Raw genomic sequence first — 72,089 nt, 5'->3', positions numbered from 1 at the left:
GTCGTGCCAAGCAGAGCTAGCTGGCTCTTATATTTATTTATTTATTTTTTAAAATAAATTTAAACTTTACGTACTCTTAAACAGTTCAAAAAGCCAGCTTGTATATGAGCATTTGCTTAGCCTTACTAACTGAATATGGAGCTTGAGTTAATACAACAAGGCACTTGATTTCGAAGAAAGAAGATATGCATCATTTTATAGATAAGCAAGCTTGGGGATTTGTGTTTTCTTAGCAATATGGGACAAGTTAACATATATTCAGACTGCAGTGGAACAACGCCCCCTACAAAAAAAAAAAAAAAAAAAATTCAATGTCTCTCTCTCTCTCTCTCTCTCTCTCTCTCTCAATTTCCCTCACCAGTCACAGCGCATCTTCCACCCCAACTCTCATTTCCTACTCTCTTACTCTCACTCTCCAGACAGGCAGTGCCGCAATGATCCAAAGTGTTTGGGTCTGTTTGATTCTTCAATAGTTTCTGCCTTTCTCAATCACCCTCAATAGTTTCCGCTTGATTGTTCTTCCTTTCATTTGGGTCTCTAATTGAATCTGAGTCTTTTTAATGATTTTTCTCTCTCTCTTTGATTACGACTAAGTAGAGAAAGCTTATTTTTGTTTGGGTGATTAAGACGAGCAATAGAGAATCAGAGATGGAAAGACGGGGGGAGACTGGAGAGAGAGAGAAACTAATGTTAAAAAAATTATATACATATATTTGTTATATATGTGTGTATATATATATATATATATATATATATATATATATATATATATATATATATATATAAGTTGTATAGTATATTTGTTATTATTGAGTAATATTGAGTATATATAGTTAGTTACTTAATAAAAAAAAATATACGAGTCGAGTTTTATACGAGCTTGCTTACGAGTCTAATCGAGTCGAGCCGAGCTTGCTTTGTTTAATATTCGAGCCAGGATTTGTGTTCACGAAGCGCCTCATTTAATAATCAAGTCAAGCACGAGTCAAGCTTATACGAGTCGATCCCGAGTTTACTCGTGAGTGGCTTTTCTCGCGAACACCCCTAACCCCAACAAAGAATCAGAACATGAAAACAACCTTAATCCAATCGGGTTTGGCTTCGATCCAGTTCCAATCTATCGAACCCCAATCACCAACCTCAAAATCAATTTCAAAACTACCGTCTTTGAAGCGTAAAGCTCAAGCAGCCGTCGATCTCGAGTTCGTCGACAGAAATCATCCAATGTCATTCTCCAAGGAGCTCTTGTTCTCCAAGATGTAGTCCTAACAATTTTTATCAGTCTCCAGCTCTCTTTGCTTCTACCCTCTCTTTACTTTCACTTTCACATATCATATTATATATTTCTGCATGGTATTAGAGCCATTTTTATGTGGCCTGCAACAAACGCCTTGTGGTGTTTTCATAGTGTCTCCTTATTGGCATTCTCCTAGTTGTTCCAAGTGACCTTTTCTAGGTTCTGGCCTCTAATTTTTTTTTTTCAGTTCAATCATGTTAGTTCTTGTGTTGGCTTAATTCAGTTCCAAAATGCAGATGCTACTGTTCATGGCTCAAACACTGATATAGAATGCTCAGAATCCAATCTCCACCGTTCATAATGTAGATTCATGTGTTATGAACGTCCCTGCAAAATTTCAGCTCAATCGGACCACAAACGCCCATCGATCGGAGTTGTTGATGAAGACTGGACAGTCCGGGTCCGGACCTCCAGAAGTCGGGTCCGGACCCCATTTCCAGAAACTTGATTTTTCAAGCAGGGTCCGGACCTCAATTCCCCGGGTCCGGACCCCAGTTCCCGAAAGTGCATTTTATGAGGCCTGTCCGGACCTCAGATCTGCAGGGTCCGGACCTGGCTGACTTATTAGGGTTATTTTCTATTTAAACACGATTTTGCTACATTTACATGTATGTATTTTATTGAGCAAATATCGGGGTGCTTAGAGAGAGAGAATTCGTTCTAGATTATTGTTGAAGAGAAAATACGTGAAGCCAATCGGAGTTCCGGTGAAAGGAAATCTTTTAGAAGAATCGTGCCAGATGTTCTGGAAAGGGCTACTGAGGTAGAAGTCAAGTGGGTCACTTGTCGTGTGCAAGGAAGAGTCAAAGGTTTTGTTATTCTTCTTGTATTCCTTATTCTTCTATATAGTGAATTGATTTCCTGGGTTTGGCTGCCCCGGAGAGGTTTTACATTTAGAGAGTTCTCTAAATGGTTTCCTCTTCTAACCAAATTTCTGTGTTCTTGATTGCATATTTCATATCAGTATTTGGTTGATATTTTAACTGCTAAGTTAGATCTGTTTTCTGGATATTTTCGGTAAAACTCCTAGACGTGTGAGTAGGTGATAATTGGAGTCGTTTTAGAATTTTCAATTGGTATCAGAGCGGGTTCACTCTGTAAAGGATTTATTTCCTAAGTGTGATCCGAGACTCCATATCAAATGTCTCATACTGTTGCTCCTAATTCTCTTCCTGTCTTTGACGGAACAAATTATACGCTTTGGAAAATTCGTATGAGAGCATATTTTAAATCCATTAATGTTTGGCATATTGTCGAATCTGGATGGACACGTCCAGAAAAAGCAATAGCTGAATGGACAACAGAGGAAAAGAATAATGCTACTGCGAATGACAAAGCTATAAATGCTATTTACATCTCTGTTTCAAATGAGGAATTTTCTAGAATTTCTAGATGTGAAATAGCTAAGGAAGCCTGGGAAACTTTAGAAATCACACATGAAGGAACTAAGGTTGTTAGAACTTCAAAAATTCAAATGTTGGTTTCTCAGTTTGAGGAGATTAGAATGCAGGAAGATGAAACTTTTGATGAATTCTATTCAAAGCTTAGTGCCATTAGAAACTCTACCATTAATTTGGGAAAGAAAATGGATGATGCTAAAGTGGTGAAAAAAATCTTAAGATCTTTGCCTGAGAGGTTTATTCCCCAAATTGCTGCTATACAACAGAGTAAGGACTTAGATACTATGAGAGTAGAAGAACTTGTAGGTTCCCTTCAAACCTTTGAGCTAATTCTTCCTAAACACAAGAACACCAAAAATATTGCTCTTAAGGCAAAAAATGTTAAGGTTGACTCTTGTGGTTCATCTGATGAGGATTCTGGAAATGAGGAAGAAATTGCTATGTTTGCTAAGAAGTTTAGGAAATTCTTTAGAGCCAAGAAAGGAAATCTTAGAAATAGCAATTCACAATTTTCTGAGAAATCTAGAAATGAGAATGTTGAGAAAGGAAAGTCACCTAAAGGTATCAAGTGTCACGAATGTGGAGGACATGGACACATTCGTGTTGACTGTGCTAACTTGAGAAAGTCAAATGGCAAGGCATTTAATGTGACTCAAAGTGATGAGTCAGACAAGGACGATGCTGAACAAGGAGTTAATTACTTAGCATTTGGAGTTAGTTATGAGAGTGAGCATGAGAATAGTGAGTGTAATTCTCAAGACAAACAAGGTGTGTCCGATAATGATTCGGAAGAAGAAGATGATTTGCAAAATGCTTATAATAATCTCTTTGTGGAATACACTAAACTGAAAAAGCTGAATAAGCAGCAATTGAAGAAACTCAATGAGGTTAATCTTGAAAATGATCAACTTTCTGTCACCTTAACTGATTCTCTTGCTACTCATAATACTTTGATGTCTGAAAATCAAATGCTAATTGCCAAAGTGAAATCCTTAGAGAATGAACTGAATGAATCAAAGAATCATTTAACAAAATTCTCTAGTGAAAAGCTAAATCAAATGCTACATAATCAGAAACATTCGTTTGATAGAACTGGATTGGGTTTTGATAAATCTGCTATTTTATCTACTAATGTTGCTTCTTCTTCAAAGATGATTTTTGTGAAACCAGTGAACAAAGAAGATAGCTTGGCTGAAAAGAAGGTAATTTCTCCTCAAATTTCCAAAGATGGAAAAGGTAAGGGAACTCTAACTGATTCCTATATGTCTAGTTCTAAGTCGAGAAGTATGCACATGTTAAGGAACCAACCTTCTCAAAGGTTTATTCCTACGTGTCATAACTGTGGTAAGATTGGACATATTCGTCCTAAGTGTTTTCAGCTTAACAATCATGAGCCTAAAAGAGAATATTTCCATTCTAGAAATAGTTATGAGAAATTATTCAACATGATGAGAGACGTAGTAACACGGTTAGATGTCTTAGATAAGAGTCACACAGTTGTCCCTGATGTGAAGAAAGTTTGGGTCAAGAAGATTAATACCATTCACCCATTGAGGGGGAGTGGTAATGGACTCACCTAGATTAGGTGGGCACATAGACCATGCCTAGAAATTGAGCATATTGATATTTGTCTATAGCTGTTCTAGGGCATTTTTTTTCTTAATTTTTGTTTGCTTTGTTTTTATTTTCTTTGATTATTTTTTATTCTTTTAGATTGTTTTAATTGTTAGATACTCAGTTTCTCATGTCTTGTGCTCAAATGAATATTTTACATATGAGTGGGGTCAATATTTCTGCAATTTACATCTATTGCTCCATATGTTTATGATAAACCTTGTTTTTCTGAAGACTGTTAAAGGAGTAAGAGTCAGTTTTTCTCATGTTCGAAATTGTGCACTTTTTGCCCCCATTAGGTTTAGATTTTTGTTATGTGTTTGGGAATTTGGAGCAAACATTTTGCTTGGAAGATAGGTTGTGTCAGTTCTATCCACTTGACCAACTCGTTAGTTGAACCTAGCTCCTAAAAATTCCAACATTTTCCAAAAAAAAAAAAAAAAAAAAAAAAAAAGGGATAAAATAAGCTCAAATGACTTAGTTTTGCTTCTGTCTGTCCCTAAAGAAAGAATCAGTGATCAAATCATTGTGGAAATAGATGATTACTAAAGGACATGGTAAAAGAAAATGATCAGTCTCAGGGGGAGTGTATCGGATGAGGGAATCTAGGTCCTAACATTATAAGGTTTTACTGTGGTTTGAATCAGACTGCTGGTCTTCCTTTACAAAATGTCTGCCTAGATTTACCTTTCATTGATGAAATCTTAGTTAATGGGAGTACTCACACACTACACCATCACATGAGATTTCTGATTATTGCCTACTTGACTGCATTCACAGACCAAGGTTGTGTCATGCATATGGTACATTTACGGTGTAAGTGTAGCTTGTTGATCACTCCGAATTGTTCAGATATTCATACGAGCATGCATGATCTATTGCTTATCTATACATGTTTTTTTTTTTGGTGTTTTGTTTTTAAAAAAAAAAAAGAAAAAAAAAAAAAAAGGAAAGCTTTTGGATATTCATTGTGCAATACATGAGTCCTTGATGTGTTATCATGTGTATTCATTTAACTTTTAAAGGGGGAGAAACATGCTTTGCATTTCCAGTTTCCTGTTGTTAATTGAGTCATACATTGAGGGGGAGTTTTGCTGATGTTTCTTTATAATCACGCATCATTTTTTTTTCATGAGTTTTATTTATGTCTTCTTGTTCCACATATGCCTTGATGTATTTTGTGAAGTGTTTCAGGAAACATGAAGACCTTTTGTCATTCTGTGACAAAAAGGGGAGTAAATATGGGGAGATGATGGGATTGGCTCGACATTTTGGTTTTGTCACTGAATTGCCAAAGGGGGAGTTTGTTAGTTCTTGTGTTGGCTTAATTCAGTTCCAAAATGCAGATGCTACTGTTCATGGCTCAAACACTGATATAGAATGCTCAGAATCCAATCTCCACCGTTCATAATGTAGATTCATGTGTTATGAACGTCCCTGCAAAATTTCAGCTCAATCGGACCACAAACGCCCATCGATCGGAGTTGTTGATGAAGACTGGACAGTCTGGGTCCGGACCTCCAGAAGTCGGGTCCGGACCCCATTTCCAGAAACTTGATTTTTCAAGCAGGGTCCGGACCTCAATTCCCCGGGTCCGGACCCCAGTTCCCGAAAGTGCATTTTATGAGGCCTGTCCGGACCTCAGATCTGCAGGGTCCGGACCTGGCTGACTTATTAGGGTTATTTTCTATTTAAACACGATTTTGCTACATTTACATGTATGTATTTTATTGAGCAAATATCGGGGTGCTTAGAGAGAGAGAATTCGTTCTAGATTATTGTTGAAGAGAAAATACGTGAAGCCAATCGGAGTTCCGGTGAAAGGAAATCTTTTAGAAGAATCGTGCCAGATGTTCTGGAAAGGGCTACTGAGGTAGAAGTCAAGTGGGTCACTTGTCGTGTGCAAGGAAGAGTCAAAGGTTTTGTTATTCTTCTTGTATTCCTTATTCTTCTATATAGTGAATTGATTTCCTGGGTTTGGCTGCCCCGGAGAGGTTTTACATTTAGAGAGTTCTCTAAATGGTTTCCTCTTCTAACCAAATTTCTGTGTTCTTGATTGCATATTTCATATCAGTATTTGGTTGATATTTTAACTGCTAAGTTAGATCTGTTTTCTGGATATTTTCGGTAAAACTCCTAGACGTGTGAGTAGGTGATAATTGGAGTCGTTTTAGAATTTTCAAATCAGATAGTTCATGCGCTTTTTGAACAATATGTTGTCGCTGACAATGCTTTTTAAAGCCTTCGCCACAGCTAATTCTAGAAAAACATAATCTCATAATCACATTTGCAAGGAATAGATCTATTGATCTGTGGAAGCTTCGACGTCATTGGCCTCTGCATGCATCTCCACACGCCATCGCATGTCATTGACAATCTTACACACACCTCTGCTTACTATGCCAATGTCTTCCCAACCTTCCTCAAACCAGGTTCTGAAAATCTAAACGAGAATTAGGTTTGCAAGATACAAATCTATCAATCTATGGAAGACCTATCTCCACCGGCCATCGCACGTGCCTCCATGCACACCGACAGTAAGTCGACACGCCTTATGTGCCACCATTATATCTATTTTTGGCAAAATAACCACCAAAATTAGTTTTTTAGCCCCAGATGAATGGATTTGTGCAATTTCAGCCAGTGCCACCTCTACATGCACCGCTAGATTCCACTGTTGGTTCTACCACTCGCTTGCACGCACCGGCACACAATGGTGACATGTGCCAGCGGACGCGTTGGCAAGTCTTATTCACGCACTCACATGCGGAAGGCCTTTTCAGCTGTGTCATGCGCGTCCACAAATCCGGTTGACTTGGTCAGTTGACCCAGCCCACCAGGTTTTAGGCCGATTTGGCCTAAACTATAACCTGGTTCATGGGTTTCCACTAGGCCATGACCCACTCAATCGGGTTTTCAGCCCTTCCGGGTCCATTCAGTCAAGCCTGTTCAGCCTGGTACATGGGTCTCGAGTCAACTCAATCAAAAGAATCAAATAATCACAACATCGAATAAGCATCAAAACATCAAAATGAACATAACAATAACCAAACCCTCACTTCAAAACTTCACTTTAAAACTTCAAAACACAAACTAGTCACAAACATAACTTCAGCATCACATTAATAACCAAACCTCCACCAAAACCTTACGGACAAAATATCCAAAACTTAACAAATGCATGAAAAACATGGTTGCAACTTCCTTTGAAGTTTTCTTCAAGCGCTCCTCCAATCCTTCAAAGACTCTCTCTCTCTCATTGAAGGGAGGGATGAAGAAAGGAAGATTGAGATTTTTCCTTCATTTCTTGTATATTAAGTTTTTTAATTTACTCGTGAACTTTTAATCTTGCTCGAACGAGATTATGTGTAACGCCCCGATATTTGAACTAGCAAATATCGAAGTCGTGACGCTGCAACTTTAGAAAATACAATATTACAGCGGAGTATGTATATTTTCTTTTCTTTTTCTATGACCTAGGAATAACTTACACAACACCATTGAGCTGACTGAAATACCTCGAGGTGATATAAAATAAAAACATGTTTTTCATTACAACATATGTACACACTAAGTGTACCAAATATATGCCACATACGGCACCTAAATTACTATTGTAATATTTATTAATATAAATTCACACACATCACCATACGTAATAAAAGCGATTAACATAAATGAGTCTTACTCCATAGAGTAAGCATCAATCCTGCAGTAGATGGTCTATCAACCATCAAAACCAGTAAAAGGACCATCGTCCTCACTTTCTATTCATGCATCAAGATTTATGTAAAGATGACCTTATCATATTTACATAGGCAAACAAGTGAGTAATCTATTTTCCTAGAGACAAACACTAAAAGGACTAGTTTGAACAAGTAAGATTAAAGACTAAAATATATAATAATGAATGAGTTGTGAATGCAGCATAATGACAGATTAGTTTGTGTTTTATGATAATCTTTCTTCAGACCTCTTGTCATGAGCTCTCAGCCCGCTTACGTCCGTTATATCCCTCACACTTTAGAGGTTTACCTGTTTGGTGCTGGCAACTACACCGCCCCAGCTTAGTTATATATTAGGCCTGTTGGACGGTTATATACCCCCATCAACTGAGATACCAACAGTTCCTCGTGGCAATCCACTCAGCTTGTTCTTAAGGTGGCTATTTTATCAGCTCATTTTATTAGACACATTATGCAGCAGCTGTATTGCAAAATTATAATAATAAGACAAAATAAGAATTCCTATAACAATAAAACAAAGCTAGTACTCAGTAAGTATATCCATACTTACTCTCCTTAGTGTAGTATTCTGCTCCACTTCTGCATATAATACATACATACAAACAATACTTAGTTCATTCTCCAATAATATCATTGTTTAAAGACCTTCATCTTTTTATATTTATTTATTATCCGTCACTTCATCTTTACTTACTCATTTTATTATATTAATCTAAGATAGTCACTTATAACTAGCTTTATGCCTGAATTCATTTTTGGTGACGAGGCTAATGGCCAGTATCACTAAATACAAATTAGTATTATAAATAATATATATAAAGCATGACTCATATTTTGGAGATGAGACCAATGGTCCGTACCTACCAAAGTATGAATCAAAATTTAAATGACAATAAAAGAAATGACTGAATGTAAATACTGAATTCATATTTAGGAGATGAGACCAAATGGTCCTTACCGCCAAAAATATGAACTAAAATTTAAATGACAATAAAAGAAATGACTGAATGTAAATACTGAATTCATATTTAGGGGATGAGACCAAATGGTCCTTACCGCAAAAAATATGAATTAAAATTTAAATGACAATAAAAGAAATGACTGAATGTAAATAGTGTAAAGTAAATAATATATAGATAATATCATAAGCCCTTAATTGATTTTGTCCACTAACTCATTATTATTAATTCATTTGTATCTATTACTTTATTTTACATTATACGCTTATTGGGTCTTTAAACAATTAAATGAAAACAAGTGACACAAGCAATAAATCATGATATTTATACAAGAAACACTTACCCAATATTCCTTAGAAGTAAAACTCCACCAAATCTTCTCTAGGTAGCTAGTTTAGAAAAACACTTGAATACTACAAGAAAGATCTAGGCTTTATGGTATTTGACTAGAACAAAGAAATAAAATGAAATGAGGAGCAAACAATTTTACTTGTTCTAAGATTGTAAAAACTCAAGTGAAAGTGAATTTAGCTAAGGCTCTATTTATAAGAGAATGAATGGTTAGGATTTATTTTTACACATTTGATCTAAGGGTTGAGATGTATTTAACCAAAAGAATGAACCTAGTCCATATTTCATGCTCTATACCAAACAGTATTTTCGTCCAAAATAGGGGCAGTGTATCCTGATCCATTTTTCAATGTCCAAATGTACTCCGATTGACATGAAATTTTGAGAGTAGATAGAGGACTCCAAGACAAACATTTTATATTTTTGGTTCGGCTTCATCCGAGTTCGTTTGAGTCTATTTTTGGCCTGTACAAAGTTTCCAATTCAACTTAGGCTTTAATTATTCAATTTATTTCCATTCCCACTTGGCCACTTGCCTTATTAAATTATTATAATCATGATATTTACTATAAGCCTTATTACTAGAAGCTTTACGCTTTCAACAAAGGTGGCTAGCCTTAGTATCTTTCTTTAGTAGTTTTAATCTCATTTAAACAGTATGAAAATTAAGACACTGCTTTTTAGGCTAAAAACTAAAAAGCTTCAAATTATTTTTTGACTTCGCTAAACACCAATATAAATAATTTATTCACTAGATTGGGTTTAATTATAAACATATTAGTGAAGCTAAATTTTAGAATTGAAGTAATATACATAAGAGGTCAAAAATCAATGTAATATACCTTTATCACTAAATAGTTATTTAATATCATTAATCCACGTATCATTGTTCTAATTTATCGATTATATTTTTAATCTATTTAATATTATTTAAATAAGAGTTTTAAAATCTAGGTCGTTATATTATGCCTCGTTCGAACAACACATGACACTAACATTAAATTAAGTGTTGCATCTCATCTAACCTTAACGTGCGTTAATCTGAACCATCGATTTTCACCTATATATCTCATGGCGAGATAACATGTGGAAATGCCATTCTCGTTTGAACAAAACATGTGACATGTTCAAAAGAAATTTCTCAAGATTTAATCTTAGCCGTCAGTTTTCACCCTTGCACACCTCAAATTACCACATGAAGGTTCCTTCTCGTTCAAACAAATTCCAATCTCATTCAAACGAAATTCCACAAACTTGAATTTTAAAGACTTCAATTGTAAAATCTTAACATTCTTTCTATCAAATGCCTACAACTACAAGCCTATTGGATATTGAAAAAAAAAAAAAAATTATATAAAGTTCTTCTAAAAGCTTTTAATTTACTAACCAAGAGGATCTCTCAAATACAATCATCAAAAGGTCGCTTTGTTAATGATAGTCACAATGCCATGTCTAAATTGTGAGTTTATTTTGCATCATTTATTAATGAATGGCTTAGTCGTAACAACAAAATCAAAACAAAAAAGGTGGTTGTTGGAATTTTATTTTTTATTTTTTGTGCTTAGTGCATATCAATCCCTAAATTATAATCTAAAACAATTACCACTTGAGGATTGAAGTGGTCAAAAAGGTACAAGTGTCCAAACATAATAGTTTTCACAGTCATCTTACTTTGCCTGATGCGTTTTGATATGTATATATATATATATCAAGATAAGTACAAGGCAAGTTAATGAGTATAGCTGACACTAGACTAATATGTCTTTTTCAACTTTGCCTTTGTACGTATTTTAGTTTTTCTTTCTTTCATAAAAGTCAATTGAGAATGTTTAATACCAAACGGTCTACCTAGGCGTGTAAGACCGTGGAATCTTCTATTTTTTTATAGCTGGGAGTTCTATATTGTCACTAAAACAAACAAAAAGGAATATGAAATTTGCATCTGCAGTTTATACTGTAGATGCCCCAATTCTTTTAATACTTTTTTTAGGAAAATGTTTAATCCCTCGTATTACCATGTTTAATTCCTCGTATTACCACTTAATTGACAATATTTTTCAAACTTTAGATTGTAACAATGTATCCTAAACTATCAAAAAATTCCTAGTATTCCCCCAATAACAAAAATACCTTTAATAAAAGTGTTCAATACCTTTGAGTTTAACGACTTTATTTTTACCAAGTAGTTTAACGACTTTATTTTTATCCACTTGAGTTTCAATTTGTATCACAAATGGTACCTCGCTTATCGATTAAAATGGAATTAGCACTTTCGTCCAACTTCCGTCCAAAAAATTGACGAAAGTCCACGTCAACCCAATAAAAAACTGACACGTGATAGGGAGTAGTATTAAAAATTAAAAAATAATTAAAATTGAAAAATAAACATATAAAATGAAACAATTAATAACTAAAAAACTAAAACAATTTAAATAAAAAAAATTAAAAAATTAAAAAAAGAAGAAGAAGAAGCAAGAGCCACCCCAAAATAATTTTTTAGTTGGCCGAAACCACCCCAGGCCTTAGGGGTGGTTTCGGCCACTCCTACGGCCGGTCTAGGGGTGGCCGAACTATCTCATGGCCATTGTGGGTGGTCCAGTCACCCCTAGAAAGCCAATATATATATATATATATATATATATATATATATATATATATATATATATATATGGCTCTGATACCAAAGGGGAGTGAAGACGACAAAATAACTGAAAATAACTAATTGAAAATAAATGAAAATAAAGCAGTAGAACCATCCATGTAGGAGGTAATTAGAATTAAAATAAACATGATGCAAGAATTTCCAGAGTAAACTCGAAATTGGAGCGTATAAAAGAGGAATGGAACAAAATTATGGAAATATATCAAAAGATTTGATTAACAAGAGTACTTACAAATTCAAATGTAAACTTGGAAGTAGTGAAGTTACACAAGGGCAGAAATGATTACAAGTAGAAAGCAGCAGAATAGTTGCAGAGGGATTTTAGGTGTTTAGGTTGAAAGCTTCTGCCTTACAATGAGGGGCATTGTCCCTTTTATAGGCAAATTCCAATAGGAAAATAAAAATTACATCAGAATAATTAACAGTAAAAGTAAAGAACTATTGTGTCGGTAGGCACTGTAGCAGTTACTGTAATGTTGGCAATTACTGTGCCATGATGAGTTGACCAATGTCATCAGAAAAAATTGATAAATGTAGCTTTTGAACGGTGCCGTGAAGGGCAAATGAACGATGTCACTGAGAAGGGTAAATGAACGGTGCCACTGGAAAGAGCAAATGAACGGTGCCACTGGGAAGGGCAAATGAGCGGTGCCACTAGGAAGGGCAAATGAGCGGTGCCACTGGGAAGGGCAAATGAGCGGTGCCACTATGAAGGGCAAATAGACGGTGCCACTGGGAAGGGCAAATGAATAAATTATAAATCTTCAATTCCTAGGTAATAGTTATCAGGACTATTCCTAGGGAAACTAGAATTTCCATACCATTCTCTCATGGGGTTAAAAGTAGCTTCAAAAGACGCATCAGATTTTTCTTCTTCATCTTCATCAGAATTATCATTGAGAGATTCCAAAAGTGCTTTCAAAATGTCTTTCTTCTCTTTCTTCTTCGAAGAAGTTTTCTTCTTAGAAGAATTAGAAGAAGTAGCAGGGGCAGCGGCCTCCTTGGGAGGAGAAAGGGAAGTACTAGGAGTTATCAGTTTGGCAGGATTGCCAATAGTTAACTGTTTGGGAATTGGAGGAGCTTGGATTTTTGACAATTGAGCTAAATTTTTGACATTATCGACGATATTGTCAATTCGTGGGTAATTATCCCACCATTTGACATACCAATGTCTCTCTAGCTTGTCATCGAGAATGACATATTGCCATTTAATAATCCATGGAATTTTGAATTTTTTAGCAAAATGCAGAATGTGGGAAAACTTGGCCCCATGTTCATCAGTATTGTAAAGATTCTTAAAGGATTTGAACGCCTCAATGAGTTTTATTGGGAGGACATCAGGAATAAGACCAAACTTAATCCACCAATTGGAAAACCAAAGAGGGAGAATGCCTGCAAATTCTTTATCAAAACTTATGAACCAAGAGTGGTCAAACTTTGGGATTTTGGAAGAGCATGAATTTGAACCAAGCATTAATATAGTCATAATAGCAAAACGGAATGGGAAAATCGTCCAGTTTTCTGGGTTGCGAGGGATGTTCTCCCCAATCTTTTTCAAGAATGATTCTATCAAAGTAGACACTATGATAAATGAGCTTTTGGCGTTCAGTTTTATTGTAAATGGGTTTGAAATTAACAGACTTTGTCTGGAGCAAAATATTAGTGTAGTATGAAAGAGTTTTTTTAGGATGCTCAAGGATCCAAGGAAATTGGGGAGGAAAATAGGAAGTAGCAATTTGAGTGGGAGATTTGATGTGAGATCGGTTAATCTCAATATGAAATAAATGTTCGGAATGGGGAAGAATGATATAAACTGAGGCTTTATCGTATTTAATGAAAGGAACAGTGGATTTTTGGGAAGCAATGACAAAAGAGTCATAATCTGAACGAGAGCACTGGAATAAGTGGCTGGTGATCCAGGCCTAAAAGCTGAGAAACGGTTAGCAAGTGCAACAGATGAATTGGTAACTGGAGCAGTAATGGTAGTCTCTGGTTTTAAGACCACAGACTTGGAATCAATCTTCTCCTTGTCCTTTTTGCTTGCCATGCTGGCTGCAAAAATTCATGAGTGAGAAAATCCAGAATAGAGTTATTGGAGCCTTTAATGTATTCAATGTCAAAATCAAAAACGCTTGAAACGGATTGCCATCTGGCGAAAATTTGTTTTGATGCAATATTTTCAACATCCTTTTTCAAAATATATTTAGCAGATTTACAATCAATGCGTAATAGAAACTTTTGATTTAGTAGATGAGATTGAAATTTGGTAATGCATAAAACTACAGAAAAAATTTTCTTTTTAATAGTACTATAATTAGTTTGCACATTATTCTAGGATCCGGAATGAAATCGAACATTTTGTTCGGGAGATCCTGGAGAAACAACTTGTTTCAGAATACCTCCGAAGCCAATTTTAGAAGCATCAATTTCAACGATTTTGAAAGCATTATCTGAAGGAATGCCTAAGCAAGGTAAAGTCTTGACATGAGTTTTAATTTCTCTGACAAGTGAAGTGTGAATGTCCGTCCAAGGAGGAGGATGACTGAGTAAACGGTCAAACAAGGGCTTGCAGTGTTTTCTTAGATCTTTGTAGAAATCTGCAATGTAATTTAAAGAACCTACGAATCTTTGGAGCTGGGTTTTATCAGTAATAACATCAGGAAATTTATCGGCAAACTGAATAGCTCTGTCAATGGGTCGTATTCATCCTTCAAAAATGTCAAAACCAAGGAATCTAATTTTTGTTTGTAAAAGCTTGATCTTTTTAGCAGAGACAACAAGTCCATTGTGTTTAACTGTTTCTAAAAACGAATTCAACTGTTTCTAGTGTTCATCAACAAATTTTGAATAAATCAGAACATCATCAATGTAAACGATGGTAAAATGACTAAAGGGATTGAAAATATCATTCATTATATTTTGGAATTCACTTAGGGCATTCTTTAGCCCAAAAGGCATGACATTCCACTCATAATGTCCGAAAGGAGTGGTAAAAGCTGTTTTATACCTATCCTTATCATCAATTTGGATTTGCCAAAACTCTGACTTTATATCGAACTTAGAAAAGACTAAAGCCTCACTGATGCGACTGACTAAATCTTTCCTATTAGGGATGGGGTACCTGATCCATTCTAGGAAATCATTTAGTGGTTTGTAATTGATTACTAGTCTAAGGGTTCCCCTTTCGACTTCAGCATTTTTCATCACATAAAAGGCAGCACAAGACCAAGGAGACTTGCTCTTTCGAATGATTCCTTTAACGAGTAAATCAGCAATTTCCTTCTGACAAAAATTTAAAGTATCAGTATTCATCTGAATAGTCCTAGCTTTAGTGGGAATTTTATTTTTAGAAAAAAAATTTAATATAACATAAAGAAACAATGTGTTTTTTTCTATGCCAAAAGGCAGTAGGAAGTTCAGAGCAAACTAGATCTATGATATGGGTATTGAAGGATGCAATCTTAGATTGCAACAATTTATCATAAAGTTGTTCAGCAATTCTTTTGTATTTGACTTCTTGTTTCAAAAAATTTAAATGACTGGTTTTAGCAAAGATAAGGTTCAAATGACTAACATCAATTTCAAATCTGGAAGCAAAATAGAATTTTACTTCAACGCCCATTTTAACATTTGAAACACCAGATTCATCAACAGAGAAAGGATAAAGCATAGCAATGAAGGGAAGGCCAAGAATAACCTTTTCAAACATATTTTTTACAAGAACAACAGGAGTATCAATTTATATTTGATTTGCAAACGGCTTCCACTAGCAGAATTTAAATTTTTAGTGGAAAATATTTACTAGGTACTAACCCTTCCTGAATACAATTCAAATCAGCACTAGAATCAATCAAAGCAATAACATCAATCTTATAATCAGGGGCAATGGCAATGTGAACTTTAGAATACCATTTTGGTGGAACAACCTTGTTGATAAGACTGATAATCTTGACTTCATTGGAAATTACTTTATTGCTAGATTCTGCTTCATCAGAGTGCTCAGATTGTTTATCATTATCAGAATTGTTGTCTTGGAAACAATCTTGAATTTTCAGTATTAAAAGTTGTTATTTTAAATCGTTATTATCAGTTTTAACAGTAAACATATCATTTTTTAAATCAACAATTTCCTTCTTGATATTACTAATCTCATGTTGCAAATATGAGATAGTAATTTCTTTGGATTTTTGTTTAGAAAATCGTTCTAAAGTTTCATCAAGAGAGATTTTTGTATTGTTAGGTTTACTAGCATTTTTAATCATCGTATTCTTGAGTTTTTTAAGGTAGTCCTCTTTTAATTCAGGATTTTCAATTTTTGAAATTAAAGTAATTAGCAAATTTTCTTGTTCTTCAATTTTTGTGAGAACATTGCAAGTTTTAACATTTTTGCAGCAAGAATCAGTACAACCAATTTTGAAATCATTATCAGAAAATTCACTGGCAGAATGGTAATCAGAGTCACTTGAGATTGTTAAAAAATCACAGTCAGATGAATCAGAAGAACTTATTGATTGTAGGATTCTAAAAAGATTTTCTTTTTCATTGTCATCAATTTTCAAAGCATTAATTTCTTTCTTTAATTTTTTGGGCACTTGTCAGCAAAATGTCCTGATTTTCCACAATTAAAGCATTTTCCTTTGGAAAAATATTTATCAAATTTTGACTTATTCTTTTTGGATTTGTTAGCTGCAGGAAATTTTTTAATTGGTTTATTAAATTTTCTTTTCTTTTAACTATTGTAATATGGAGCAAGTTGTTTCTTGAACACTCTTTTGGGTTTCTTTCTATTTCTCCGGGAGGGAGCCATAGGAGGAAACCCAAATTGTTCGCAGAAATTACCCATTTCATATTTAGCTTTCTTAGTGTTCTTCAATTGTTGTCTTATCATTTTTTGATCAATGCACATTTTATACCAAATTTTTTAATGGTAGAAAACAAATCACCATAAGTTATGTTTTCATATTCGATTAATCCAGTATTAGAATTAATGAGTTCATCTTTAACTTTGTGAGCAAATAGTGAAGGTAATCAATCAATAAATTTTTCTTTCCAATAAGGCTTCTGACTATTAGTTCTAAATATAACACGAGAAAGAAAAACATCTTGATACCATCTGTAATCAGACATAGTAGGACAAAGAAGATTATTCAAGAAATCAGAGAAGCAAGAAGTAATATTAGATGGCGTTCCAATGAAATGCTTAATGATAGTATAGATTAATGTGTTAACACTATCAGGTTCACCAGCACCTCGTTGTTCATTAAATATTGGTAAACCATCTTCATCTTTTTTGACAGCTTTTCTAATTGTTTCCCGAGATTCTTCAGTAAGGTGTTTATCCCACCAATTCCGAAGAGTTCCAGAGAAACCAGTAGAAAGTAAATCAACAATTTTTAATTGAGTTAAATTGTGATTAGTAACATAAGCATTAGCAACCATAGACATGTGATTCATTTTATTTAACACTTATTGTTCAGATAAGCCATCAATATTCCATTCATAAAGTTTATCTGCTGAAACGAAAAATTGAGATTGAAAAAATCTTTCTTCAAACTGTAAAGGGTTTTGGATACCAATTTTTTGTGAGATTGACAATTTTGGTTTTATTAAAAATTCTTTGGAGTTTTTCCTTCGGATCATTTCTTTCAAAATTTTACTCAATCATTCTAATGTTGAAATCGGAAGGATATTGGGAATATTTAGAATTTTCAGAATAAGAAGTTTCATTGATTTTTTGAATAACACAAGCTTTTCCAGAGGAGGTGGCTTTACTGGTTTTTAATTCTGACAACATTTTGTCAAAATTTTCAACATTTTTTGGCTAGTAGTTCTCAGCTTGAGGTTTTTCCTTTCTTCAGGTAGAGAAATGATTGGTTTGTCAGTTTTTAATCCTGAAAAATTGGGAAAATTGATTTTATCTTCAATGCGATTTTATCTTCATCATGAGCAGGATCAGGAATTTTAAAAGGAGAAGCTTTAACAGTAGTATCAATTCCGTAAGTACGGACTAATAAGTTTTCAAGAGGTGGATGAGAAGCTTTAACTGTAGTTTTATTTTATTTAACAAAAGATTTTTTAACTACATTTAAAACATTGTTGCTAGGGTAATTGTTTTGAAGAAAATTAAAAAACAAAATATGTTTTTGGTCTTCAATCATTTTTTCAGTCCAACGGATTTTGATAATAGATCTTTCTTTTTCAGTGAAATTAGAACGATAAGCATCCCTTAATGGTTGATTTTCTTTTGAAGAAATTTTTTTTTGTAAAGCAGGCTAGTCTATTTGGGAAAAGAAATCTTTAATAGGAGCATGAAGAACATTTAATTGGTAGGGGAGGAGGAAGAGGTGAGTTAAAATCTGAAGTAGAAGAAGAAATAGATCCTCCATCATCATCAACTTGAGTGGGAGGAGGTGTTTGCTTAGTGGTGTAAAAAGCAGAGGAAGCTTGAGAATCATCAGAAACACCTTTTAATTTTAAATCAGAATGAACAAGAAATTTGTCAACGTCTTGATCACTTCTTCGGAGTCCTTCTGTGGTGGTTGAACCAGCAAAAGAATTTCTCCGTTCATTGATCAATAATGGTCTTTCAATTTTGTTAGAACGGTTTAAATCTGAAAAATTGATTTTAACGGATCCATCTAAATACTGTTGGATGTAATCAAGATTACTGGTATCATTTACTACTCTGGCAGGCTTAGATACATTCTCCAAAAGCCAATCGTTAGGAAGATCAATTTCTTCCCATCGGATCATTATGGGAGTTCGTATGTTAGCATCTTGAGTAGAACTTTGAATTAACACAGTAGAATTACCAAAATTCTTGATAACAGCTTGAGGATTTAGATTGGTTTTTAATAACTTGTAATAAATACGGTAGATGATATGCAAGAGGTCTGCTACCTTCTTCCATATCATAGCCAGAGGTTAGTACATTTAAAGTTAAAGCTTGAAGGATATAAATGTCATTCAAAGCAAGAGTTAACTTAGGGAATGTATCAAAATGAATAGGACCATTAAACAGAAAAGATTGTATCATGCCAAGAATACTAATCTGAAAATTAACAAATCAAGCATCACAGAGACATAACAAAACAGAAGCATTAATGCCTAATCTAGTCAAAGGTTTAACAGCAACTTGGACTGATCCAATATGTGGAAATTTAAATCCTTTAGTAAGAGAATCATTAACAAATTTTTTATTAAACAATTGTAATTTTTCATTATTACTGGAAATAGCAAATGTTTGTTCAACGGTTTTAACAGAGTATTCAGCATTAAAAGTGGATTTTAACCAAGAAGTTGAGTAAACTTCCTTTGTGGAAAGTTTAGGGATATTCCATTTGTCAAAATTAAAGGAATTATCATCTTCAACTGAAAAATGTTGAATATTAACTACATCCGGTGGTAAGGAAGACCTAAAGCTAACAGAAGAACTGGATCTCCCCATCTTCAAAAGCTAAAATTTAATACTCTCTTTAGTCATAGACTCAACTCTCTAAGAACTCACAACACATACCCTTGGCCAACACTAACCCTTTACCATGCCCTAAGATGCCAAAACCCATGCTAAAGACAGGACTTAAAGGTCAACTGAGGTTATTTGACGGGGTGGTTGGTTTATAACTGAAAGAGAGAGGCGTGGGGTAAAGAAAGTGCAAGATTTTAAGCAAATGGAAATATGGATCCTCAACTCTTATGGCTCTGATACCAAAGGGGAGTTGAGGGTCAACTGAGGTTATTTGACGGGGTGGTTGGTTTATAACTGAAAGAGAGAGGCGTGGGGTAAAGAAAGTGCAAGATTTTAAGCAAATGGAAATATGGATCCTCAACTCTTATGGCTCTGATACCAAAGGGGAGTTGAGGATATATATATAGGTTTTGGTTTTTGGGGGTGGTTCGGCCACCCTCAGACCAGCCGTATGCGGTGACCAAAACCACCCTCAGGCTTGTGACGCCCCCAAATCTAGCTTTAACCAGTCTGGTAGGGTTATTGGCAATCACCCCAATTTAACTAACTGGTAGCTGACTCGGGAACTGCTCATTTTAGCATAATCAGAATAAATGCATAGGAATGTAAAATAAATATGAGGAATCTAAAAATTATAATAATAGCTTGCATTATCCTTGATCATAGACGTGGAGCTACTAATTGAAATATAGATAATCTAATCAAACCTGATTAAACAAGGTGGGTCTCCGTCTCATCTTATTAACCTGAAGTGGCAATCTCACCACTATCATCTTTCTAAAAGATCCTACAAGATGTAATGACTGCGTAAGACTTAGTAAGAAAACATCACAGTTGGGTATGAAATGAGACAATTATTAATAAGCAGAAATAAACATGCAGTTTTGATAAGAATTTAAAAAGCCATGTTGTCTCTGTTAATAAACCATAAAAGTATCATTTTATTTGAAATAAAGAGATGAAAATCCAGCAGTCAATCGCTTAAGAATTTTAATATTAAAAATTAATGTTTTAATAGGTTATAACTATCTTGTATGGTATATCCGAGATATTACCCATTTTTAGCAGGGTTGGCACTATCCCGAGGGACTATAATACAATGCCAGTGCCTCAGCCATTGTACGCTACCATCCATATACTAGCAGCCCGATCGATTCCGACCTCGGGTGACCCATGCCACTAATAATGTACGTCCTGTAGTGACCCACCAGTTATGGCTGCACTGGTTACGAAACAATCATTTCATTCAAGGCCCATATAACACATCCATACACATTTGACCATAGAATCATGTATATATAGTATGTCCATGGCCATTATACCGCATGTACCAATGTACCATGTCAAACGATGCATCTTATTAATCCAATAATTAAGACAATTAGCAAGTTACGAAAAGAGAGTAATATGCTCATATCATATGCATGCTTAGTCAGCTGATATATTGCACGTTTTTAAGGAAAGCAGTCGTAAATGTTTACTTACCTCGTACGCTCTTAAGTCATCTGACATTTCGAATCCATGCTATAACAAAACATGGCTATCGTTATACGTAGTGCTAGAGGATTCACTAAAGACACAAAATGTCCTAATTAAATATGCCTAGCTAAAAGGTTAGAAAACCCTACTTTTATGCATTTAGGACTTTGGACGAACGTTTTGTCCAATAGGGCGAACGTTCGGTCACGGGGGCGAACGTTCGGCCAGAATTAGAGAACGTTTGAGTAGAGTAAAAAATGCCAAGCTTCTATCCTCAGGTCACCATGCTAAAATCTACACCCTAGCCTCTAAACAAGTTCATACACACATAGAGAAGCATGACATCCAAGAAAACCAAAGAAATAAATGAGCGTTTATAAAACATTTGAAAAATCACTCTTTCTCCCAATAGGGAAAAATGGCACACAAGTCATAATACCTTTAAAAACTTGAAGACAACAAAGGTAATAGGAAGATAATATGAAAGCTTAGTGGAAGTTCAAGCGTTACCTTGAAGATATCAAAATTTCTCCCAAAATCTTCTTCTTCCTCTCTAGAAACTCTCCTCTCACTTTAGGGTTAGGGTTTCTGGTGTAAAGGGAGGCTGAGGGACGAAATGGGGTATTTATAGGGGTGAGGAGGCATGCCCTCCTCATGCAGAGGTGGAGAATAGGTTAAAAATGCTTTTCAGACTGTCACCGAACATTCAATACTATGGACGAACGTTCGGTGCACTATTACTTAGTAGTTCTAAGGTTGCAGGTGGAACGTTCGGTCAATACCCAGTGGATCAAACTTTTGTTAACGAACGTTCGCTGTGGTCCCCTGCCAAACGTTCACACTAAGGACATGGTCGAACGTTTGGTATTGTAACGCAACCAAATCTGGCCTGGACCAGTCTAGTAATGTTACTGGCAATTACCCCAATATAGCTAACTAGTAGCTAACTAGGGAACCGCTCCTCTATGCATGATCAGAGTTAATGCATGGAAATGCAAAATAAATTTGAGAAATCTAATAACCATAAAAGAAGCATATATTATACTCGAAACATAGAAATGGAGCAACTAATAAAAATGATAACCTGATCAAACCTGGTAACAACATGAAGATCTTTGTCTTAAACAATTGTGTAGTGGCAACCTCACAACTCCTCTCTTCCTAGAAAGAGGCTTCCTAAAAGATGTAATAACTGCATAAGTCTAACGACTTAGTAAGTAAACATCACAGTTGGGTACGACATGAGCCAGTTGTTAGTGAGCATAAATAAACATGCAGTTTTATAAAGATTTGAAAAAGGTGTTGTCTCTGTTAATACACTAGGAAAATATCTTTTTGTTGGAAGAGAGTGGTGTACTTTCAGCGGCAATCGACTAAGTATTTTAATGTAGGAAACTAATGCTTTAATACTTTCATAATTATCATATATGGTCTACCCGAGATACTACCCCTTCTCAGCAGGGTTGGCGCTGTCCCGAGGGACTTATAATACAATGTCGGTGCCCCGATCATTGTATGCTACTGTCCATAACACTAGCAACCCGACCGAGACTGACCACAGGTGGCTCATGTTACTAATAATGTACATCCTATAGTGACCCGCCAATTAAGGTTTAGCTGGTCACGAAATAACGATTGGATCCAAGGCCCTTATATCACATCCATACACAGTTTTACCATAGAATCAAGTTTATATAGTAAGCCCATGGCCAATATCCCGCACATACCGATGTACCATGTCATACTTACCTTGTGCACACGCTTGAGTCCTCTGACATCACAAATCCCTACTATAATGAAATATGGCATATCGTTATATGTAGTACTAGAGAACTCCTCGAGAGACACAATAAGTTCTATCTAACGAAAGGGGTCGTCAAAACCCTAAACTCGCACATCTGGGTTTCTGGGGGTGTGTCTTGCTCTCTGGGTGAACACTCAGCCCTGTGGGCGAACATTTAGCCAAAGAGTAAAAACTCTCAGCCAAAAGCCCAAATATGGTCCTATGCTTCTAGGTTGTGGTTCATCTCATCCTAGGCTCCTAATGGACACATGCAAAGTAATAAAACAAGCTAACATACAAACTCAAAGAAATCGAAGGCAGATTGAAAACTCTTTAAAATATTCTTGGTCTTTGTAAGAAAAATGGGTACAAGAACTTGTCAAGGCATCTTTAAAATTTGTAATACTTAAGAAAACAACAAGAACAATATTAAGGCTATTGGAATGGGAAATAAAATACCTTAGAAGATAGCGAAACCACTAAGGCTTCCTCATTCTCCTTCAAAATCACTCATCACTCTAGGGTTAGGGTTCTCTGGTGTGAGAAGGGGCTGAGGGTCAAAGGAATGGGTTTATATAGGGGCTTTGTCACGCCCCCGATTAAGGAGAATAGGGGAATGCGAACTTAAAAGGGAAAACACAATAATTAAGGAATATAATTATCAGATATCATTACATTAATACTAAACTAAGGAAAGATATGAAGTCAAAAGTTATATAGAACTAGTGTTTTAATATGAACATTTACAAGATCTTGTTTACATATGAGCTAGGAATCCAAAAAAAAAAAACAAACATTTCAAGCCCTATTAGGAGGCATAATCAAAAGCAACTACTATAGGGAGGTTATAGCCTCCTCATGCGTCAAGTGTTCTCCTATATACACATAACAAAAATTGTGAACTATACAAAAAAACACAAGTCTGCACAACAATGGCTTGATCCTTGCAACCCATTGGAATCCCAAGCTCTAAAACTCCTACAGCTCCGCAAAGTAGTAGGTCCATGTGTCCCAAGCATAAGGCCATATAATCGGGTCCTCAAGAATAAGGACACCTACGGGAAGCCCCATTCTCAACACTATTATGTATAACGGCATCTGAAAAATTTAAAGGGAAAAGGGGTGAGTTCGACAACTCAGTAAGTAGCCACAGCACCAAGATGCTATAAAATATGCTATGCAGATTTTATACTATAATCTCAGTTATGCATAAATAATAAAATAATTGACAATTAATACAAGAATAGCAAGTAACTTATAAGACAAGCACTTCCTTTTACTTTTATTTCAAAACTACTGTTTTACCCTTTTGACCCGACACCACAAATTTACCGTGAGCGGCGTACGTTGGCTTGTCCTGAAGGACCTATATGCTCATCCCGTCGTCACAGGGGAGAGCTACCAGGTTGGGAACTTCCCTAGGTGAAGGCCACCTGGCCGGTAGCACACACCTTCTCGTAACCGTCTTTTGGTGTGCTTGTCATGCTACCCTATGTGGTACCGATCATCACTATAATCGTGTCTCGGGTGAAACATTTATAACCATAAATGCACATATAGCATTTCATATGATCTGTAAGCTCATCTGTAACTGTATGCTATGTCATGAACTTTGAGAGCTCTTTTCATTCATAATTGTAGTCATGCATAAATCTTGAAATATGGTAACTGTAACATGTAAAATTCTTAAACAATAACATATGATTGAATAAAACTTGACATTAAAATATGAAAGGAAATGCAATTGAAAATCATGTAAGTGAATTCTTTATAAAATCTCCAACATTTTTAAAGATTTATAATAAAATTTGTTAGGGTTTTTGATATTTTGTCCCCTTACTTAGATTTGACGTTGGGTTGAGTCGAGTCGTCCTTTCACCTAAATAAATTGTAAAGATGAACTTAGAAGAGTATATTAAAGTTTTAGTCAAAATTTTAAATAAAATTTCTATTTATATATATATATATATGTGTGTGTGTGTGTGTGTGTGTGTGTGTGTTTGCACGGACCCCATGTGTAAGCATATAAGGTCATATTCCAAATATATTGCATAAGTATATATATACATACATGTGTGAGGTGCTAATCATTTATCCAATAAGTCTTACACATATAAAAAATTTATTATTGTTATTATCATTATTATGGACGTATAATATCTAATCACAAAAACATTATACTGACTTATGTGAAAAAATCTGTCTAAACAAAATATATATAATCTCTATAAAACCTATAGAACTAACATTTCAATAATAAGAGTCAAACTCCTTAAGTAGCCACCCATACAAGAATCCTAAAATACCCATGATTTAGTCCAATCAAACTTTACAAGCCCAGGAAGCAATAATAAAATTAAACACTCATTTCTTACTTCTCCCCAAATTCTATGAACAAAACAAAGACTTTTCAAATCCCACCACCACCACAAGTTTTCTGTACCAGTCAATCAATTATACTAAATAGTCAAATTCCAGGAAAAATGGGACAGATCTCCGGTAGCTAACCAATACCCAGAAATAGAAAATAAGAATTATAGCTTCAAGACACTAAATTCGTGAACATGGACAAGAAAGCAAGCATCTTGGGGGGCACTACCGCTACTGTGCTAGAAATGAGGTTGCAAGAAGAGAAAAAACTTGAAATAACCTCCTGTTTTTGCTACTGTGTGGTCGTGAGGAGAAAAGAAGGCCCTATGGGGTATTTATAGTATATCAAGGAGAGTTGAGAGAGAGATATAATAAAACAAAAAATTAAGCTAAAGGACATGTGTCAAATGGCTATGGGGAAAATCATGCAAGAGGACAAATATCCATTACATGGAGGCTTCATCTTATGCATGAAAACAAATGGCAAATGAAAAAAAAAAAAAAGAAAAAAGGGTAAGACACGTTGATAAAATTGGCTTGGAGGCTACATCTCTTTTTTTTTTTTTCTAATTATTATTATTGTTATTATTATTATTATTGTTATTATTATTATTATTATTATTAAGCAATAAATCCTCTTAAAGTCTGTAAGACTCCCAAGTATTTAATAGGCTAATACTCTCACTAATACTCTCCTAACTAAATGAGTCATCTTATATATATATATATACACACACCTATCATGTACCACGTTTAGTTAAGAAGAGATAAAATCTTTTCCTATATTCTAGGAGATCTACATGATATTTAATTGGATAAAAACTCACCTAGAGTTCTATTCTAATGGCTTTTCTATATATGAGTATATGAATTAAATAAAACAACTAAATATATATATATATATATATATATATATATATATATATATATATATATATATATATATATATTAAAAAAAATGCTTTATAATTTTATTTTAATCTACAAAATTTATAGGATGTCACAGGCTTAGGGCATGCTCTCCTCTGAAAAGGTGGAGAATGGGTTAAAATTACTTTTCAGAGTGTCAGCGAATGTTCGGGTACTATAGGGCGAACGTTTGGGTACTATTACACAATAGACCAAAGGGTTCAGGCGTACGTTTGGGTATTACCCAATGGCTCAAAGACTAGTCAACGAACTCTCGTTGTGGTCTCCCAAGAAAACGCTTGTACTTAGGTTAAGGGTGAACGTTCGGTCAGAGAGTTGGTCTTGGGTTTTTTGGAAAATCTCAAGTGATTTGTGGTCACTCATAAGGGGTTTAGGTTTTGGTTTAGAAGACCATGTTTTATAAAATGTTTTGTTACTATTTAGTAAATCATTAGTCTTTTAAAACTGGTGATTCATCGAGGTATTACAGGTGTGGTTCCATGCCGAACGTTCGGCCAAAGAGCTTGATTTGGGTTTTTAGGGCTAAATTCAAGTGAAAGCTTGGTTTAAGGTTAAGGCACACCCTTGGGGTTTACAAAAATGGTTTTCTATGCTTAAGTGTAATGGTTGATTTTGTGATAACTAACTCTTGGAAACTTGGGGCATCACAAGGCCAAATGGGGGTGCCTCAAGGCCTGTGGAAAACCATTTTGGGGTGGTTGAACCACCCACAAGGCGTTTGGGGTGGCCGAACCACCCCCTTGTTGGCTAAAAGAATGGCCACCTCTTTTTTGCCCAAAGAGTCGCCCCTTGTTTTTTTTTTTTTTTTTTTTTTCATTTTTTTTATTGTTTGAATTTTTTAGTTATTAGAGCACTTACATCTGGGTCAACAATATTTGGCTAAAATTTAGCTAAAAAACTCATTTTTTTATTTTAACCATCTACTTTTTCAAATCACTTACATCCGACTCAACATTTTAGCTATTCACCTTCACTTTTCAACTTAAAATATTATTTATTTATCTACTTTTCCTATTCCCAAAGAAGAGAGAGAGCAAGATTACTTTTATTATTAATATAAATAAGGATTTGTTTAGCTACAATGCTTAGCAAATTTGTTGAGCACTATAGCAACTCAACAAATCCTTAGTCATTTTATTGAGCCGGATGTGGAGCATTTCTTTGTTATATTAATAGTTAAAATAGCCCAAAAAAAAAAAAACTAATTTGTTGAGGTCAATGTGAATGCTCTTAGTTATTAGATATTTTATATTTTTAAAATTTTTAATACTACACCTTTCCACGTGTCAGCTTTTTATCGAGCTGACATGGACTTCCAACAATTTTTTGGACGAAAGTGCTAACTCTGTTTTAATCAATAAGCAGGGTACCATTTGTGATACGAATTGAAACTCAAGTGGGTAAAAATAAAGTCGTTAACCACTAAGGAGCCAAAGTTATTTAACCCTCTTATTAAGGTTTAATACTTTTTTAGTCCATGTGGTTAGGGCCGAAATCAAATTGCTACCTTAGTTTCAAAAGGTGTTACAGGCGGTACATCTTGTAAACCTAAATGTCGACTCGAAGCTTCAATCCAATTTTTTTTTTTTTTTTTTTAAATTTTTAAATAATATTAAAAATTCATCTAGGACAAGTTTTGTGTTTTTAAGCGCATTAATATGAATCTTCATTAAAAAAAAAAAAAGGATGAAACTTAGACGAAATGTATAAGTCTGTATTTAAGTTTATAATAAGTACCACTTGTCAGGGCGGGGGGAGGGGGGTCAATGCCCCTCTCAGCCCCCATTTTTTTTTTACCCCATGTAGAAGTTTTTGTCCGCCCTTGGTTGCCCACTCTCAACCATTCATTAGGAGGCAAAAAAATTTCATGAGAAGTCTAGGATTGGGATTCAAATAGTAGGTGACATCTCTATATTTTATTTTCTCATTAAAACACTGTCTGCATTTTAGAGTGTCAGAGCTTTAGAGTTAAAGAGCAAGGAAGAAGACGACTTCAACCAAAACATTGTGTCTAAGTTCTAATTAAAAGCTGTATCACACTTACCATGGACCTCAAAGATGTCACATCAAACTAATTAGACGTCAAATCATAATAAGCTATTGGGAATGAAACTAAATTAATTAAGGTGACCAAATCTTTCATTCTAGATACGGTCTCAAGGTGTGACATATCTGAAAGGTTTGCAAGCACTCATTTATAAAAGTGTAGAGTTAGAACTTAGAAGATAATAATAATAATAATAATAATAATAATAATAATAAATTAAAAAAATAAATAAATAATAATTAACGTAAGTGCTTACAACTTTAACCTTAGTCTTCTTAATTAAGATTTATAACTTGTATGACTTTTAAGTTAAAAGGACAAGGCTAAGGCATATAGCCTTCAATTTTATTCTTTGTCCTTTTTGTCTAAAGGGAACTTCTTTAATTTGCTAGCTGCTAGGTTCTTCTGTTTTTTACAATGGTCTTATCAAGCTTCTTGCATTTCTTATCTCTCTAATTGTTGTTAGTTGACAAATTATGCAGAATGACACTCATTTGTTATTAATGAAGGGTTTAAAAATTGAAAAAAGAAAGAGAAATTACAAAGTCATGTGAGAGATAAAAATAGTGTACATAATCAAGCTCACAATAGGATAATTGAATAAATTAGCACTAGGCATGACAAAATAAACTGTAAGTTACATTTATATGTTTTAAACAATAATTAAATTTTGTTAAATTGTTTATTTATTCCATTAGTTATATTCTTTAATATTTTCAGTCAATATTTGTTCAACTTTATTTTTTTAATCTTAACCCCTCTAAATCGAGATTCTGACTTCGTTGTGACACTTTTTGAAACTGAGGTAGCCATTTGATCTCGGACCTAACCATATGTACTAAAAAAAAAATTGAACCCTACAAATTTAAAAAAATAAAAATTCTAAAAAACTAAAGAAAAATAATCAACAAAAACAAAACTTTAAGATGCCCAAACCAACCTCCAAACAACAGCTAACGGTGGCTTAGCCACCCCGTATGAGTTTCAAGGGTGGCAAATCCACTCTTAATGTAATACCTCGATAAATCGTCACTTTTTAAAAGTATTAAAGATTTCTTAATCGGTCAATAATTCCTTAAAACACGTGGCCTAAACCTTCTTTGACTAACCCAAGTCCTTAAACCCTCTTACCAAGAAAAAGCCTAAAATACCCTCACTGGACGAGCGCTTGTCCATGGGACCACACAAGCGCTCGTGTAAATAGTGTATTACCCCTTGTGCAAAACCCAATTGTACAATTTGAGCATTTTTTACCTTTTGTGAACAGTACATGAGTGCTCACATGAACAGTACGCGAGCACTCGTTGACTATTTATTAGATTGTTGGACAATACCCAAATCGCACGCCTGAAAAGCATTTTTAACCCGTAGTGAATAGTACACGAGTGCCCGCACCTTTTCAAAACTTCTCATGCAAAGCTCATAGCCTTTCTACCCTATAAATACCCTCTTCCCATGCCCTTTGCCAGCCATTTTGCCCTTTGAGCTCTAGGAAATGCTGCTGGATTGATTTTTTAGAGTGGTGAGATTTGTGTGTGTTCTTGGAGAAGGAGGAGGTGTGGAGCTAGCTATCTTCTAAGGTGACTTCTTGATCCTTCTTTTATGTTTCCTAAATGTTGCAACTACTCTCTTAATGTCATAAATACTATGACGAGTCCCTATACTCAGTTTTCTTATGAAAGCAAAGAATGATTTTGAAAGGTTTTCAACCCACCCTTGTTCTTGTTCTCTTTAAAATTTGCATGTTTTGCACTTGGATGTGCTTATTTCTTAACAATACCATGAATGTTTAAAAAGGCTTTAAAACACTTTTTCTTTGATTCTCTTTAGTCGTATTACCTAGTGGCTGATGTGTTTGTTTTAAACCTAAGGGAGGAGCCACCAACCCATAGCCTTAAATAGAAGCCTAAGAGCATTTTAGGGATTTCTGTCCAAAACCATAGCTCTTGGACGAATGCTCACCTTAGGGAACGAGCGCTCGACCAAAGAGCGGGTTGTAACCAGAAACCTTGCAAAAAAGACATTACCTTAAGCGGAGAGCAATGTTGAAAAAGTTACTCTCGATGTAGCAACAATCCATTATGCCACCCCATATAGGGCCATTGCTCCACCTTTTTGTGGTGACATAGATATGCCCTACCTCCATAGTTGAGCTACGTAGATCTGTCGCTCCTCTATCATGAAGTGATGACCACGAGCCAATGTACAAATTCCATGCACTTCTTACGACGATGTTGTAATGAGCACCACTGCGAACAAAGCTACTGTGTAGTGGTGTTGCAAGCACATTGCAGTGGCTTTGTTGCTAGTGTGCACATTGTTGTGGTGTAAGGCCCCCAAAATTTGTCGCAATCCCCGGCAATGGCGCCAAAAACTTGTTGTGCCAAATACCCACCTAAATTAATAGGCAAATACTTGGTATATTTTACTCGCAAGTGTACAAGATCAAACGATAGTATAGTAGGCAAATACGAGATCATTTCCATGAGGATTGGTAAATTATGTTTAGAAGTACTTTCCTATTTAATTAAACAAATAAAATTCAATTGTCCTGATTGAATTTAATATAATAAAATAAAAGATAAACTAAAACTAAAAAGGATTAGGGTTTTGATATCCACCACTAATCAAACTAGTTAAGATAACAATATGCCAATGCGCCAATCATACCGATATATTTAATATTTTCCAACCTAAGGGTATGGATGTCTACTCCTTAGGCATGGGTGTCTACTTTAATTATTTTGCTTCTTAAAAGATTTAGCATGGGTGTCTACTAAGTTGTTCTTTAAGAAAGCATAAATCTGTGGAAATCGACAAACACATGAGGCCTTGGGCATGGGTGTTTACTCCCGGTTCTCCATGTTGATTAACCCAAGAACCCAGTGTGAATTTTTTTTCTTACTCTTATTAAACCCAGGACTCGATCATCTATATTGATTTAATTAACTAGTCCATACCACATGCATATGTTGATCAGACAAACACATATGAGGAATTCAAGATAACATGAATTAATCAAGTTAAATACACCAAAATATAATTGTAGCAAGGGCGCCAATATTGAAATCATAAATAGACATGATTAGGGCTTTAATCTAGCCCTAATTAAAATATAAACTATATAACAAAATAAAAGATGGAAGAGAAGAAAAATCCAAACTCCTTTTGATCTAGCCTTCAGTTCCTTTCCAGAACTTGTGCCTCTTTCTTCACACTTTTTCCTAGAAGCTAAGAGGTCTATTTATAGGTTTAAAGGAATCCTAGAGTCCCAAGTAAACCCAGAAACCCTAATACAATCGTAGGTTTAAGTCCTTGTACAACAAGGACAAGAAAAACCCTAATTTGGAAGGAAAGGGAGAGCTTGGCTGCCTTTGATGTGTCTCCAGTGCACGGGTGCCCTCGATCGCAACCCGTGTGCGCTCGATCACACGTCTACGATCAAGACTCTTCTGGTCTGCGCATGATCGCACATGGTTGTACTCGCTACTTGTCTTCTCTGGTAGTGTGCTCGAGCGTAGGTCCTCTACGATCGATCGCACTACCAGGAACTCCAATTTTTTCCAAATTCTCTCTTTGAACCCCAAATCTTCCAGATTTACTTCCATTTGTTCCAAAAGCCTACAAAAGCATGAAAAACACATAAATGAATTAAAATAGCATAAACTAACCATACTAAAGAATTAACACACATAAGTTTAAGGGTTAAAATATGAATATTTTGGCACTTAACAGTGACAAAATAACTATTGGATCTAAGGCCCATATATCACATCCATACATGTTTGACCATAGAATCAAGTCTATATAGTAAGCCCATGACCATTATACCGCACGTACCGGTGTACCATATCATATGATGCTTCTTATCAACCAGTTATTAAAACAATTACCAAGTTGTACGAAAACATAGATATGTTCATATCATACGCGTGCTCATTCAATTGACATATCACACGTTTTTAAGGAAAATGGTCGTAAGTGCTTACTTCCCTTGTGCGCTCGCTTAAGTCCTCTGACATTACAAGTCCTTGCCTTAATGAAATATGACACATCGTTATGCGCAGTACTAGAGAACTTCTAGGAGTAACGTATTAGGTCCTATCTAACGAAAAGTGGTCGTTAAACCCTAATAATACACATTTGGAGCTAAGGGGCGAATGCCCTTCTCCCTGAGCGAACGCTCGGGTTCGAGAGCGAACATTCGGCCATTGAGTTAAGACTCTCGGCCAAAAGCTCCAAACTATGTTTTGAGGCTTCTATCTAAAACTAAGGGTTGATATATCTTATCCTAGGCTACTAAGTAGACACATGCAAGGTACACATCATGCAACTCAAAGCAATAAAAAGGCGATTTAAAGCTCTTTAAAACTTTCTTTTTTTCTTTTTATTTTTATTTTTTATTCTTTGTAGGAAAATAGGTGCAAGAACTTGTCAAAGCATCTTTAAAACTTAAAATACTTATGAAGAACAATAAGAGCAACATGAAGGCTTATGAAAATGAGCAAGCGGTTACCTTTAGAGGATGGCAAGGCACCAAGGTCTTGTCCTTATCTCTCCAAAGCACTCCTCACAATGGTATTAGGGTTTTCTGAAGTTAGAGGAGGCTGAGGGTCGAAGGATGTAGTTTATATAGGGGCTTGGGGCGTGCTTTGTTCTAAAAAGGTGCATAATAGGTTAAAATTGCTTTTCAGAGTGTCAGATAACATTCGTGTACTATTGGGGCGAACGTCCAAGTACTATTACACATTGAATAAAAAGGTTCAGGTGTATGTTTTGGGGTATTGCTCACTGGCTAAAAGACTAGTCAAAGAAGACCCGTGGTGGTCCCTCTAGCGTACGTTCACACTATAGGTCAAGTGCATACGTTCGGCTGGTCCCCTAGCGTACGTTTAGTCAATGACGGGGGGTAGTTTTGGGTTTTGTTTTAAAAAGGGTTAGGAGGTTGGGCTACTAACAAAGGGTTTTGGTCTTTTGGTTTATAAAACCTTGTTTTATGAAAACATTAACCTTTTTGTAGTAAATCATAAATCTTTTAAAACGGGTGTTTTTGTCGGGGTATTACATGTGGCCACTACTTGTTGTGGCTATCCATGGGAGGTTCTGCCGCTACATTGAAGATTATGCAGCTACACTCTAGCGGCGATTGCCCCTGCATGTGGGTAGCGCTACCACTGTGCTTGCTGCACGTGACATTTTTGCCAATTGGCGAGCATGTTGCCGCGTTTGTGTGTGCAACACTATTGCTCAGTGTTTTAAGTTGTGTGGCGCAGAATACTGCCAGAAAAGACAAATGCAACGCCAATAATGTGTGCACTCAAGAGCCATTGTTTTTCAAAACACAAATACACACGAGAACAACAAACCTTGCTCTGATACTAATGTTAAAAATTTCTACACAACAAAATAATTATTTTTGGTCTCATTAATGGAAAATAGGATTTGATGAAGTTGTTCCAAACCTTAACTTTTGAACTCTTGCATTTTCTTATCCTGGTTCTATAATTTTTCAGATTTCTCAACCTATCCAATGAGAGGTTATATATAATCACACCCCATTCATGGGGATGCTGAAAAACAATAATGGAGTAATGCCTTAACCACTATCCACTCGATTGCTATTAGTTGTTTGAGGCGTTACTCCAATTGCCATCAATTGACCACACTTGGTCATTGAAGTAACACCTAATTTCCTTGTAAAGATGGATGCTTATTGTTAAATATATTGATATATTGAAGAAAGAGAGAGAAGAGAGAGCGAAAGCACGTAAAGACTACACTGTATTGAGTATTGTTATATATACTAAAATATTACAAAGACCTCTATTTATAGAGAGGCTATGAGTGATAAACAGGAAGCCTAATAATACATAAGGAAGAAAATAATCCTAGAATAATATCAAATATATTCTTAACAATTATTATGGATGCTCTCCACTAATACCAACTTTTCTGTATTAACTTAAAAATTAATTTTCTCACTCAAAAAACCAAAACGACAAAACTAAATGAGAATTTGTGTGTTTTTTTTTTAAAAAAAAAAAAAATTAAAAATTAAAAATTTCAAAACTAAATGAGAAACAAAGGATTTGTGAGAAGTAATCAAAGTAGTCTAATTGGCTTGAACTTAAAAGCAAACTATTTAAAATATTTAAGCAAAATATAGATTTGGTATACTTTTCAACAAATTTTTAATTAATTTTTTATATTAGTAAAGGTTTTCACTAATTCATGCTATAAACTAATATTTTAAGGGTGATGGACAAATGATGTTTTCAAATTAAAGAAATTTAGAATTTAATCAAAATAGGAAAGAAACATAGAACTGAAACTCAAATTTGAATCTTATATTTTAAAAAATCAATATAATTAAGGATATTTATCATATTTTGAGTGCTTGAAATTTGTATCAAGTATGAATTTTTATAGAAAAATAAAAGGGAAAATTTCACTTTAAACCTTTGAATTACGGCGCATTTTGAGAAGACCCTTCTAAATTTTAAAAACTATCAATTTAACCTCTTGAACTTTTAATTTGATTCAATTGACCCTCCTCCGTCAAATTTTAAATTTACCCTTAATTTCAAAATTAAACATTAAAAAAAATTGAAAGATAATTTGGTATTTTTAGATATCTTTATTAGAAGTTAACAACTAAAACTAACGAATAAAGGTAAATTGATTAAAATTAAAAGTTTAATTTTTAAATTTTGAAAAAGTCTTTTCAAAACGCGCAATGACTCAAAAGCCTGAAATGAAATGTCCCCAAAATAAATCGAAAGCAAAATCTAATTTGTAACCAAACCAGGAATCTCATGGAAACTTGAGAGATCTCCACATCATTTTCTCTAAAGTTTAATATGATTAATTAAAAAATAATTATAATGATATGATGTGCATGCATAGCATAGGCATGAATAGCATGTTAGCCCCCTACCCCCACAACATTGACTTTTTTAGTTAAAAAGGTGTACAGTATTTCAACTTGTAAATAAAAAAGAGAAGACAAGAAATAATAATAAAATACTGAATCCAATCTAAAAGAGTTTTGACGTCCGGAACACAGAGAGACAGACAGACAGACGCACGGAGTGCATAGAGACGCAGAGTACAGAGAGAGTGAGTGAATAAACAACACAGCAGACAATGAGTGAGTGAGAGACAGAGAGAGAGTGTGTGCGTGTAACCTGAGAGACTCTGAAGAAAAGGGTTTCAGAAAGTGCGTACGGACGCTTCTACGATGAAGATTATTGTTTAGAAAAAGAAAACAAAATAAATATTCACATTGAAACCCGTGTAAAGACAAACAACAAAAATCATGCTGCTTTATCATATTTTTTAACTCATGTTTGTGGTTTTATCTATTTGGGTTTGTTTTAAACCTTGTTTAGGATAATAATCTACCCAGAATCACCGAGACTGCCAATCGTGTAAGTCTCTCTCTCTCTCTCTCTCTCGCTATCGTTTTTTTTTTTTTTTTTCAAACTGAATTAGATATTTTGTTTGGAGTGTAATTGTATAATTTCAGTGATATGTTAGGTGTATATATGTGCTTGTGTCATTTTTTTTTTCTTCTGGGTATACACAAATTTTGGTGTGATTGATGCTATGTTTGTTCTTAGTTGTTGGGTTTTGCTATTTGTTTGGTTGTCGAGAAAATGGGTAAAGAGAGTGAAAGAAATTTTGTTGCATTTTTATGTTAATAGTTTTTATTTTATTTTTTTGAAACTTAAAAAGTAAGTTATCTCCTGAACTTAGTGAACTAGTTCTACTTGGCTCGATATATGGTGGTACTTTATTTTATTTTACTAGTCCGATATTTGCAACCTTTCCAACGTAAGTTCTCATTTTTTTTAATTGGAATTAAAATGAATTCAACGAACTCTCTTAGGAATTTTTTTTTTTTTTTTGGGGGGGGGGGGGGGGGGTGGGGTGGTGTTGTTTGCAACATTTTAGTTGAGATTCCCAACTAATCCTTTTTATAGCGTGGTAATCGATTTTTTTCTGGTTTGTGTTTTGCTGAAAGAGGTTTGGGGCTTAGCTTTATTGTTTCATTCAATATAGAAGAACTTATCAGATATTGGCCTCAATTCTTTGCTAGAGATTTTTATTTTGGCAAAACTGTGGGTTGAATAACAAAGGGTAGCTTTTCTAGATTTGTTTTGCTGTGCTTAGTTCATCATCTTCCACAACTTGGATCAAATTATTTAAAGGAAGACCTTTGTTTTTTGGTTTGTTTTATTTAAAACTTCTGTTTCTGATGTGAGAACCGTAAGGTGTTTAAGGTTTGAGAAAGAAATTGATTTAGCTCTAGGTTGATCAAAATTTTGAGTCGTGCATGTTGGCGTATGAGTTTGATTAGATTTTTTTTTTTTGACATGTTATTTATGCTTTATTGGATAATTTTGGTGAATAGGTACAGTTCTGCTACTAGCAAGATGATTCCATCTGGATCGCCGACACCGATTGGTGGTGCCCAGTCTATTTCACCTGTGTTACTTCGATCGAACTCTGCCATTTTAGGATCTCAAGGGGGTTTGTTGCCTCCACAACCAGCATTTTCTTCAGTTGGACCTCCACGTGCACAGTCTAACTTGGATTTTCTTGGACATACATCCAACATTTCATCTCTGCTCAATCAAACATTTGGCAGTGGGGGATTGAACACCAGCACCTCTGGTTTGGGGGGTTTTCAACAAGGAAGTGTTGGTACCACTCCCGGGTCTGATCCTCGTTCGGCAGCAGCAAATGACTGTGGTTTCACTCCTTCTCCTTCATATTTTGCCCCATCAAACATAACAAATTCTGGTTCATCTGATCAAGTTCAAAATTCTCAACTACCAGCCTCTTCTGGAAACTCAATGCTGCAGTCATCTGTTTCTCACAGCCAACTGCAGCAACATCAACTGCGGCAGCAACAGCAGCAATTCCAGTATATTCAAGGTGGTTTAGGGGGTGTGCGCGCTGTCAAGTTGCAGGCGCAGATGTTGAATGATCAGATTGCCCCTCAGAAGCAGCTGCAGTCTCTGCATAATCTTGGTCCAGTGAAGCTAGAGCCTCAACAGAACCAGATAGGAAGACGCATACGACCAGTCAAATTAGAAGATCAACATTCTGATCAAGCAATGCTTTTGCAGCAGCAACAGCAACAGCAACAGCTGCATTTTCTTCAAATGTCTGGGCAGTCTTCTCAAGCTGCCACTACAAAGATGAAGTTTTTGCAACCGCAGCGAATTCTACAGCGGCAACAACAAGAGGATCAAGAGCTATTCAAGACTCTTCCTCAGCAACGGTGCCATCCACAGCAACAGCAGAATTTTCCCATTAGATCTGCCATGAGACCAGTCTATGAACCAGGAATGTGTGCTCGTCGTTTGACACAATACATGTATCAGCAGCAGCACCGACCAGAAGTAATGTTGTCATATTTCTATATTTATTTATTTCTTGTATAGTTCTTTTTTTCAGGCTTTAGTGTTTCACTGATCTGGTTGTGATGTTCGTTCTTAATGCAGGATAACAATATTGAATTTTGGCGAGAATTTGTTGCTGAATTTTTCACTCCAAATGCCAAGAAGAAGTGGTGTGTTTCATTGTATGGAAATAGCCACCAAACAAATGGCGTTTTCCCTCAGGTATGTTACCAGGAAAATAGTAGTTGATTTACAATTGATATGGGGAAAAGAGAGTGTTTTCCTTTTGGTCTGGGGTGAGGGGAGTTGGAATGAAAAAGTGGTCTCAAACCCTAGTAGAATGGACTATATTGGCTACTATCCAGGAATGGGCGGTAGATGCACACTTTCCCAAGTGAAAGATGTGTGATTCTTGTGCTCGTTTAGCAGCACATGCATTGGCAGTTTAAGAAGGAAGTGTAGGAGATGGATAATTTGAGGGATGAGGTTGGCTGCCTATGAGCAAGCTGAGAATACCATATGTGAACAAGAAAAAAGTCATCGTGCATTTTTGTCAACCATATTTATTAAAAAAATAAAATAAAACAAAGAAACAAATACGATAATCGTTCATGATATTGGAGCTTGAAATTACTCACTTGGTGTAGGTATTGATACCCTTTTGAGTAACAGTGTCCTGAAATGTGGTTCAGCTTTCATGTGAACCTTGACATTTATTCACTCATGATTTACATTACTCCCCTTACTATGCAGTTGACACAATCATGGTATGAGAGACATGGTAATAAGTATTATCAATTCATGCTATATGATTTATGGTTTTTCTTTCATATTAGAATCTTAATTTCAGAATTTGCTGGATTTATGGCACTGTGAAATATGCAATTGCAAGCCTGGTCGTGGTTTTGGTATGTTATCCCTTTCTTCATTAATTTTCCATTGCCATTTATTTGTTTTCAAAAAAAGCTACTCCTTGGAATTCACTGAGTTAATTACACTTCTTTTAGACATGGGTTGGGTATACATTTTAAAAGAGAAATAAGGCATTGCCCCTTTTCACTTTGCAACCTTGCAGTTTTGAAGTCACTTTGCCTCTTTAAAATTTGCTTTGTTATGTTTTACTGTTAGTGTACTTTTGAATGAAATGGGAGTCGCTAACAGGAAGTACGGTCGTCACTACTTATTCCAAAAGATTAAGTTGACAGGAAATAGTGAATTTCATTATTTAATTAATATTCTAACAATCCCCTTTACATTTAGGTTTAAACTCTTCCTCTCAACAAGTGAGGCCGAATACATAGAATATTTAACTGAAACAGGGGTAATTGTGGAATCAGGGTTCGAATTGAGGGCCTCTTCTTTGGTATTATGTTAAATTATCAATTATTCTAAAAGCTTAAGCTGATAGGAATGAGGAATTTAATCATTCAATAACACTTTTCTTTATATGTGGGCTCAAACTCTCCTTTAACAAGTGAGACTCAACATGTGAAATATTTAATTGAAATTGAGAGTAGATTGTACAATTTGAATTTGAACTAATGATCTATGTTTTGATATAATATTAAATCACTAATTATCTTAAAAGCTTAAGTTGATAAGAAATTATGAATTTAATTATTTAATTAATATTTCAACACTCCCCTTCATGTGAGATCTCAAACTTTCTCTCTTAACAAATGAGGCTTAACATGTAGAATATCTAATTGAAGTGGGAGGTAAACTATAGAGTCAATGTCTGAATTTAGAACCTTTACTTTGATACCATATTAAATGATTACTTCCTAAAGCTTAAGTGAATAGAAAATATTGAATTTAATCATTCAATTAATATTCTAACAAATGTGACAGAGAAGACTTCAAGGTGGCAAAGTGATGATTTTAAAACTATAAGTTGATAGAAAAAAGGGGCCAAGCCTCATGGGGACGAAGTGTAGTTTCTGTATAATTTGCATGTCTCATATTATTTTCTAAATCTTTCATTGCAAATGGACTTTTCCTTATTGATTAATAATAACTGGAGATTATACATGTTTTCAACTTTCATTTTGTTCTCCTTATAATTACTTATAAAAAAAAAAAGCTTTCTCATGTTCTAGAATGTACATTTTATTTAGAAGTTTTAAGTTTTAAACTTAGAGGGAATTTCATTGCTTAAGAAGGAAGAATTTCCCATATGAAATGCTTCCAGTGCATCCATTCCATCCTCTCGCCATCAGAATGATCTTAATATATGTCATTCTGTTTAAGAGCAGACAACAAAGGCATTGAGCAAGTAAAATTTCAAAAAGAAGATGTTTAGTGAGAGAATGAGATGAAGTTGTGAATGGTACTCGTATATGGGCACATTGTCTTAAAGCAATGGTTATTCGTTGAGAAATGTCGTTGACTTAATGAGTGGTGGATGGCTAGTAGATGGTGGAGAGTTAATTTGCACTCATTGATAATGAGTAAAAAATTAACTTAGTAAGCACAGTGGACTGCTCATGACAATCTTATTAATGAGCTCTTATGGTGTCTTCTCTTGATGACATAATAAATAAACCTTTTTCTTCATTGGCTCCTAGTGGCGGAATCAAGTTACTCTTTAAAGAAGGTACTATTAGCATGTGCATTAGAACTAATGGTTAGTCCAACTGTCCAAATATCCATATCCTTCTACTGGAGCACAGTAGCCAAGGAAGTCGATATCATATTTTGAGGGCAAGGTTTCATCATAGCCTGTTCCAAATTTGAAAGAAATATGCATAAGAAAAACTGAGGGAAGATTATATGGTGAATGTCAAACAAATAAGGATACACGATGGAATTTCCATGTGATCATCAACGTAACAAGCAATTGAAACAGTTTTCTCTAATTTTTTTTAAAATTAAGTGCAAGGAACTTCAAAACATGTCTGTTTCTTCTTAACATCAGGTTTAAGGAATCCTTTCATTGTTCTTACTGAAATAATTGTAGTTCCAATTGAAAAGATTTTGGGGCTTTGTTAGACCAAAATAGTATAATAAAGTAAATTGAATTGCAATTTTCTTGCAAAAAAAGTGAATGATATATAAAGTTCATTGTGATTATGCAAGACAAAAAAGATGAAACAGCAAGTAATAGAATAGAAAGATTTACCAAAGTTTTCTGCCCAGTTGGTCCCATATCATGGTATTGATGTTTGCAGAAGGATAGGTGAACAATTATATACATATATGGGAACTGAAATTTTGTGATGCTTGCCTTATTGAGAAGCTGCCACTCCATCTTGGAAACATACATAGGGAAGGAGCAGACAAATTGAAACTGTAATGACAGATGACCAAGCTGGCATAGCACTGTTAAGGCATAACCAAATTCAGTAAACGTTAAAAGTTTTATCATGTTCTAATGACCTGTACTCTTCTAGTTATGGTGAGTCTGGAGAATTATGTGGCAAATAATGTTTGCTGATTGAGCATTCTGGTATTAAATTGGCATGCGATCCAAATGCTAATATGATTCAAATAAGAAACTAATGGTAAGAGAAAAAAAAAAAAAAAAAGTGTGTACTTGTACCAAACGAGGGAAGTCAATTGTGAAAAGAGGTTACCAATGAGCGTGTCTGAGGTGATCAGTTGTGAAGAACAGGAAAATTAAGATATTATTATGGTGAATGTCATTGTTTAATATTTCAAATATTTTTAAGGAAAATTGATTGGATATATTTTCAAAATTTGTTGTCATCTGCTAAAAAAACCATAACTTTTCCAAGTTTTCAAACTGATTGGATATATTTTTGTAAGTATGGAATAGAACTCTCTTAATCTTCTTCATCAAAGTTGATTTTTCATACCAATTTTAAAATTTGTTCAAAAATTGTCTTCATTGAAATTTCAGAAACAAGTGTTGAGGTTCTGCCCAGGCTATTCAAAATCAAGTATGATAGTGGTACTTTACAAGAGCTTCTTTATGTTGATATGCCCCATGAATACGAGAATACATCTGGTCAAATTGTCCTGGACTATTCAAAAGCAATACAAGAAAGTGTTTTTGAGCAGCTTCATGTTGTACGAGATGGTCATCTTCGTCTTACCTTTTCTTCAGATCTGAAGGTTGGGAATTATTAGATGACCTTTGTACTACATATTTCAATTTCTAGATAAATTATGGATTCTCTGGTACAACTTCTATTCATTTTTGTTAGATTTGCTCTTGGGAGTTTTGTGCACGGCGTCATGAGGAGCTTATCCCTCGAAGGATAATAATACCCCAGGTGATTAGCTTTCATTTCTGATGCAAATGCCATTATTCTTTTGAGTAACGAACTTGCTACAACCTTCAGGGGAGCTTCTTTGAATTGAATTGGTCTACTCGATTTTGTTAAGCCATCATATTATTATTGGTTATTCATCATTAATAGTGGAGAGAGAGAGAGAGAGAGAGAGAGAGAGAGGGAGATGGGAGTGAAGAATGAGTTAATTTTAAAATTTGAGGGAGTATGATAGACTAAAAGGATTAAAGGGACTGGGATAAGGAGTAATGGAGAGTGGACTCACCCTTGTAATTTCTTGAGAAGCTCACCTTCTCTTGCAAGGAGATCAACCTTAACGTCTACAGACCCATCCATAAGGAATGCTATGCAGTTAATTTAGGAGGTGAAGAATCCTCAAATAGATTGTTATCTTTGAGGCCCCCTGCTAGTTTTGATACTGCATTGCATTACGTTTGCTGTCTCTATTAGCATTGATTACCTTAGCCTCTCCTATATGAAACAGAATGGCAAAAAAACTTATCTTGATATTTATTTCCATTGTCATAAATCAAGAAATATGTATAGAGTTCCCTTGGCTTTTGTTTCTGTATTTGATAGGTAAACATAAGTAGTTAGAGAATTGAATTCATGGTTTCACCTTCTACCCCTTGTTCATGGGAAGGGGATTAAAAAAATAAAAAATAAAAAATATGGAAATAGGAGATGCCATTTGGTCCAAAACCATTGTTGCATTCCCTTAATGGTTTTTGAGGTGCATTCAAGACCTACTTGATTTTGCTGCATTAGAAAAGTGATTATGGCTCTGCTTCACTCCCCATCTTGTTTTGAGATTTATCAGCAACCCTTTCAGAGTTTTTCGTTCTTCTTTTTTCTTTTTCTGTTTTTGGTATTTTTTCTTTTTATGAATTAGTTCATGTAAATTGTTGAGACAGAGAGAGAGAGATGTTTTGAGGTTTATTGGCAACCCTTTCAGAGTTTTTCTTTCTTTTCTTTTTGTTTTTGGTATTTTTTCTTTTCATGAATTAGTTCATGTAAATTATTACTAAAGGGAAAGAGAGAGAGAGAGAAGTGGTGCATGTAAATATCATTGTTTTGGTTTCATTCTTCTCCACTTATCCTTCAGGTATAGTGGTGGAAAGGATTTTAATGATTAATCATGGTGTAGACAATTGATCATAATACGTATTTTGCAGCTTAGTCAGGTTGGAGCTGCTGCGCAAAAATATCAGGTATCTGCTCAAAAGGCATCAACCAGCTCATCTTCACTAGATTTACGAAGGAATTGTAATATGTAAGTTATTCTCTTTTATTTAATTGAATTACTTTCCAAGGCTGAGTTCTTTTTTTTTTTTTTGAAAAATAATGGACTATTACCCCGTTCTTTAGATTGTTATCAAATAGTTCGTTAGGTTTTTAATTTTATCAAATAGCTCCTTCTGCTTTCGCTACCCTTCTTTTCCCTTTATGCTATAAGGAAAATATGAAAATCAGACAATGATAGAAAATATAAGTAACTTGTGGGGTTAATTCCCCTCAATACATAGTGCCATTAGATGTTTCATGTTTGAAATTGTTACCATCCTGTTATCCTTATGGTATGGTATTAAGAAATTGTGTTCATACACTACTTGACAAGTGCATTTGTCACAACACTCTCCATTTTTTTTTTTTTTCTTCCTTTTTCTACTCCTGCTTAATAAGATTTGGACAGGCCTGCTTGATCTGAAGCCCAAGTTCTATTACAATTATCTCTCTTATCAAAAAAGTATTTCTGTATTGGCATTCTAGTATCATCCAGCCAATGGCCCAAGTAATTAGGAATGGCCAGAGTGGTAGTATCCAGCATGAGTTTGGTCTTATATGGTGACCTGCAATACAGTTATGATGTGTAAGTGATAATTGTTGTCCTATATTTCAGGAATCTGGCACTTATCTAAAAAAAAAGTAAATAAATAGATTGTGTATGAGGAGTCTGGTGATCATTAAAACTTAAATTATGGTTTTCACATTGTCCATGTGAACCAAATCATTTCTCCCTTCATAAGGTTGAATATTTAGAGTAATTTCTAATAAGGTTTCAATTAAAATACACAAACTGGGTTCCTTTGTCCTACAGTTAGTTAGTTCTATCGCCCAATGAGGGCAAGGCAAGGGATCTATTTCTGCTCTGTAGAGCATTTTATGATAATTTAAACCCAATGTAGATTACACAAGCCCCCAAGCCTGCAACTTGGAGAAATGGAAGGGATATAGTATGATTTGTTGGCTTTCCAGAACAACTTTTATGTATCTATGAGTTTGAGTATGGAATTTGTCCATTCAAATTGCTCATTTGGTAGCGAATTACGTATAGAGATCTTTTTGAGCTCTCTTTCTGTATTTATTTCTACCATATTTTTTTTAAGGGTTTGTTACTACCTATTAACTCATTTATAGGTAGTAATAATTGTGCTATGGACTTCAGTAATAGGATAGGAGTATGTATGACATGTTGGCTTTCAACAGAAATCTCTATGAATTTTTTATTATGGAATTTTTCAATTCAAATTGCTTTGCTTGGTAGCCTGTTGCGTATATAGGTGTTTTCTTTCTGCAGAATAGAAGAGAAATAGTGGCACTAGGTGTATTAAATGTCTTTCTACTTTTCCTGTTAACCTAGTTTGCAGTATACGAGAGTATACATGTTATGTTATGGCTTGTGTATTATTAACTCATTAATTGGTATAATAGTGTGAATAGGCTTTATCATTATGTCCTGTATATTCTATACTGGCATCTAACAAATGTGTAGTGGTGAACTTGAACACCATAAAGTTAATTTTATTTCTTTTTCTGAAAATGTTTCATCTTCCCTGATACTTGAGTTAAACTTGCTTGATGACTGATAAACTTGTATGGAATTTCTATTTTCCCCATACTTGCTTCAATTGATTTTTATTACTCAATTTATGTAATCTTTTCAGGTTTGTTGCATCTGCTTGTCAATTAGCAAAAACCTTGGAGGCGCCTTTAGTTAATGATTTAGGGTATACAAAGAGATATGTTCGATGCCTTCAGGTATAATGCGGTGCAGCTTAGTAATACTTTTATATTTAATTATTGTTGATAATTTGAATAAGGCTGGACCTTTTTGCATCTAGTAGTTTCGATTTGGTCATCCAATTGGGTGTTACTAACCTACAGGGTATTTTGCATGGCCATTATAGCCACGGGTTACTACTAAAATACGGTTGGCTTTGACATGGAAAACTTCTGTATTTTATTCAGATTGTTTATCCAGCATATGTTTCATTACACCTTGTATGAATGCCTTGTCAACCAGATTGTTCTAGTCATTTTTTTAACTTCTGTTAAGTATTTTTTTTCTTTTCATCAGCAATATGCAGATATTCCATTCTACTCAGAATGAGAATTGCAAAGTTAATACATTCTATGAATCATTCTGAGCTGTGACATTTATGATGAATTTCGGACCGAGTTGCCACATGATTTTATCTTTGAATGTTTCCTGGGTGGATTACAGATAGCTGAGGTGGTTCATATTATGAAGGATCTGATTGATTACAGCCAAGAGACAGGCAAGGGACCCATGGGTAAGCTTTACAGAGAATTTTCGTTCATTTGGTTTATAGTCTTCTTTTATTTGACCTATAAGCTTTTCATAGGCATTGCTTTTTATTTGTTTCTTGTCTTGGGAAAGAACCATTCCATAGGAGGGAGTTAAGGAGGCATATTTTGTTAGCATAAAGATGTCAAGTCATTGCAGGTGGTAGTATACACTAGGAGTATATTATCTTTCTGTAAAGCATATGATTTTAAATGATACAGAAGTTTTCATTTTCGAAGGTTTCAAATCATTGTTCTTTATATAATGCCTTGGCTTTTATTATTTCCTACTTCCAATTGCTGGTAATTAGCCTTTGAATGTCATATGCCTGTAGTTTTATCAATGCCCTAAAGTTTGGGTAAGTAATCTTACTTTAGCACAAATGAAGAGGATAGAAAGTTTTGTGCAAATTCAGACTTCAAGGCATACTTGCATCAATGTTAACTGGGAGAGAACTTGCTAATATGATTTTTTTGGCAGGCATTTATTTGGTGTTTCTTTTTGTCTGGCTGCCTTAATTAGTTTTTCTTTTCTCCTAGATCAATTTTCTTTTTTACATTACTATTGCTATATACATATTGCCAATTATACACATAACTATTGTTATACTTATCACCAATTACTCATTACTATTGCTATGTACTTATTGCCAATTATATACTGTCAAGTTACCATGCGGTAGTTAATATACTCTTATCTTTTTCAGAAAGTTTAGCAAACTTCCCTTGTGGGATTAGCTCGCGTAATTCAGCTCAAACAACTGGGGAGTGGCTGCTGATGCAGCAGCAAATTACAGGACAGAACTTAATAAATGATCGTTCATTACCGGGAACTTTCATGCAGCCTTCTGCAAGCGATTGTGTTACAAGTGTAAACAATTCCCTGTCCACAACGTCCACATTGACATCTGCTACCACCATTGTTGGACTTCTCTGTGAGAATTCCATGAACTCTGGGCATGAAAGTCAAATGAACAATCCAAGCAGTCCCTATTCTGGGACCCATGTTCAGATTCCATCTGCAGGGTCCTCAACCACGCTGCCTCCAGCTCAATTCAATCCCTCTTCTCCCTTCTTATCTCCAACTCCATCCTCCTCCAGCAACCCCCCTCAGACTCCTCAAAATGCCTTAACATCTTCAGTGAATTCACCAGCACGAATCGCACTACAGCATACAGCTCAGTCAAAGGAGGCCAACCATGAATCCCAAAGATCTGTTGAGAAAATCATACAAGAAATAATGCATTCGTCACAATATAGCAGAGAGGGTGGTAGCATGGCCTCTGCTGGATCCTTGCGGAGTTATATGAACAATGTGATTGGGCTTAGCAGTTCACTCGCCAGTACCAACTCCCCTGTGGGGAATGGAGGTGTCAATAACAATGCAGGTGTTCCTGGTGAAGGATTTGGTAACTTTGGTGTTGGGGTTGGTCTCTCTACCGCTGCTACTGGAATAAGAGTTTCCATGGGGAATAACTCTGGCACTTTGACTGGAAGGGTAGGTGTGCCATTGATGCCTTCGGATAATAGCTTGAACCTTCTTCAGCAACCGGAGTTGGCTAACAGGTTGCATAATGGGCTTGGAGCAATAAATGGCTTCAATGATGTCCAATTTAATTGGAAATACCCCTAGAGAGGCTTGTTAGATTGCTCATTGTGAAAATGGGACTTGTTTCTATGGTAATACAAGGTGCTTGAGCCATGTGTGTCTGAGATTGCTCTATACCATTTGGAGGTCTCATGCAATGGTACAAGGGATTCTCCCATCCAGTACTAAATACACATAAAATCTACAAGGGAAATGGGTCTCTTGTTGCAGCAGTTGCGGTGACCTGGCTGTCTGCTAGTCAACTTGGAGAAAGTAAAAGCCTGACCTTTCTTGCACTCTAATTTATGGTACAAAAAGGTGACTCCTATATGCTTTTTACCACCTTCAAATTTGCTCCATTGTGATTTTGGAAAGGGATAGTTAGAATTGTATATGAGCCCCTCCTGTTTTGTTGATGAAAGATCAAAGAAGATCAGATCTTGATATCTGGTTCTCAATTTTTTTGATCTCATCTTCTACAGTTGGTTTTAATGGATTTTTGTTCCCACTTCAAGTTATTCTCAAGTTTCTTCTGAGAAGAAATGTGTCTTTTGTTGAGCTGGCAGACAAGGGAGAAACATAAAGGGACACTGATTTATATGGTCATTATTATGAAGAAAAATACAATTTTTTATTTTAAAAAAATACCAAATAAAAGGACCACATAGGATATTATTTTTTCAGAAATTTTTTTTATGTTTTTTTTTTAAAAAATAAAAATAAAAATAAAAAAATAAGGGAAAAGTTGTGCCCAAGTTGGGCAAAAAAGTTGGGGTTGTATCATACCACTTTTTATTTTGCTTTTAAAAAAAATGACCACATAAGATAAAAGTTGGGCTAAAGTTGTGTCTTTATCATTTTTCATTTTTATTAAATAAAATAAAATAAATTGCAAAGATTCAAACATAGGTATTTTTGCAAATTCTGTTAAATCTTGACAACGCTTGAATTTTTGAAATTTTTATTTTTACTTTTTTATAATAAAAAAGGTGTATTTTGAAATTTTTGACAAGATTTAACGGAAATTCTTAACGAATGAGAACATTATAAAAAATTAAAAGTTTGATACCATAAATTGTGAGTATAAAAGTTTATGAAGGTTTTGTAAAGTTTCTCCTTTTACTTGCTATGATTCTTCATTATAATTTAATTTTAAAATTTAAATGCATCCCATCTTACATAATTTTTTACTCAATATTTAATGTAATCAAATAAAGCTTCTCACATCAAATTCAATGATTAATTATCTATTTCGTGTTTCAAAAAAAGCGAAAATCTTTTCTTTTTGTTTTTTTGGTACAATATCAAATAAATTTTTCCTTTCTTTTGCGTGAAAATTTGAGTATAACACAAATGAAAAAAAAAAAAAAAAAAAAAAAAAAAAAATCTCATTCAAATGAATTACAAGATAAGACCCTTAGTTTTAGTTTAATTCACATAAACTAAAACATGTTAAATCTTTGTTCCAATTATGTAGTTTAAAATGAAAAGAATAAAAGAAATAAAAATTGCAAGAAGAAAGTTTGAATTTTGATTATCAAAACATTGATAAAATTTTAGTATAAAACTCTAATATTGTTGGTATGATACTTATTATATTTAAATATAAATAAAACCCATAAAGTTCTAATCATTTCAAAAAATACAAAGTAAAATAAACAAAATATTCGCTATTTTTTTTAATACAAAATAAAACAAATATTTCACTCAATACTTAATGCAATCAAATAAATATCTTTCAATACTTTCAAAAAAAGTGTAAAACAATTCAAGTAAATCACAAAACAGGAAAAATAAAATAAATAATAAAATAATTAAATTAATTAAAACCTAAAATCTCATTAGTGTGATGCCTATTATATTTCAATAAAAATAAACTTTCTAGAGAAACAAATATAAAAATAATCAATTATACATAGATACACAAAAATAAATCCAAGCAACAAAATTTTTGATTAAATAGAAACCTTAGACTAAATCAAATACAAAGCAAAATAAAAATAAATAAATAAATAAAATATTTTTTCTGTACCTAATAAAACAAAATATTTCACTCAACATTTAACGCAATCAGATAAATCCCCTCAGATCTCTTTCGTATTTCCAATGAGCTTCTATTCTCTTTTTTTGCACAACAATCAAATAAACACGCTATAATCTTCTATTAGCCCACTTAAAAATCCAAACAATTTATTATCTTAATTTAGAAGTTTCATTTTTTATCAAAGAACAAACATTCAAACAAAGTACAAATTGAAAAAATAAACAACTTACAAATACATTTAGTACTCAGTCTATTTGAAGAAAAAAGTGTCTGTTTGATAAAAAAAAAAATTGAAAGCATTTTTAAGGGTTCAAAAAACCTAAAAATGGTCAAAACACACTTTTGGTAAAAACTTAAAAATAAAACTTGTGTTAAAAAAATGTTTTTTGACTTAAAAGTTATATTTATCAACGACGATCCCAAACATGCTCTAAGCACAAGTGTAACAATATCTTTGAATCATATTAATATTAATATAATAAGAAGGATAGAGCAAAATAAAAAGGATATAGCAAGTAAGAAAAAACCTCTTTTACCCAAAACCTCCCATTCCTAAATCATCTTTTTGCATAGTCACTTTGAGCCTCTGTCGGCTATTCGACATGCTCTTCATATATATGTGAGTATTTTCAGATGGTTTTTAAATTTGGGCTAGAAATTAAACTGAAGGAGAAAGATGAGAAAATATGCGATGATGTGTGTGGCTTATATAGTCTTTACTTCACTAGAAAGGTGTGCGTCAGGGAGGGTCTTCACGAAAGTTGTATGAGTGAGCCTTTGTAAGATTTCACGAATTGTGAGTGTGTATGATTGAGTCAGAAGTCCATTTCTTGACTATAAGTCTACAACTACTTGTCGGCTTCTCTTTCTAAAACAATAGAGAGAAGCTCTCAACCAAAAGGTCGCTGTTCCACCTCCTCAGTGAGGTTTTGCCATCGCCTTGTGCGGCTTTTGCAGGGGATGAAAGCCTCCTCCCTCTTTCCCTCTCGTTTTTCCCATTTTTTCTTGTCTTTTTGTGGCTTTTCTCCTTCTTTTTCCTTTTTCCCCACACGCGGCAGCTCCAACTCCCTCCTTCCTGTGGTCGGCCGCCTTCTCCAAGTTGCCTTTCAACACCTCCACCGCTTCGCTCGTCAGGATGGGCTGGGATCTCAAATATGGTTTTTTTAAAGTGAGATCTTTCCTTTGTCACTCCCGGCCTCCTACGCGCCTGCTTATTGTCTTCTTCACTCATTATCTTTATACATAGATACACAAAAATAAATTCAAGCAACGAAATTTTTGATTAAATAGAAACCTTAGACTAAATCAAATACAGAGCAAAAAAAAAAAAAAAAATCTTTTTTCTTTTATGAGTACCTAATAAAACAAAATATTTGACTCAACATTTAGAGGGCTGCTACGCATCCCAACACTTTTGCCCAAATTCCATTTCCCAAATGATCTTGGACCCCACATTCATTCAAGAAAAAAATATATATAAATTTTTTTATTTATTTAATGGGCCAGATCATTTGAAAAAAAGTGTTGGGATGTCTAGTATTATCCCAATATTTAACCTGAGAGATATAAATCCTCTCAGGTTCAATGTCTAATTATCTCTTTGGTATTTTGAAAGAGTTTCAATTCTCTTTTCTTGCACAACAATCAAATAAACACAATATAATCTTCCCTTAGCCCACTAAAAATCCAAACAATTTATTATCTTAATTCAGAAGTTACAATTTTTATCAAAGAACAAACGTTCAAACAAAGTAAAAATTGAAAAAATAAACTTACAAATACAGTTAGTACTCAATTACAGTTGTTTGGAGAGTGTTGTGCTATTCTTATTAAGTAGCACAAAACATTAGTTTAATTCATATCTATATATTGATAGCTAAATACAATTTTTTTTTTTTCTTTTTTGGTTAAACTGATAAACAAAAGGTTAAGGCCTTGTTTGGGAAGCAAGATTTTCCAACTCAATCTCAAATTTTTTCTAAATTCAAGTTTGGCAATTTTTTAAACTCAATTCAACTCAACTCAAAAAATTTCAACTTAACTCAACAATTTTCAACCCAATTAATAAAAATTATAAATAAAGATTGAATAAATAAATAAATAAATTTAGGGTAGCTGAAACACCCCAGGTGGTGGCTGGGCCACCCCAAGCCCAACTGGGGTGGTCCGACCACCCCTTAATATTTTATTATTTTTTAAAACTTCTTATTATTATTTTTTTATTTAAATTTAAAATATATGTAATATTTTATTATTATTTCTATCAATGGGACATATGTTTCATTTATGACCTTAGAGAGATCCTAATTATTAATTGGATATTCTCTAATCCAAAATGGATAGAAGAAAATCATCTACCGTGTTTGACCCACATTCCTTCGTGGGCCATAGGTCGAATAATGAAGGTTGTTGATAGAGGACAATTTTCAATCATATTTGCTTTAACAAAAGGGACATATATAGCGATTCTGACATCATATGGAGACATAATTAATGGTGTTGGAAAGCTCATTTAGAGGGTTACAAAGTCATATTTCATTAAGTTTTCCTAATTCAAATGTTTACTAAGTTAAAATAGACCGTAAAAAGAAATTTGAAAAGCCGTACAAAATTGCTCGTATGTTGTTTATGTTTGAACAAGCTTTAAAACAAGTTGACAAAATAGCTCGTTCAATAACTCATATGAAGTTGGGTTCGAATGAGTTATTCATAGATGCACTCGTTTAAAGTTGGGTTAGAACGAGCTGCTGTGTGAATTGACAATTCATGTAAGAATACGAGGAAACCATAGTTAGGTTCGAAAGAGCCTCTTACACGTTCAGACAAGTTCCAATAAATTTTTGTAAACAAACTTTTATTTGAGCGTTTTCTTAGGTTCAAGAGTCTAGGTAGTATAAATATATGTAATGGCTATCTATAGCCTTAATTTATTATGTTATTTTGACCAGTGATCAATGAAAAACACTTTTAAGAGTGGTTTTCTTTTCTATCCACATTAAATCCTTGATTGAGTATTAGTTTTAAGAAGAGTTGTGATTCTTATCTTGTTTGTCTTGGCAAACTAATCACTACACGCTGCATTAATTGATATCAAAGTCAAGTTGCACTGCATCAATTATTTAATTGTTGATGGAGATCTTGTGGGCTAAACAACAAAAAAATTCGTCTGTTACACGCTACCGCTAGAGTGGCGGTAGCTGATTTTTCAGAAGCAAACAATAGAGATGAAGCATCTGTTTCCACTCTCAGAAAACCCATCGGGGGCAGCAGTTTGTGCAGCCTTTGAGGTGGCGCTCACTGTTTGTCTGTTATCTGGTGGGGAGAGAGTGGATAGGGATGATTTACTGGACTGATTTTCATGTAATGTTTTTTGGCTGAGTTTTATCAAACTTTGCTGAACTAAGATATTAATAAGAATGATTGCTTTTCTCAAAAAAAAAAAAAAAACAAAAAAATTCGTCCAAAGCGCGTTAACTAGCAAAGCAGGAACGTTAGTAATTACTACTCTTAACTATTGGCAAATATATCAAGGATTAAATTAAGGGTGAATTAAATTAAGCTGGAAGAGAAATGATAGGATTATAAAATATTTTACAAAATAATTTTATTGTCCTATTATAATTGAAAACGAGATAAATTTATATTTTAAAAAATTTAATCATATTTAAAAAAAAAAAAAAAAAAAAAAAAAAATTAGAAGCCTAACAATTTTTCAGCTGAAAAGGCTAAAAAAAAAAAAAATTGCTAAATAGAAAATCTCTTTTTAAACCATGAGATGGTAGAATTTGTAAATGGGTTAAAGTAATTCCAAAAATATTTATGTATAATATTTATCCCACAAAAGAAAAGGTAATTGTGAAGTGGGAGAGTGTTGTTCTCAAAGTTAGAATTGTCAGAGTCATTCATTTATGAGGACCTCAAAGGGAAGTTGTGGCATTTAAAACTCTCCGCATCCAATTCCCAATGCTCCAACTACCTCGCATTTACTCCGATCGATGGATGGACGGATGGATGGGATGGATGTGCGTGGAGGCCAGAGGGGGGGACCACATGAAGACGACACAAATCTCAGCCCCAATTGTCTCATTTATGAGCTTCACATGCATGCTTACGTGTTCTCTCTCTCTCTAATGAATCACGATAGATTGGGTGGTCGTTTCTGAGCCACCACCAATGCAGGCGCAGAGCACATCCGTCCCATCCATCCGTCCATCCGTCGATCGGAGTAAATGCGAGGTAGTTGGAGCATTGGGAATTGGATGGACGGATGGACTAATATCGCCTATTATATATATACAACCTTTCAAGTAATGCCGTTATGGAGAGAATCCGTTTTTAAAAGTGTCAATTATGCTACATAGATTTAATTTAAGGGTGAATTAAATTAAGCTCGAAGAGAAATGATAGGATTATAAAATATTTTACAAAATAATTTTATTGTCCTATTATAATTGAAAACGAGATAAATTTATATTTTAAAAAATTTAATCATATATATATATATTTTTTTAAAAAAAATAGAAGCCTAACAATTTTTCAGCTGAAAAGGCTAAAAAAAAAAAAATTGCTAAATAGAAAAACAACTCTTCGCCTGCATTGGTGGACGGATGGATGGGACGGATGTGCTCTGCGCTTGCATTGGTGGTGGCTCAGAAACGACCACCCAATCTATCGTGATTCGTGAGAGAGAGAGAACACGTAAGCATGCATGTGAAGCTCATAAATGAGACAATTGGGGCTGAGATTTGTGTCGTCTTCATGTGGTCCCCCCCTCTGGCCTCCACGCACATCCGTCCCATCCATCCGTCAATCGGAGTAAATGCGAGGTAGTTGGAGCATTGGGAATTGGATGCGGAGAGTTTTAAATGCCACAACTTCCCTTTGAGGTCCTCATAAATGAATGACTCTGACAATTCTAACTTTGAGAACAACACTCTCCCACTTCACAATTACCTTTTCTTTTGTGGGATAAATATTATACATAAATATTTTTGGAATTACTTTAACCCATTTACAAATTCTACCATCTCATGGTTTAAAAAGAGATTTTCTATTTAGCAATTTTTTTTTTTTTAGCCTTTTCAGCTGAAAAATTGTTAGGCTTCTAATTTTTTTTTTTTTTTTTTTTTTTTTTTTTTTTTAAATATGATTAAATTTTTTAAAATATAAATTCATCTCATTTTCAATTATAATAGGACAATAAAATTATTTTGTAAAATATTTTATAATCCTATCATTTCTCTTCCAGCTTAATTTAATTCACCCTTAAATTAAATCTATGTAGCATAATTGACACTTTTAAAAACGGATTCTCTCCATAATGGCATTACTCGAAAGGTTGTATATATATAATAGGCGATATTAGTACTTTGGATCACAAAAGGGACTCATTTTAGAACTAGCTGGCATGTGTTAGTAAGGAAATTCTTTTAGGCCATGTAGCTCTGAATTCACTGGAGGGGTTCCACTTTTTATTTATTTATTTTTTATAATTTTATTTTATTTATTCAAATACAATGCAGGAACGTGGGAGGGGGATACAAGAGGAGTTAAACTTATTGTTTCTAAACCAAAGCATGAGATATCAACATAAAATGATCTGCTTATTAGAAAGGGGAAAAAAAGTACAATCTGCTTGCAAAGATTAGCATACTTATGTTAGTTAAAGTACGAACTTCTAATAGACGTAGGAAAAAGGGTTGTTACAAAGTGAGATTTTCCTACTCTTATTTAAATGGAAAAGAGAATGAGATATCTCATGAAAATGCTTTGAAATACGAGACGAGAAGCAAATAGCAACTACTTTGCCTAAAATGTATACTCTAAAATTTGCACATTACCATCATTTCAAAGCATTCCAACTTTAAAAAGAAGATAAATCTAAGCTAATATAAAAAATAATACTAGCAAAGTTCAAATTATTATTATTATTATTTTTTTTTTTTAAATGCTCATACCCCCCACCACCCCCCACCCCCTTTTTTTTTTTTTTTTCATTCAATGCGGGGAAGAGGGGAGAGGGAAAAGTTACAAAAAAAATAAAATAAAATAAAGGCAACCGAGCCAACTCTATAATAGTTGAAAATATGTCAAATAATTAGAAAATATGTCAATTAATAATTAGGATCTCTCTTGAGAGATATCCTAAGGCCATAAATGAAACATATGTCACATTGATAGAAATAATAATAAAATATTCTATATATTTTAAATTTAATTAAAAAAATAATAATAAGAAGTTTACAAAAATAATAAAATATTAAGGGGTGGTCGGACCACCCCAGTTGGGCTTGGGGTGGCCCAACCACCACCTGGGGTGTTTCGGCTACCCTAAATTTATTTATTTATTTTTTCAATCTTTATTTATAATTTTTATTAATTTGGATGAAAATTTTTGAGTTAAGTTGAAATTTTTTGAGTTGAATTGAGTTTAAAAAATTGCCAAACATGAATTTAGAAAAAATTTCAGTTTGAGTTGGAAAATCTTGCTTCCCAAACAAGGCCTAAGTACCTCAAGATTGAACTTTTAGGTTATTACTGTTGAAGAGTGGCGAAAAAAAAAAAAAAAAAAGGTTCTTAGTTTTGCAGTTTTTCTCAAATAAAAAATATACACATAGAAGGTTAAGAAGAAGAATTACTTAATGCTGAATTCTTAGGTTGTTACGGCCGCAGAGTGGAGAGAGAGACATGGAAAGAGAGAAAAAAAAAATTAAATTGGAGAGAGAGAGAAAAAAAAAAAAAGAAGTCAGAAAAAAAGTTAGAACCGAGAGAGAGAATAAAAGAAATAAGTTAAAATGTTATTGTATAATTTGGTAAATATTAATTCCTCAATATAATTTGAATTGTATTTATTATATAATTTGATTTTTATTTATTTGTTTCCTTATTTGATTTGAACATTAATAATAATTGATCTATTAAGGAATTTATATATTGTATATATTTAAACAGGTAACCGCAGTGATTGGTGCAATATATTATTAAAATGACACTTGTCGCAATTTTAGACTACCTCCAAAGGGTGATTCGGCTATTTTATACATACATATATATATATGGAAAAATCTTGAAATATAATTAAACCGGTTTTTTACTTAAAAAACAGGTTAAAAAATTATGCCTTAAAAAAACCAATTTAACCTTTTAAAAAAATGAGTTCACACCACATGTCACAATATTAAGGCAGTTCTGAGAGAGGTTTCGGTTATTATATATACTAGCTTACAGCCCGCGCTATGCGCGGGATTATTCATTATAATTTGATTTTAAAACTTAAAACACATTTCCATTGTATTTTTTATTATAGGTCAAAAAAATTGTGTAAAAAAATCTATCATGCCTATTTCAATAAAAAAAAAATACAAAAGGTTATTCAACAGTATATTGTTGAACATAATGACACAATTACACATAAGTTTGCATGAATATATAAATCACATAAACATATACTATCATAAGAACCATATATAATTTTAGTTTCAATTCATATAAATTAAAACATATTAAAAAATTCTCATATGTGTAATTTAAAACCAGCTGGAATGAGTTAAAACATAAGACCTTTAAATCATAAGACCCATAAAACATTTTAAAATATTTATTCTCATAGGAGTAGTTTTATTTCTTTCATCAAAGAAAGAGATAAAAAATCGTAGAAGGAATATTGGAACACAAAAAAACATAATGAACAACAAAGTCAATTAAATTTACAAAAAAAAAAAAAAAAAAAAGAAATTTGAATGAAAAATAATATATAAATTAGAACAGAAAATAAAGAAAGAGTAACCCTAAACTCTATAACAATATATTGAGAATGGTAGCAAAACTGAGAGTAACCCTAAACACAATAGGTTTTTGTGTAATACCTATTATATTTTAATACAAATAAAACTCATAAAATTGTGGACATTTAAAAAATAATACAAAGCAAAATAACAAATCTTTTTTTTTTTTTTTTTTTATATGGATACAAAAATAACAAAATCTTTCACTCAATATTTAATGCAATCAAATAAATCATTTCAATCTTCCCTTAATCTAAAAAAAAAATTAAAACAACCTAAATTCGTCCCCATACGTGTAGTTTAAGATGAAAAAAAAAAAAAGGCAATAAAACATGAATTTTGATTATCAAAGTATTAATATAAAATTAGCATAAAATTTTAATATTTTTGGTGTAATACCTATTATATTTTAATACAAATAAAACTCATAATTCTGAACATTCAAAAAAGAAAATAAAAAAAAATAAAAAAAAAAACTGAACAAAAAATTTCACAAAACAAAACGGAAACATATTCATATCTACCTAATCTCTAATTTAAAACGGTATTTAGTACAAAAAAAAAAATTCTCAAAAAACAAACTAAAGATCATCAATTCACAATTGCTAAAAATTTATACACAAAAGTACAAAGATACATTCATCTCGAATATCTCATACCTTAAATCATAGTTCGAAATCACATATATTTCTATGAAACTGATCAAATAAGCTTTGTGCAACCGTCAACTTCTATAGGAAAGAGTTTTGAAATGTTGTTGCCGTATAAGGAGAGACATGAGTTTAGAGTGAGAGAGATTGACGTGATTTAGGGTAAGAGAGATAAATGAGTGTTAATAAAATGAAAGGTCAAAATGAATTAATTAAGGAAAAATTGTGTTTTAATAAAGGAAGAGATACAATCTTTACATAATCTCTAATTTAAAACGGTGTTTGGTACAAAAAAATTCTAAAGAAACAAACTAAAGATAATCAATCCACAATTGCTAAAAATTTATACATAAAAGCACAAAGATACATTCATCTCAAATATCTCATACCTTAATCATAGTTCAGAGTCACATATATTTCTATGAAACTGACCAAATAAACTTTGTACAATCGTCAACTTCTATAGGAAAGTGTTTTGAAACGTTGTTGCCGTAAAAGGAGAGGGTGAATTTAGAGTGAGAGAGACTAACGTGATTGAGGGTGAGAAGATAAATGTGAGTTAATAAAACGAAAAGTCAAAAGGAATTAATTAAGGAAAAATTGTGTTTTAATAAAGGGAGAGATATTAATGCATTAAGACACTTAATTTATTAAAAAAAATATATCGTGATTTAGGGTGAGAGAGATAGACGTGAGTTAATAAAAAGAAAGGTCAAAATGAATTAATTAAGAAAAAATTGTACACTTAATTCATTAAAAAAAATAGAAAAAGGAAAAACCCCTTTCAATATTTGTACGGTTCAATTATTAAAAATTATGAGTAAAAAAATTTAAAATTAAAAAAAAAAAAGGGACATGTGAGTTAATAAAAAGAAATGTCAAAATGAATTAATTAAGAAAAAATTGTACACTTAATTTATTAAAAAAAAATAGAAAAAGGAAAAACCCTTTCAATATTTGCATGGTTCAATTATTAAAAATCATGCGTAAAAAAATTTAAAATTTAAAGAAAATATTGTTGGTGTGAAAAGAAAAAGGTTATAATTTCATTTATATATATTTTTTTCCTTATTTGATTTGGACATTAATAATACTTAATTTATTGAATAATTTATGTATAGAAAACTCTTGAAATATAATCAAGACAATTAATTACGCTATTTAATTACTAGAGGTAAAAATAAAAAAAAATGATTCAGATATTAAAAACATGGACACGTGTAGCAATTCTAAGCACTCTCTACGTCAAAACTCAGCTTATATATATATATATATATATATATATATATATATATATATGAGAATAACTTATATAGGGAGGTTGCACAAAAGTCACCTTTTATGCCACCAATAAGGAGCTGACACATCAGCTAATTTCGTTAGACTTCAAATAAAAACTCAACCACATTAAATTATATTCTAAAAAAATAAAAAATTAATTTGTTTTTATTTATTTATTTATTTATTTATTTTAAAAAAAAAAACAGATTTGAAGGGGTGGCCAACCGCCCCACATTGGGTGGCCGGCAGCCGCCCCCAGGCCATGGGGGTGGCCGCGCGGCCACTCCCATGGCCTGGGGTGGCTCGTCGGCCACCCCATAGGCCATGGGGTGGCGGCCAGCCATCCCATACCCGGATCTGGGGTGGCTGGCCGCCACCCCCAGCCTATGGGGGTGGCTCACCGGCCACTCCCATGGCCTATGGGGTCGCCGGCGTGGCCAGCAGAGAAAATCCGTGAACCACGGAATCCGACCCACGCTGGGGCGACGATGGGTTCTTCGATTCTGATTTGAGCAGTTGCTTTTTTTATTCAAATCATGTTCTTCGATTTTGAATTTACAGTGTTTTTGATGGCCGGTTACAATTCTGAATTAACAGTGTTCTTCGATTCTGAATTTACAGTGTTCTTCTCTCCCTTTTCCTGTGTAAAATCTTTTGATACGCCAGTTACAGCATGAGATTGTGATTAAGGAACAGGTAATTATGCTGGTGGCAGTAATTACAATTTACTCTAGCATTGACGATGAGGTCATTTAAAAGCTCTATGAAGATATAATTTTTTTTTCTACAATGGGCCGCTGCCTCTTTTCTGGAATCTGAACTTGTTCTACAATGGGATACTTCCTATTTTCTAGAATCTGAATTTTATGCCTCAATTAACATTGTTTTTTATGTGTTTCCTAGAGTCATTTTACTTGTGATAAAAATGAAGCTTCTGTTGAACTCCTTGTAAGTAAATATAATTGTCAATAATCCTCTGGGTTGTCAAGCTTAGATACTTGTGGAGTACTTGATAAGTAGATAAAGTGAATGTTTTAGGTAAAACATACGTCACTTTATGTCTGGTTTGTCAAGCAGAAATAAAAATAATCCTCTGCTACACCCCTAAGACCATACTCTTGTAGTACATCTTTTCTGTCTGGGATGCTTGAAATTTAAGATGAACTTTCAGTAACAGGAGACTGTAGAACGGGTAACATTTTGCCTTCTGAAGATACATTAATTTTACATATCCTGAGTTCTTCCATTCTTGTAGGAATTACCTGTTGCCTTTGTTATATTCAAGTCTTGTTGGGGTGCTGCACTAGCTGCCCAATCTTAGCAGCACTCACATCCACTTCTATGGATCACTAAAATGGCTCCAGAGCCGAGGGATGTGTCAGAATATATGAAAAATATATTATATTTTTCATATATTTCATAATTATGTTGATATTGAAATATTCTCTATTTATGGGTTGATTATAATTATATAATGGGATTGTAATCAAATCAATGGGATTTGATTACCAAACTTGTATTTAGATATTACCATATAAATAGAGATTTTTGTATTGTAGACAAATCAAGTTAATGAGCATAATGTAGCCCTTAGGGGTATTTCTAGTGGTGAATGTAGGTGTCTAACATTGAACCACCCATAAGTTCTTTGTGTTTATTTTCTCTATATTGCTTCCGCTTATTTCCGCATAATCATTATTTCAACATGGTATCAGAACCATTGTATGGCCCAATGGTCTGTGTATTTCTTTCTGGTATTTCTTTTTCTTCGATCTATTGTTTGTTTTATTTCTTGAAGAAAAAAAAAAAAAAAAAAATCCAGATTTGCAGCGCACATGGCTGCTTCCCGGAGAAAGCCGTCAGCCACCGACTTCTGTTCCCGCTCACGGCCCAGCCCCGGCATGCCTCTTATGGCCTTCCACGGCCCAGCCCAGCGCCGCCGCACTTCCTCTAGCATTTCACAGAAGCATGGAAGACGGCAGATCTACGGCCTTTAGCCGCCGCTCTCTGCTACCTGCTGGCATCCTAGCACCGACTCTGGCTTGCTCCTTACAGTCATCGTCCAGAGAGAGCCGCGCCACCTTCTGGCCTTTTCCGGCATTAGCCCACGGTCCACCAGGCCGCGACCCACAAGCGCCACTCAGACCACGCCACCCTGCCGCCCTGCCACCGCAGGCCCTCATCACCAGGTTCTGCGCCATCCAGTTCCGTTCACCGCCCTCCACCTTCGTCAATTTCCATCCCTGGCATGTACAGTTTCTGCCGCGGCTGACTGCTCCACAAAAAAAAAAAAAAAAAAAAAGGTGTTGCGTGTGGCGTGGAGTGAGGAGAGAGAAAAGGAAGAAAAGAAAAGGGAGAAACGAGAAGGTGAAAAAAAAAAAGAAAAAAAAAAAAGGGTGCTGCGTGTGGCGTGGAGTGAGGAGAGAGAAAAGAAAGAAAAGAAAAGGGAGAAAAGAGAAGGTGTCAGCCAAGTGAAAAAAAAAAAAAAAAAAAAAAAAAAGTGGTCCAAGTGGACCACATCATGCGCGCCACGTGCCGGTCAGGTTCGGTGCACCGATCTGATAACCGCCCAAGTGGGCTCATTTTCTTTTATTTTTGGCCCAAGTCGGCCCTGGCCCATAGTCGGCCCTTTTTATTTTTGGCTCATAGTCAGCTCTAGCCCGTGGTCGGCTCATTTTTATTTTTGGCTCATTGTCAGCTTTGGCCCGTTGTCGGCCCCTTTTATTTTTGGTTCATTGTCAGCCCTGGCCCGTTGTCGGCCCCTTTTTGGAGTTTGGCCCATTGTTGGCCCTTTTGAATCTGCATTCACCAGCCACCTGCCACCGTCGCTGGTTGCCCGCCAGCCTCTATCTCCTTCTGCAATCGTCATCTGTAGCCCGTTCCCCGCCTCCAACCACCGCCGTCATCATTGTTTCGGTTTTCAAACTCAAGGTTTCAGAATATTCCACCTTGAGTTTGAGGGGGGATGTCAGAATATATGGAAAATATATTATATTTTCCATATATTCCATAATTATGTTGATATTGAAATATTTTCTATTTATGGGTTGATTATAATCATATAATAGGATTGTAATCAAATCAATGGGATTTGATTACCAAACTTGTATTTAGATATTACCCTATAAATAGGAACCTTTGTATTGTAGACAAATCAAGTTAATGAGCACAATGTAGCCTTTAGGGGTATTTTTAGTGGTGGATGTAGGTGTCTAACACCGAACCACCCCGTAAGTTCTTTGTGTTTATTTTCTCTATATTGCTTTCACTTATTTTCGCATAATCATTATTTCAACAGGATGTATCATGGAGGAGTTTGGTGATTCCCTATAGGATACTGCCACTTTACAAAATTGGAGTTGTTCTTTCAGCATCACTTATTACAATTTTCTTTGCTATCCCTATCACTGCTGTTCAAGGGATTGCTAAATTTGAGAAACTAAATAAATGGTTCCCTCCACCCATGGCTATAGAGATGATGTAAGGACTCTGAGATAGTTAATATTTGTGGAATCTGTTCAGCAGTAAAATTTTGTTTTGGTTTTTCATTTATTTTATCTGAAAGAAACAAGGATGGGCATGAATTCCCACAAACAACATCACCTGAATAGTCACAAATCCCATCTTTTGGGCTAATCATCATAGGACAACAATATTCCTATCTCATCATGCACAATAGTATGCAAGCAAACTTCGAAGTGAAACACAACTAGAAATAATCATAACAACTAAAAATTATCACAATATTCAGAGGAAAAACTCCATAGGCATTAAACAAAACTATAAATAATCATAACAACTTCAAGGAGCTCCATAGACATTAAACAAAACTAGAAATAATCATAGCAACTTCAGGGAGCTCCATATGCGTTGATCCTATCTACACCAATATCAACTATAGTCGATGAAGATACATGATCTTGAGACATGACAAGTGTCGTTGTAGAGGCATACGACATGGTTGGCAAAGAACATTGTAAATTATTTACAAATAAACAAAAGTTAAAGAATAGACATCATTATTAATCAAATAATCACATATTACATTGGTGGAAGATATGTTATAATGAAAATTTACCTTTGCTAAACTTTGTTGGTCAATTAACCCCAAGTTAGGTGGCATCAAATTTGTATTCACAATATCCCTATTGAAAAATAACATTTTGAAAACATATTAAGTCAAAATATAAATTTAATGTAAAGTATTGTAAATCAAAAAAAATTATAAGAATACCTTGCTTGTCTATATGAAGGACAATTGCTTTTCACATGCCCTATTTTTTTGCAAATGCTACAAGTCCTTGTTGCGGTTCCTTGTTTTTTCTTTTGGATGTTTTTGTCTCAAAGATTTGGGTCGTCCTCTACAAGAAACATGTATAGGATCTTGCAATGTGAATGTAATGTTTGACAATACTTGGCTATTTAATACAAGACCCTCGGCACTTCCTATATCACCATCCTATATATCTTTATCACAATTATCATCCATTGTCAAAAGCTCATGACGAAGCTTTTGTAAGGCAATGCTAAGATGTTCATATTCTTTTTTCGAATGAGACCCCAAGGTGGAAGAATTTTGTGTCTCGACTTCTATTTCATCACTAGATACGCCATGTATAATGCGACTCTTGGCATTGATCGTCCATCTCTCTAAAACATAATGTTGGGGAATGTCCACCAAATATTTCTTCAAAAAAAGTGAAGAATGTGCCTACACAACATTCCAACAAATTCAAACATGTGACATGTACAAGTCACTTTCTTCTCAAGAAATTCAAGTGCAACTTCATAAAATGGAGTTTCTCTCCCATGATGAGTCACCCTACATGTCTTTGTACCTCATTCTTCCCGATGTTTAGATGAATTGTATTTTTGACTGTTAAATAGCTCTTCTTGAAACATCAAAAATGACTTTCTTGTGTAAACATTTGCCGCCTCAACTTCCATCTTGTAGCATGTTTTCAAAATTGGTCTAGAAGTTTTTGTCTTGACATCTTTTTCTTTCTCTTTAAGGTAATGTGCATTCAAGGCTTTATCATATTGATGGACAAAGTCACTCACCATTGTGCTCGAACGAACATAATCTTTAAAAAATTTAATACTCTCACTTCGTTGAGTTGTAGACATGCCGGCACAAAATGAAATTCGCAAGTAGGCTGGCACCCATTTTTCACGCCGCATATAAAATTTTTTCAACCAATCATTTTCTCCCAACTCATACTTGCCTACAAGTTCACTCCATTCCATCTCAAACTCTTCAATTGTGAGCATGTTATGAATACAATGGTTAAAGTCCAATTGGAAATATATATATATATATATATATGAGCCAAATGTTTGGAAACTTTTTGTAAAATATGCCACAAACACAATCTATGAGTAGTATTTGGTAGTACCCATGCAATTGCCTTATCCATTGCCTTGTCATCATCTATGATAATTGTAGAAGGAGCATGTCCAAGCATTGCCTTAAGCCATGTTTTCAACAACCATGTATAAGGTTCAGCCGTTTCATTTACGAGCAAAGCACATCCAAACATCACAGATTGATGATGATGGTTAACTCCAGTAAATAGAACAAAAGGCATCCTATAACGATTTGTCAAGTAGCATCAAAAGTAACATCTCTAAAATACTGGTATACAGCTCATGATCTAGCATCTGCCAAAAAGCAATTTGTCATACATCCATTTTCATCGACTTCGATTGAGAAAAAAAAATTTGGGTTTTTGCTTTGGCTCTCGAGAAAATAATTATACATTCTTTGTGCATCTCCCTTTCCAATAAAAACTCTTCTTCTATTGCCCAAATAATTTTCAACATCTTTAGCAATACATACAATATTATAGTCACCACCGGATTCGTTACTCAACACCGACATTATCTTCCATGGAGGTACACTGGACTCATTGAGTGTATCTATAAGACTTCTTTGGGCAGGTGTTACCACTCTATGTCCACAAAGAAAACTTGTACTTTTAGGACTAAGGAGCTTATGATTATGTTTAACTGCAAACTTACTTATAGTCCATCTTAACCCTGCTTTCTTTAAACCCATCATTGCTTTATATCCTACCCTTGTTTATGCGGACTTCGAATTTATATGCGTTTTGTTTTGATAAATCGTACGACGAAATCCTTCCTTTGAGCAAACACAATCTACCGCAATCAATGACTTATCTTCCTTCAATAGTCGAGTATGATTTTTTCTAATGCTAAAACCCTTTTTCCTTGCATAAGCATTATAACATGTACGAGCATCTTCAACCTCATCGAATTTCAAACCAAGGCATGGTTCCAAATGACCATTATATGAAGAAAAGTTGGAAGTATGCTACTTCAAATCATTTCCAAGCAAGTTTATATCATTTTGATCTTCTATCATCTTATCATCAACATGTAAGTCTTCTACATCCATTTTTCAAATTTCAACAAACCCAAAGACTTTCCTCAAATTTTTACACAAACCTAATTTAAATATAACACCAATCAGTATATATTCAAAAAGAACTTTTGCAAAAATACAACTGAACCAATTTATACAAATGCACGTAGAAACCAATCAGATTTCTTTCTGAGATATTACTAGAAACTAGAACAATTACACTCACATTCCAATATAATTTTCAGGGGAAAATGCAGTTTACCCCCCTGCAGTTTCAGGGGTTTTTCAATTTTAACCCAAAAGTTAAAAAAATTGGTAATGTACCCCCCTGAAGTTTCAAAAATGTTCAATTTAAACCATCGTTTAAATTTTTCCGTCTAAATGGATGGAACTCGCCCCACGTGCTTCTCACTTAACATATTAACTCATTATCTTCTAATTTTGCCCTCAATCTAACCTAATGATTTTACGTGATTACCCTCCCCCTTTTGACCCCACCCACAAACGTGTTGCTTCTCATCTTTTTAACTCCAACAAACCCACATAAGAACAAACCTGAAGCACGACAACGTGAAGAGAGTTCCAGAACTCTCGTGCTCCTAGCCCAGAGACAGCAACGAACCCGTGAGATTTCTTCGCCATTTCCCCTCCTTGACACACAGACGACAACAGTTGGCTTTCTTAGGAGGTATGCCCCAATTTCAGAATATGAAATCATCTACTGTTTTAGGGTTTTGTGTAAAATGAGGTGTTCTGTGTAAAATTGGAGGTTTTGTTGGAATATTGTTTAGGGTTCTTGTTGTTTAGGAGAATATTATATGCCTCTTGTTTATTCTCTTTTATTATGGTTTAGCTTCCAATAAACATTACTTTTTCATGCTATAACGATTAATGGATGAGTTAACTGTGTAGTGAACAATTGTAAGCACTTGTAGCTTGGTTGGCTGTCGTTATTTTCTGTGGTTTGAAGTAGTAGTTAATAAAATGCTATGTAATTAATTAAAGAATGAGAGGAGCAGACAAAGCTCAACAGTATAAGCTTGAAGCTCAGCCTGAAATAAGCTTCCTCCACTCATCTCCTTCTCTAATTATTTTGCCAAAAAGAAATAGCGTAGGTTTCAGAATACCTTGGTCACATGCATGGATTATTACCCCTTTGAAATGTGATCAACAATAAAACAATTTTTCAAACAGACTAATTATGTATTACTATATCATGTAGAATGGATTCATCAAATGAAAGTGCAAGCTTTTTTGGTTCAGCTCATAGCAGTTCTTCATCTGCGGTGTAGCGCATTTGCTTCTTCGAGCGGCCGACTATTGTCAAAACTGGCAACACTGAGAAAAACTTTAGAAGGAGGTTTGTGAGTTGCGAAAACTGGAAGGCAAGTACTTGATATTTTATGTAATCAATATATGAACCATCATTATTTACTACTTTTGTTTAGTTTATTCAATTGATTTCGGTTGGAAATTGCTAGTTGTAATGTCTTTTGTAGATTAACCAAGACTGTGGTTTCTTTGAATGGCTTGATCCTAAAATGTGCTCATTTGGTAAGAAGGTGATACATCGTTTGCATCAAAGGCATGAATATTTGGAGGCTCAAGCGAAATGATATGAAACATTGGTTGAAGTTGAAGTTTTTGGAAGGTGAGAGCAGAAAATGAGAAAAAAAACTGTGTAGCTGAAGGCATAAATGGAGAGTGAAGCTCGGCATATGAAGGAACAATTACTGAATGAGATATCCTAGTATCGTAAACAAATCGAGATTGTGGACATAAAGATGAATACAATGAAGAAGAATTACCATACAATCATTGTGTGTTAATGGATCGTAATGATGTGTGCATTATTCATGTTCTTCTTTGGATACATTCCCAATGGTCACCATGTCTGCAAATTAGGTCGGGTGATGCTGTCTTAAGGTTGACCGTCATGGTGGAGCTGGTGGATCGTGCTGTAGTTTTTTGTTGTGGTTTTGTGATATGTTAATATATTAACCAATGTGTAGTATGATAGAACTATGTAGTCCTATGTGGAGTTATTTTGTTAAAGACATTAGTCTCGATGTTGGATTGTTAAAGACATTAGTCCCTATGTTGGATAATGAATTTACCAACTCCATTAGTCCCATGTGGGATTCGTTTAGTTTAAAGACATTAGTCTCATGTGTCGTGACACTAATCTTAGCCAATATGTGTTGTTTGAAGGATTTCTTCTCTCCTTTTTTTTTTTTTTTTTGGTTATGAGCAATCTGTGGTTGCCACGTGTTGCACACTAAACGTATAAGCTACACCTTAGAAGGTCTCCATACATCAGGGTTTATTTAATCAGAGTTATTTTGTTTAAAAATATTAGTCCCTATGTTGGATCATGAATTTGCCAACTCCATTAGTCCCATGTGGAATTTGTTTAGTTTAAAGGCATTAGTCCCATGTGGGATTTGTTTAGTTTAAGGGTTTAGGGTTTAGGGTTAAACCCTAAACCCTAAACCCTAAACTGGAGTTAAACCCTAGCTTAACTCCATTAGTCCCAAGTGCGATTTATGGACTGCATTATTGTGTTGAAGACCTTATTGTGTTCAAGACCTTCCAAGGAGTATGTAGTGGATAACACCATTAAGTAATAGTTGGTGGATCAAAGCTGTATAAACATACCAAATTTGTAATTTTCAGTAAAGATCCTCAAACCAAAACAACATACCAAAAATACAAAAGTTATAAATTTCATTAAAGATCCTCATACCAAAACAACATGCCAAAAATACTAAAGTTGTGCATTACATTGAAAGATCCTCATACCAAAACAACATACCAAAATACCAAAGCTGTAAATTTCATTGAAAGATGAAGTTGCTAACAAACATCGAAAGATCGGCATCAATTACAAACCACAAAACATAGCAAAACACATTTACATGTTATTGTACTAAACTTAGCAAATAACATATCAAAACAACATGTTTCTGAAAACATAAACTTAGCAACTAATATACCAAAACATGTTATTGTACTAAACTTAGCAACTAATATACCAAAACAACAAATTTATATGTCATTGTACATAACACTTAACATACCAAAACCAACATTGTGATAATTTACAAGTATAAAACATCTCTGGCTATGGCTTCCAATCTGGATTTTTTCTTTTTTCTCTTGGCTTCCATAATTTCTATTCCCTTTTTGACTATTGTAACAATGTGTTTGCCTTTCACTTGGTCTAATGATGAAGAAGCATTTGCACCACCTCTGCCTGTCATAGATGGTGTTCCACCACCCCTGACTGCCCCACCCCTTGCTGCCCGACCCCTAGCTGCACCACCCCTAGTTCCAGTAGTTGATACAGTTGAACCACCTCTTGTTAATGGACATTTTCTTGCAGATCCTAAACTTCGGCCACCCTTAATCAATGGCCCTCTTCTTACAATAGTGTTAGTTTCACAGCCATCTTTAGTTAGGTCAATGTGTATTGGGCCAGTGTTGTTTTTGGGAACACTATGACAAACACCAGCTATCCTTGTTGTAGGCCCTCCTATGGACAACTTAGGAAGTACTAGATCATCTTTTCAGGCTCTAAGCGACACACCCCATGCTAGAGGTAGTACAATGCTTGCACCAAATCCATATTCATGAATAGCAAATCTAGGTGGAGGTGATACTCTTCCTTCATCAGTAGCTCCAGTGGGAGGTGATACTCTTCCTTTGACAGCACCCCCGGTGGATGGTAATTCTCTGTGTACATCAACAAATTCAGGGGAAGGTGTGTGCTCTCGCTCGACAACAAGCTGTGGGATGTCGATTTCCTTTCTCTTGAAATGTGCACTAACACTTGTAGATGCTTTCCTGTTGGATATGCCCTTCTTCTTTATATGTAAAAAAATAAATAAAAAATAAGTTATATAAAATCTAATTATGAGAGTAAAAAAAAAAACAAATAGAAAACAGGTATGAGGTTAGATTTAATTACCTTAAAAATAGTAGATGATTGTGGACCAAATAGTCCACCATGACATGATCAAAGTATTGACATATTGTTATATTATCTAAATATAATTAGCGGTGGATATCAAAGCCCTACATTTTATTATTATTAAGTCACAATCAATCTTTGCTTTGTTTTACTTAAGGAATTTATTTCATGCAAAATTCAGCAATCCTCGTGGGAATGACCCCGTTTTTGCATCATATACTACTATGTTGACCTTGTGCATTTGCGGGTAAAACATACAATTATTTGTCTATTAATTTAGGGAGATATTTGTAATAACAAACCACCACATAATGCCCTAATTAAAGACATATCCCGCTAAAAAACAAAATCGGTTGAGATTGATGGCAAATAGCATTTAAGTTTTAGCAAAATTATTCTACAATAACTTGTTAAACAATGGACTACAATAATACCAAATTATTGAAGCACCTTCTCCACAACTTTTTGTTTGCCTTTGCTCACACTACAAAAATGGTGAGAATTTCTGACTAGAGGTTTTTTACGTTTAACAACGGTTAAAAGGGGGATGTCAAAAATCTCAGATTTTTGATGTGTCTATAGTGACACGTCAAAAACTTTTGACGTGTTGGGAGCAACATGTCAAAAAAAAAATTTTTGACGTGCCAAAATCGACACGTCAAAATTTTTTTTTGACGTGTCGATTTTGCCACGTCAAAAAATTTACGTGTGGTTTTTTGACGTGTCACACCGTTTGACACGTCAAAAAATATATATAATTTTTTTTAAAAAAAAAAATAATAATAATTACAATATTCCAATTCCAATATTTCTGATATTCCAATACAATAATCCCAATATTTTTAATCCAATCCAATCCAATCCATAATCCACATACTTCCAATCCATAATCCAATCCAATATTATTCCATAATCCACATACATAATCCAATACAATCCATAATCCACATACATAATCCATATACATAATCAACATCCATAATCCAATACATAATCTAATCTAATCCACAATCCATAATCCACATACATAATTCAATCCAATCCAATCACCACAAAAAAAACAAGGTTTAGCGACATGGTTATTTGGGGCATTTTTGGCCAAAAAAATGTCCCTATTGATTTCGCAACGCTTGATTAGGGGCACTTGGGACACGTCGGTTTTTATGGCGACTAGAATTTAAGATTGAGACGTTTTTTTACTAAAGAGCGCCTCAAAAATGGGACGTTTGGAACAAAGCGCCCCCTTTTTTAAAAGGGGGCGCTTAGTTGTGAAAAACGCCCCCTTTTTAAAATGGGGACGCTTCCTAGGCAAGCGCCCCTTTTTTTAAATGGGGGCACTTCCTAGGCAAGCGCCCCATTTTTTAAATGGGGGCACTTTCTAGGCAAGCGCCCCCGTTTTTAAATGGGGGCGCTTCCTAGGCAAACGCCCCCATTTAAAAAAGGGGGCGCTTCCTTGGCAAACGCCCCCATTTAAAAAAGGGGGCGCTTCCTAATCAAGTGCCCCAATTTTAGAATGAGGGCGCTTGCTAGGCAAGCGCCCCCCTTTTTTACAAGGGGTCGCTTGCCTAGGAGGCGCCCCTTTTTTAAAAGGGGTCGCTTGCCTAGGAAGCGCCCCTTTTTTAAATGGGGGCGCTTGCCGAGGAAGCGCTCCCTGTTTTAAATGGTGGCACTTGCCTAGGAAGCGCCCTCATTATAAAAATGGAGCGCTCAGGTGGGCAAGAATGGGGGCGCTTGCGTGTAAAGGGCCCCTATTTCTATATGGGAGCACTTCCACGCCGCAAAGCGCCTTCAATAATTAATATATAGAGAAAATATTTTTCTCATGCAATCCATATATATTTTTTATCTTCTCCTGATATACAATACGCAATACAATATTGTATTGCGTATTTTCTCCATAAATATTGAATTAATCCATAAATATTTTCTCCATTCATCAATCTCATACAATCTTATATATATATATATATATATATATATATATATATATATATATATATATATATATATATCTCACAATACATATCTAATCCATATATACAATCTCATATCTCATAAGACATCTAAATCCAAAATGATGATGTCATAAACACAGTGTACCACATCTTAAAGAGTTAACAAAAATTGTACCATACATATGAAATAAAATAACCAAAACGATATCATAAACACAAAGTGTACCACCTCTTAAAAGAGTTCACAAAAATTATATATTGCTCGTAAACGGCTAGTGTATTCTGCATTTTCCATGACCTTGTCATAAGCGTCGTCAGTTGCCCAATTTATTGATCCATGTGTCAAGCTTGAGCTTACTGCAGTGTCTTGTGAACTCAGAGCCCTCATCTTCTCCTATATTTATATAGAATATGGAAAAGTGTTACGCACCAACTAATCGACTCATAAAGACTTACAATATTATAGTGTTTTTGAAAAAATAAACACATGTATACACAAATTAAATATACAAGTTAATCACATACAACTTTGTCCTCAATGTTTGTATTGAGGAAACTGCTATGTTACATGGTGAAATGCTTAGAATTTAATTTTTTGGAGCAAATAACTTTTTGGGAGGCATGTCTTACTCTTACTGACTATTATTTGAGACACCTTTTCCTTAGATTGCAAGATTGATGATTAGCTAAGAGTTTAGATTTGCCTTATTTGGTTTTGACTCTAAAATAAATTTTCTTTACTGTTTTACCTAGTGCCCATAAACAAATTTCAAAATGATACAATAGTCAAAATTTAGCAGTAGAAAGGGACTTCAATGGAGTAGATCACTATTGATGATGCTATATATTTTTCTACCCTTTTCAACACATCCGTGCAAAGTATTTTCTCCTAATGAAAATATTATTTGATCTCAAATTTCTAGCTAGTATGTGTGAAAAGATTTTTATTAGTTGAAAGTGGCACCTTAATTATCATGAGAAAAAAACTTTAAAACTTATTTTTTTTTCGAAAATCAGATGATTGACTAATAATTTCCTGATGATAAGATAAATTTTATGGCAAAGA

The 72,089-nt window shown here is 34.3% G+C and overlaps 1 protein-coding gene and 1 pseudogene across 2 annotated transcripts; one reads left to right on the top strand and one right to left on the bottom strand.

Moving 5' to 3' along the window:
- Nucleotides 1-35,182: 35,182 nt before the first annotated feature.
- Nucleotides 35,183-47,469, top strand: LOC132165441 (transcriptional corepressor SEUSS). 2 transcript variants are annotated; one of them, XM_059576011.2, is made up of 10 exons: nucleotides 35,183-35,536; nucleotides 36,529-37,519; nucleotides 37,622-37,741; nucleotides 38,370-38,427; nucleotides 41,382-41,596; nucleotides 41,689-41,757; nucleotides 42,951-43,048; nucleotides 44,721-44,814; nucleotides 45,281-45,350; nucleotides 46,071-47,469. In XM_059576011.2, the coding sequence occupies exons 2-10, from the start codon at nucleotides 36,545-36,547 to the stop codon at nucleotides 46,994-46,996; spliced, it is 2,625 nt and encodes an 874-aa protein (XP_059431994.2). In that variant the 5' UTR covers nucleotides 35,183-35,536; nucleotides 36,529-36,544; the 3' UTR covers nucleotides 46,997-47,469. The 2 variants fall into 2 exon arrangements, with proteins under 2 accessions (XP_059431994.2, XP_059431992.2); XM_059576009.2 differs by having other exon boundaries at nucleotides 36,523-37,519.
- A 16,080-nt stretch (nucleotides 47,470-63,549) lies between these two features.
- Nucleotides 63,550-65,737, bottom strand: LOC148583103 (protein FAR1-RELATED SEQUENCE 5 pseudogene; annotated as a pseudogene).
- Nucleotides 65,738-72,089: the final 6,352 nt, after the last annotated feature.

This window comes from Corylus avellana, chromosome 11, assembly GCF_965113065.1.
Source record: "Corylus avellana chromosome 11, dhCorAvel1.hap1.2, whole genome shotgun sequence".
NCBI lineage: Eukaryota > Viridiplantae > Streptophyta > Magnoliopsida > Fagales > Betulaceae > Corylus > Corylus avellana.
Note: the sequence above shows the minus strand (reverse complement) of the source record. Positions and strands in the feature narration are given on the sequence as shown.

What these genes read in the sequence shown, in the direction of transcription:
- LOC132165441 (XM_059576011.2), top strand. Translation starts at nt 36,545, where the DNA reads ATGATTCCATCTGGATCGCCGACACCGATTGGTGGTGCCCAGTCTATT. An exon ending in TTACGAAGGAATTGTAATAT is followed by an intron (nt 43,049 to 44,720) that starts GTAAGTTATTCT and finishes TAATCTTTTCAG; the next exon opens with GTTTGTTGCATCTGCTTGTC. An exon ending in GACAGGCAAGGGACCCATGG is followed by an intron (nt 45,351 to 46,070) that starts GTAAGCTTTACA and finishes TATCTTTTTCAG; the next exon opens with AAAGTTTAGCAAACTTCCCT.